Source organism: Hermetia illucens, chromosome 4, assembly GCF_905115235.1.
Source record: "Hermetia illucens chromosome 4, iHerIll2.2.curated.20191125, whole genome shotgun sequence".
NCBI lineage: Eukaryota > Metazoa > Arthropoda > Insecta > Diptera > Stratiomyidae > Hermetia > Hermetia illucens.
The window spans coordinates 160833638-160905726 of NC_051852.1; the positions used below are offsets into that span (position 1 = coordinate 160833638).

General features: G+C 45.3%; 1 protein-coding gene across 3 annotated transcripts; it reads left to right on the top strand.

The window, feature by feature from the left end:
• The first annotated feature begins 1293 nt into the window (after window positions 1-1293).
• On the top strand, window positions 1294-41180 carry LOC119654991 (ADP-ribosylation factor-like protein 6). 3 transcript variants are annotated; one of them, XM_038060657.1, is made up of 6 exons: window positions 1294-1343; window positions 1411-1582; window positions 1661-1888; window positions 23528-23674; window positions 40668-40796; window positions 40887-41180. In XM_038060657.1, exons 3-6 carry the CDS (start codon window positions 1711-1713, stop codon window positions 41036-41038), a joined length of 606 nt encoding a protein of 201 aa, XP_037916585.1. In that variant the 5' UTR covers window positions 1294-1343; window positions 1411-1582; window positions 1661-1710; the 3' UTR covers window positions 41039-41180. The 3 variants fall into 3 exon arrangements, with proteins under 3 accessions (XP_037916585.1, XP_037916584.1, XP_037916586.1); XM_038060656.1 differs by lacking the exon at window positions 1294-1343 and having other exon boundaries at window positions 1350-1582; XM_038060658.1 differs by lacking the exons at window positions 1294-1343; window positions 1411-1582 and having other exon boundaries at window positions 1711-1888; window positions 23528-23656.
• The last annotated feature ends 30909 nt before the right edge of the window (window positions 41181-72089 follow it).

Below are 72089 nucleotides of genomic sequence, written 5' to 3' on the forward strand. Positions count from 1 at the left end.
TGGATCGGGTGCAGAATTTCTGGTATAAGAAATTTACCAGCGTACACAGTCGGTTGGCACGCAGTATAAATTAGGTCATGAGTCGACCGGAGGAATTTCCACCTTTCCTCACTGCGGGGATTACCTACCTTATCCCTAAGAAGGACACGGTGCAGGACCCCGCAGACACAAGACCGATCACTTGCTTACCAACCCTCTACAAATTCAGCACGTCCATTATTAGTGGAAGGATCAATGCGCACCTCGAGACCAACAACATTCTGTCCAAGAAGCAGAAGGGCTGCCGAGTTGGGTCAAAGGGTTGCAAAGAGCAACTCATTATCGACTCGGTAGTTGTAGGACAAGCAACTAGAGGCCAAAGAAACCTCTTCAGTTGCTATATCGATTATGCCAAGGCTTTTGATAGCGTTCCGCATACCTGGCTAATCGATATCCTACATCTGTATCGCATTGATCCGAAACTAATAAAGTTTTCGGCGACAGTCATGGAAGGGTGGCATACCACCTTATCGGCGCGTACATCTGAGGGTGCTAATACCTCAGAGCCCATCCGTATACGGAGGGGCATCTTCCAGGGGGATTCGTTGAGTTCCCTTTGGTTTTGTATGGCACTGAACCCCCTTTCATGGCTACTGAATGATGCTAGAGGGCATGGTTTTGCAATAAAGTATGGCCTACGTGCTAAGTGCGAACTGACACACTTGATGTACCTAGATGACATTAAGCTGTATGCTGGTACTGACAACCATCTTAGAAGTCTTTTGCGAATAATAGACATGTTCAGCCGTGATATTCGGATGGATTTTGGATTAGACAAGTGTGGAATCCAAGTGGATATTCTCACATAATATTTGCATATATCACGTGCTTCGCACTAAGTAATACACAAAACCTTTCGTGCCTGAAGCGTACAGGTTCCGGTTTCCCGACTTGTTTCCTGAGTGAATTTAGCTTTATTCAGAATCTTACTCGTAATTGCACCAACGCTTCTGTTTCTATGTAACCACATGATAAAAATACACATTTTTCTGATTCGTCCTTGTATTTGATTTCTCCTTTATGGAGATATCTACTTGTATGATAAGTATCTATCAATCCACGTTATGTATGTTTCATATTGTTTCCCTTTATCAATCATTGTGATAGCTTTTATCACCCATCCACCTTCAATGTATCTAAAAGTATGCATGAATAAAGATTATTGACCAAACTGCTTCTGAATTGTAATCCGTCCGTGGTACCTTTACCTGCATATACCATACAAACTCGTATGTTAGTTGGCATGGTGACCCCCATAAACGAAATATCCATAACAAAGGACTGACACTTGGGAAGGCAACAAGGTCAGTATCAATATCTATTTGCAATCCTCACCAAGTTCGCAACGAAATCCTTTTCCTTTTAACATAGTTTTGAATCTTTTTTGCGTGGGATTATTGAATCAAATCCGAGCCGAAGGGTTGAACCGAGCATACCACATTGCTACACCTAAAACAATGCTGTTGTCATTTTTCTCTGGAAAATTTAAAGTGGTATCAACAAAAAAAGGAATTCGAGAAGGATAACTGATTTGTTGTTGCAGGTTCGCATTTAATGAAGCATGCATTTAGATAGTTCTCCATTCTGAGTAAGAAGAGATAACAAGGTCATTTGTTTCTAGACACACGGTTGGCATTGCTGATTGGAACAAGGACTCAAGGACTTTACAACATGGGAATTTTCGATAAGCTTGCAGGCATTTTAAAGCTGAAGAAGGAGCAAATTAATATTTTAGTGGTTGGTTTGAATAATAGTGGAAAATCGACAATTGTTAACCATTTTAAGAATCCTGAAGAAAGAAATAATACTATTGTGCCAACAGTTGGATTTACAGTGGAACGATTTCAGAGTAAGCTTTGTTTTTATATTATGACGTATTTTTAATAATGGTATTTCGTATTTAAGACTGCAAATGCCGTTCAAGGCAGCCTCAATAAATTTTATTCATTTCTTTCCCAAGTTGTCACAATCACGTCAGATGCCGGATTTTACCTAATACCAGCACTAAGTGCCAAGTATTTAGGCTCGGACGATCCTAACTACTTAAAAGATAAAGGGGCTCTGGTGTTGATGGCCGGTGGTAGGTTAATGGGAGAATTCGTCGAGAACTTCCAGCTATATCGAGCACTTATTCAGAATGGGGTAGTTCTGCATGGTTTGAACCAGACTGTGTGATAGTCCCAGGATATCAAGCGAAGCTGTAAGGGATTTAGGTACAATACCTGTTGCTGACAATATTATGGGAACTACAACCACAAGACAGTGGTTCATGATTCACATTACTCTCGATGAATCACTCTGTCTCAGCAAAGAGTTCCCCAGTACATAGCCATCTGTTCCATTAATGGAAATCGACAAATGTTTGCCAAAGGCAATTCATGTATTTATCGTGCAGGTCTGACTTCACCCCACTCGGAGGATTGGGAGATCGATCCATTAAGTTAAGTGGAGTCAGCTCACAGTGTGCCTTACTAACAGCCGCATGCAAGGGACTCACCCGATCTTTGCAATAAAAATAAGAGCGTAGCGAGTTGACTTGGTGGTGATGTTGTACTGCTCGTAAGTCATACCCTGCCTCCGATACCAGCAGGTTCGTCCGCTTCACGTCAGATTTTGGATCATGCATTCGAAATTTAGATACAGTAGCCCGTATCCGCTGCTACACGTTTCCCAATCGATTTTCGTCCACTTGTAGAAGTCTGTCTCGGTCATAGCTTGGATGCAGAGTTCACCAATGCTATGTCCGGCATGCGGCTTGTGATGACCTTTGCGAGTGGGTTGGATTCAACACATGTCCAATATCCATATCCACTATTCGCAATCGACTTCGTCAGTACCAGCATACAACTTGATTATCTAAGTACATGAAGGTCTTGGGGGCTTAACGTGAGTACTTATCATGTTGGCATAATTCCACGCCTAAAACCGGGACAAATTGTACCAACTGGTCCTCCAGGTTGGGGGTTGGGTAGGGCTGACAACCCTACACGGAAAACAACTTGTTACGAAGCCACAACAGGAGCCTCGGACAGGACGGACTTTAAAACGACGGACCCGGCAACGACAACGGATGAACGATTTGCGCATTTTCTCATGGAACGGGCGCTCCCTGTACAGAGATGAAGCTGATGAGCAGCTAGCCGATACCCTGTCCCAATAGAGGGCTAATATAACAGCGTTACAAGAGATGCGATGGACAGGGACCGGTTTCCTGGAGAAGAGCCGCTACACCATATATTATAGCGGTCATCCAGTAAACCATGTGCTCGGAGTAGGTTTCTTACTCAGCCAAAAAGTGAAACCTGCTGTTATCGGCTTTGAAAACATAAGCGAACGGCTATGCACTCTGCGATTGCGACGCAAGTTTAGAAATATAAGCCTCGTTAACGTTCACGCCCCTATAGAGGAGACTGCAGAGTCGGAGAAGGATACCTTCTACGAGGCAGTAGAACGAACCCTCGAAGCCTGACCCAGATATGATATCAAAATCATACTTGGGGATTTTAACAGCCAAGTAGGGAAGGAACTCGTATTCAGGCGATACGTTGGCTCCCATAGCTTACACGAAAATACAAATGATAACGGACTGCGGATTATTCAATTAGCAGGGTCACACGAAATGGTTGTTGGAAGTACCTGGTTTGCGCGGAAAGTGGTCCACAAACATACATGGGCCTCTCCAGACGGGACCACTTTCAACCAAATTGACCACGTGTTGATCGAACGCCGCCACCTCTCAGCCTTGATGAATGTTAGAACATATTGGAGGGCCAATATAGACTCGGATCACTATCTCGTTGGTATGGTGCTCCGAGCTCGAATAACAACACCACCTAGAATCCCCTCTGACAATCAGGTGAGAGTGAACACTGAAGCCATCCACAACACAACTCTCCGTGACACCTAAAAGAGGGAAATGGATGCCTCAATAACTGCAGTCAACAGAGGACCTGGAGATGAAGCATCAACAAATGATCTTCACAATCACCTGAAGAACGTTATCATGGATGCGGCCACAAATATACTTGGCCCCAGCCGCAAAAGGAGTCGGAACGGCTGGTTTGACGATGAATGTAAGCTAGCAACGGAACGGAAGAATGCCGCATACCGAGTAATGTTGCATTCTCAAAGAACGCGGGCACGCACAGAGACTTATCACGAACTCCGTCGAACGGAGAAGCGACTTCACAGACGGAAAAAAGAAGCCTGGGAGAACCAACAAGTCTATGAACTAGAAAAGTATAGGGAGCAACCGCACTAGGCGCGGAACAAGTTAGCAAGATGAAGCCTTACACACCTCGATGCTCATCCTTCCGAGACAAAGAGGGAAATCTAATTTCTGACAGAATGGGCATATTGGAGTGATGGGTTGAGTATTTTTATGAGCTACTGAACAACCAGAACATCGGCAAGTTGGAGATCCCGCCAACTGAAGACGACGGACAAATACTGCCACCACCAAGTTTAGGAGAAACAGTCCGGGCAATTCATCGGCTAAAAAATCATAAGTCATCAGGAGACGATGAAATTACAGCCTAATTGGTTAAATATGGAGGCGACCAGTTACACCAAGTGGTACTTCAACTTGTGCCCAAGGTACGGACAGCGAATCAATGCCTAACGATTGGAAACGAGGCATTATCTGTCTCATACATAAAAAGGGAGATATCACACAGTGCAGCAATTATAGAGGTATCACGTTGCTGAGTACCATCTACCAGGCAAATTAGCAACAGATCATATTTTCTCTGTGCGGCAAGCGATGGAAAAACTGTTGGAATATGGACAACAGTTGCACCATCTATTCATCGGCCTATGATAGCATAGCCAGGGTAAAACTGTACACGGCCATGAGAGAATTCGGTATCCCGACGAAATTAATAAGACTGACTAGGCTGACCCTGACCGATGTGCGAGGCCAGATAAAAGCACCAGGATGACTCTCAAGACCATTCGACATCAACAACGGTATACGACAAGGGGATGCCCTATCATGCGTCCTCTTTAACCTGGCCCTCGAGAAAGTGATCCGTGATGCTGAGGTAAATGCAAGAGGTACGATCCTCTTCAATTCCCTCCAACTACTGGCCTATGCTGACGATATCGACATCAACCACCCGAGACGTACAAACTGCCTTCATCCAGATCGAGCAGGCGGCGCGAGATGTTGGGCTGCACATCAATGAAGGCAAGACAAAATATGTGGCGGCAACGTCAGCACCGAAGACGAATCAACCAACAATATCGAACCGCACTGGTCAAACACGAAGAAGAATAAGGATAGGAGAATACAACTTTGAGACCGTTGACAATTTCTCCTATCTAGGGTCGAAAATCACAACCGATAACAACTACGATGATGAAATCCGCGCACGGTTGTTGTCAGCCAACAGAGCCTATTTCAGCTTACAAAGACTGTTCCGCTCGAAACGTCTCACCATAGGGTCAAAGCTCTTACTGTACAAGACTATGATCTTGCCAGTCCTCATGTATTCCTCGGTTCTTAGCAAGAAAAATTACGATCTCTTGGCTGCGCTCGAGAGAAGAATCCTCCGAAGAATTTTTGGCCCTCTACATGAGGATGGACGATTCCGTAGCCTACACAATGACGAAATCTATGAGCGATAACATGACCGTCCGCTTGTGAATAAAATCCGGCTCAATAGGTTACGGTGGGCTGGTCACTTAATCCGTGTGGATGAGGATGATCCCACCCGGAAAGTCTATAAGGGCAATATCTATGGTAGAAAAAGAAGACGAGGCAAACCCTGCCTAAGATGGAGCAATGGCGTAGGTCAGGACGCCAGACAACTTTTAAGGATATCGAATTGGTGGACCTCGGCGCAAAACCGGGATGTCTGGAGTTCCTTATTAAGGCAGGCCTGGACCGGATACCGGTTGTTGCGCCGTTGATGATGATGATGATATGGTGGAATTTCTTGTTTATTGAAGGAATTGATTCTACCACTAATTATTAAATTTCGATAACTATGTAAACACCATCTTGTGGTTGTGTTCACTTAGTACATAGGTCTTACTTGCTTTATGATAATATGAAAATTATTTCTGGTTGGGGTTTATACCGGCACCTTCACCAAAAAGCAGAGTCTAACCGAATTTTCAGTTTCTGTTGGTGGAAGTTACTGGTCATATGTGAACTAGTTCTATCTTTCGGGTAGATGCTTGTCATTCATCTGTGCTTAAGCGCAGTCTAGAAGTGTTATAGTTCCACACTGAGCATCTTTGGTCTTAATACGACCTGATTGTTCTAGATTCTTCAGATATTGGATATGAATATGGCTAGCAACTGCTTTCGATTCGGAGCCTTGATATTTTAAAATAAACTTAGAAATCATAGCTTAAATAAATTTATTGATATAAAGTTAAGGGGGTCATCCCGTGTGAAGATTGTTTTTTTTGGTTTTTTTCAGAAATTTTTTCTAAAGAACTGGATGAAGATACAAATACGAATTTTTCACCATAGATTTATTAATATCTTGAGCGTGCACAGTAATTTTTCCAGCAGCAATAGCTATGGTTATTGAAATACAGAGCAATTTACAATACAATACACCCATCTCCAAAAAAGGTGTTTTTCTGCGGCCACGCTAGACGGCATTTTAACGTACAGACCTAACTACAGTCCGCAAACTAGGATTATTAAAAAATATCAAAAGCTAAATTTTTGGTGCCGTGTTAAACTTTTTAAGGTTTTGTGTAAACACAAAACCTTATTAAAATCGGTTTACTGTCTGTCTGTCTGTCCGTCATACGCATTTTTCTCGGAGACGGTTATAGTGATTGTCACCAAATTTGGTAGAAAGGTGGGAACTGTGAATGCTCATGCATATAGTGAGTTACATCCTTTTACGATGAATTTAAGGGGGGGGGGTCCCCATACATGCAAAAGGGCGGTGTAATTTTTTTTTATCAAATATAGCCATGTGGGGTATCAAATTAAAGGTCTCAATTAGTACTTGTCGAAGCCGATCTTAGTTTTGACATCTGTTGAAAAGGTGGGGAGTGCGGGGGGTTGAAAACGGTCATTTTTTTAACGAACCCATTCTCAGAAACTACCAAATCGAAAAATCTGAAAAAAATCGGGGGGCTGCCACTATATGGTGCCTAGGCTCCGAAATGCCCTCCATACCGATACTTGTTTGAATAAAGTTAATAATAGTACATTACTATAATTTTTAGTAATTGACAGGAAAACCCCCCTTAAGTTCACCCTAGAATCACAGAATTTCGCAGCAATGCAGGCTATAGTATAGGGCATGATTCTGCCAAATTTGGTGAAAATCGCACTATTACTAACAAAGTTATACTAGGTCGAAACTGTCGCTCCTCTGCAAATTCAGGATTATGAACGCCAATATCACTTGAAAGTTGCTATTTTCACATAATATATGCATATTTTACGTGCTACATGCTAATGGGACAAATGCGCAATCAAATCTCTTTATAAAAGCTTCCGGTTTCTCGACTTGTTTTTTGTTAATTTTGGTGTTTTTTTAAGGCTTCTTTAATCAATAACAAAAAAAGCTACTGAATGGATCGCAATTATTCTAGAAATATGTTCTGAATAAGTCGTGAAAATTTCAAAGAATTTCGTTTGATAGATTTTGGGCTATGGTGGCAGCCGATTTTCAACATGCAGTTTCGAGAAAAACGCATTTAAAAAGTAGAATGCGAATTTTAGTCATAAAACCTTAACTGACCATTAATCTGCAATACCTAGTCCATAAACCTTAGGTTTCTTCAAGAAACGCATGCATAGCCTTGGCTTCAATTCTTGTCCTTTTCGCGAAGTCATTCGAACATTATTCGGAATGATAAATATATTATTACGGCGATCGACGTACATAAATCTGGCATATGACTTACCACGTGTGTAACACTATAATTTCCGAACGACCCCAAACATCAGAAAATCATATATTCTACACTATATCTAAATATAATTGATGCCAAAAAAAAAATTCGATTCCGCAGATCCGACACACGGTATGATCCCCTTAAGGAATAATAAGCGAGACTCTCTCAAAGTTAAAATTTTACAGCTTTTCAATAATTCGTTTAGCTTGACTGAAAATTCATTGTCAACTCAACTTTTTAAACTTCAATTAGTTTTCACATTTCATTTCCAAGTTTATTCCGCCACGGAAAACGCCGGTGGTGGCATCTGACATCGAAATAAGTTTCGAATGTTGTTAACCCTGCTGCGCCACATCACTTCGCCCCCAGATGAAACCTAGGGGTTTCAGCGACTGAACCCGGAACTGCGTTTGTCATTATTCTGCGAAGCAAACGCGACGTTGATTTGCGGCGCACACGGGCTTCAGCCTGGATACGGAGACAGCCTCTTTGTGTCCTCCGATCTCGAGCTGGAAGAAATGCTCTTTTAGTCTTGGTATGACTATCACTAGCACATGCTTTCGATTTGAAGCATAACATGTTTCTGTACACTTATAATAATATTTTCACGATGGATGCGATTGAAGATAAAAACCTTTCGATGTAAATTCTCACCCAAGCACTCTCTCTTGAATTTCATTTAAGTTGTATGTCTCCTGTTCAATCTTTCGAGGAAAAAAATTGCCCCGAATCAAACACAATGTTGTAATCAATTTCCTTCCTTTATTATCTAAAACGGAAGGCAATAAACTATTCAAAAACGAAATTGAAAATAGGAAACTGAAAAGTTCTTTATGGACTATGTCAAGTTCACCACCATTGAAAATCAAAATGTCAAATCACTTTTTACTTTCCATTATTTTTTTTCGACCCATCAAGGCCTACCCCGCCACGGAGAACACCGGTTGTGGCAACTGTCAATTGAATTAACAACATTCGAAAGTGTGCTGTGCCACACTCTCCCCGCTCGAGAATACGGTACCGGCCTTCGTATGGAGGCTGCAGCGGCTTCCGGACAGCATCTGTCCTGACCAGGATGTGCATGCACGTGTCCAGCTCCTTGGGAGCGCAGGCAGGTATGGATGTGGGTCGGGTGGGAGGTGTAGTTTTAAGGCAGTGGAGATTGTCTTTCAGCAGGCGCAGCAATCCTGAGTATGTGAGACCCGGTCTCTTGTCGAAGACCGGAGCCTTGGGTTCTCCCCGTATATCAGTTCCGCGGGGCTGGCAGCAAATTTCTCTCGCTGGGTTGCTCGGAGGCCAAATAGGACGAGAGGCAAAACCAAAGTGGTGACCGCGAAACAAAAAGTTAGAGTAACGGATCTTCGCAATGTCAGAAGACTCCGCCGCCATTGTTGCAATTCTGACAAGCGGCAGCGAACCCATCATTTACAACGTATCCAGACCCACTCGGAGAGCCGGCGCATCAGAAATCTAACGAGCGCGACCACCTTTTAACATTCACAGCAGCAACCTGTACAACGAACGATCATTGGGCAACCGCAGCGGCAAACTCAAATAAGGCCACAACTGACTTCATCTTAACAGCAAATTAATTAATAAGAATATATGGTTCACTCCTTAACGGGGCATAGTGCGTTGACGACTCTCACGCGTCATCGTCCACGGTTTCTTGAAATCACCTTGAGCTCTTTCCAGGACTTTCGGAAATCCGTGCACTCCACTGTTTCGCGCTATGTGCTCCTGGGGCGATACACTCGTCGGTCAGCTTGGAATAGTGGATTCAATGGCGCAGTGTAGTTAGCAATGAAATTCTGGCCTTTCCTTAAAATGAAAAGTGTAACCTGTCCACTGCCGACTTCTCACCAGCACGCCAATTGGTAACTGGAATTTCTTTGTTCGAAATTGTATTAGACCAGCTACACTGAGAACCTTGATTTTGTGGACCTTTTATCTTCAGCACAGCTATACGTGCCTCTTTTCAAATTCGGAGTCATTTGGCCAAGGAATATGGCCCGGGGAGAGAGCAGACAGATGTCATCAGTGTAATCGAGGTGTGCTCCATTGCAGCTTCCCACGTCTTCCCAGTAAGGCAAGAACGCCACCAATAACATGAACAAATAATATCGATTACAAAATGTAACTTTGGCAGACTCTATTTTGGACCTCTAATGCACCTGAGACTTCACCTTGGCACAGCGTGTGGCGCCATCATACATTGCTTTGATAATAACCTTTAATTTCTTCTGAATGCTCGTTCTGTTGCACGCCAGATACACTCCCTGTTGATGTTGTTGAAAGCCTTCTGGAAATCGATGAAAAGTAGTTAAAGCGGAGGTCTAACCTCCGAACACTGTTCAAAAATGTTGCATGGATGCTTCCATAACCAGTGCAATAACAAGTTACCTTTTTGTCATATTGCACACTACGCTGAATTTGCTGGGATTTCGCAGGGTATTGAAGCTCGATATCACTCGTAGAGATCAATATAACCTTCAATCCCTTACGTTCTTCGATCCACTTCCTTGATTCCGAAGTCATCCTGATCAAGTGACCGCCCTTCGGGACGTGGCCAACTACCTGGGTAACACCCGAGATAAGAACATTTTTAATGGGTACCTAATGCTTATCAATATTTTCAGGTGGCTTATTCAAGGTAGGGACAGCGATCGATGTTGAGCTTTGGGGGTCGCAGCTTTCCCACTGCGAGAGGCGCCGGACGCCATACATACGTTAGCGGATGTGATGCTATTGGTTGTAATTGGAGCACATCAGCACCACAGGTCTGATGTGCCTCTAAGCGGGGCATTCACATAGAAAATGCTCCGTGGTTTCCTCTTCCTCATTACAGGCGTTGGTATGTCCAGCAACATTTAGGTTCTGCCACCTGTCATTATGGGAAGCGTGTCCCCAGCCTTAGCTAATGTTACTGATACTCCAATTGCTGGTTCCTCTCTTTTGCTAAGGCATCCGCGATTTCATTTCCTTTTATACCACGGTGACCGGTGTTCAGAGTAATTCCGTCGTATTGAATCTAAAGATGGAGGTCAAACGATTTCTGCATTCCTGAACGATTTTCGAAGTGATCAAAGGACTACCCAACGCTTTTTATATAGAGTGACTCTTAGATATTTTACTTCTTCGGAGATTTGAAGGGTTATACTTCTCATCTTTGGGAGGCAAAGTCTATGTTGTTTCCTTCTTTTTAAGGTTTTGTGTAAAACAAAACCTTATTAAAATCGGTTTACTGTCTGTCTGTCTATCTGTCTGTCCGTCCGTCTATCTGTCTGTCTGGCTGCCAGCTTCATCTTATATCTCAGAAACGGTTACACCTATTGATACGAAATTTGGTAGAAAGGTGCGACCTGAGAATCTCACTGTATGCAGTGAGTAACATAGTTACCCGTTTAGTTTATACACGCAAAAGGGGGGTGTAAAATTTTTTTTCACTAAGTATGTATAATCGTATGGGGTATCAAATGAAAGGTCTCGATTAGTACTTTGCGAAATTGATATTAGTTTTGGTATTAATTGCAAAGGGGAGCTGTGCGGGTGTCCGAAAAGGAACTTCAAGGACCTGTTCTCAGAAACTCCCCATCCCAAATATCTGGAAAGAAATATGGTGGTCTAGCACTACTTTAGTGTTGTCCTTTACAATTATTGCAGATGCAGCTTTTGCGTGGCGAAGGTTTACCTGGGCTGTTAGTCATGGTCGCATTCAGTGTTGGATTATCATCTTCTTCCTCCGACATGACACTTATCTGTTTCGCGCTGTCCACCTCGAACGCTAGGAGATCTAGGTCGTAAACCTTCTCCTCCTCAGTGGGCGGGATGTCCAGCTCCCTGCTCGACCTTTCTCTTGTGGCTTTTATGACCTTCGCGATTATTTTGGGGATCTTGGTGGGCTTCCCATGGGAAGTGTTCTTTAAAGTATCGTCGATCGTGAGGAGTTTTCCTTTCTCCTCTACCTTGCTTCTAAGGGCTCTCTGCAATCGCGTGTGAAGATCTTTGTTATAAGCAATTAAGAGGCCCAGGCGAATTTTTAGCTTCATGGTCACGGCTTTGGAAGGTAAACTATTATCATCTGTGTGCTTGGTATATCTTCTCCAGTATATGCAACACATGTCGACAGCTCTGCTCCCTTCCAACTTTGCAATTTAGGAATAATAGTCCTAAGCCTTTCGTTGGACAGTCTACCAATAAAACATATTGTTGAAGGCGTATGCCGGTGAATACTAGCTCGGAACTCCATCTCTTGCACATTTACATGACGACAAGGTCCTTAACATTTTCTACACCTCACGAGTGAGTATTTACTCCGAAATTAATTTCGGCAGTATAGCCAGCCGGAAGCCCTTCAGCGCACTAATATAGTTAATGGCGGGGATCCTGGCTTCTACTTTCTCCCCTGACCTATCCGGGATTTCCTTCTAATTTGTTCCGAATTTGGTTTTCTTGGGATATCCGTTACTGCTCTCCTCATTAGTTCCGCTATTGAGTCTTTGTATCAGCTTCTTTCTTTTTCAGGCCTTCATTCAGGTAGCTCCGATTCTATCTGGCAGCTGCACCATTTAAGCCTGTGCCCTTCTTGATGTCTAATATACTTACCTTAGGTATATTTTTGTTGATCCCTGTCTTCTGCTCAAGGACCTTAGTTCCTCATCATTGATCTGTGCTGAACTGCTGCCTTAAGAGGTAAGGGTTGCATATTGAGCGTTCATGATTCTTCTTCTTCTTTGGTGACCGTCCCACTTTTGGACAAGCCGTTGCGTCAGTAGTTCCACAGTTGAATTATGTCGCGATTACAGTTGTCAGGGATGCGCTCAAAAATCTTCCGGATCAAATGGTAATTTGGACATTCTGCTGGACTGATTTTCTTTATCCATATTGAAACGATCGTGCTTTCTTGCCAATGGTGTTTTACGTGGCTCAAAAATGCGATTTAAGAGCTCACTGAATTACAATGTCAGGTCCTAGATTTTCGATTTTTAGAACTCAGCGGCGAGTTCGTCATGTCCTTTTGCTTTGCTCGATGTCATTCGTTTGATTGTTCCTATGGCACTAGCAGGTAGAATTGCTTCGGATTATGGTGGCATTTGTGAAAGTGGGAAATGAGAAAATTTTTCCGTTGAAATATTGTTATAACTAGGGGAAAGCTTTTTGTCAAATCTATCAATTTGGCTGAAGTTTTCCGTCATTTGTATTTTGCGGCTTGTCGGTCGGTAAGCAAAGAACCGCTCATTCCATTAACGTAACAGAAGTGATATACTGTGTTTGCCGGTGCCGGATCTTCATAAGTCGATGCAGATCCTTCGTGTCCACTTTATCAGCAAAATTTTCGCAATAGGTCGCTTGGGTAATGGCGTTATATAGGTGAAGAAATCCTCCATTCTACTACAGGTAATAAAAAATTCATTGCAGGATTCTCCTCTCAAACTGGTCTAACACTTGGTGACGAAGGCAATTTGTATATCTCAGGCTATTTGTTAGGATAGTACCAAAGAGATCAGGTGATCAACGGGGAATCAGGCATTGTTCCACTGCCCCAAACTTTAAGCATAAATTGATAAACTTCTAGGTATGGTTGTTACCTCCATAGTTAACCAGTTCGTCTACAATTCAATCGGTTCCTGGCGACTTACGATTGCTAAGCCGATGAATCGCTTTGACTGTTTTTCCTGGTTGGTCGTAGCAGCATTTGTCCGTCGTCTTCATTCTGCGCGTCCTTCAGCCCGTGACATTCTAGTTGTTGAGTGGTTTGTTGCTGGAAATCAGATTTTTCGCTGTGTTTTGGGTGCCTGGTAGGTTCCTCCCTTGAAGTTCACGGATTTGTTGATTATTCAAGGGTTCCTTTTTCTGTCAATCAAGTCGCTTCTCCGCTCGAAGGAATTCGGGGTAGGTCGCGCTGCGTTCGTTGAGATTGCAGCACTGCCCAATAAGCTGCTTTTTCCCGTTCCTTTGCTGGGACGGTCCACTTGCCTCATTAAATGTATCCTTCGCCGATTCTGCGGTCTGTTCTGTAGGGGCGTTAAAGAGGAGTTTGTGGTTTGAAATCTCCCTTTCAAACGCAGAATGCATAGCCGCTCATTTAAGTTTTCAAAGCCGATAATAGCAGATTTCATTTTCTGGGTGACTAGGATGCCTTCTTCTTCTTCTTCTTCTTCAGCCGTTTGAGGTTTTTCGTTATTAAATAGCTGCATAAAGGCATAGTTAGGTGTGTGCTTCATAGTGAGTACCAACCTATGGTTTCGTCCTGGGCGCGTATTATCTTTTGACTTCCTTAGCGGCAATTATCCCTTTTATATAATTTGTGTTTATTTCGGGAAGGACATATGATGATACAAAACGTTATTTGTTGCGCAGACTACTACTCGTACATTAGAACATCTCTTTAAAGCTGGGATTTCCAATTTGGTGGTCACATTGAGGTCACTCTTATGCGTAGCTTCCATGACACATTTTTCAAAGTATGTAGAAATTGGTTCTTGAGGTTCCTGGAAAACGGCTGCATTCTTTCTGTGGTATTCACTATAGCGACCTCTCTAAATAAAACCCACCCCATCTACGGTCGATTTGAACAATAACGTATCTCTTGATGTCTGCTTCTGTTCATTTTTCGCCAAACTTCAGTCCGTTCGTGAATAAATTGAGTTACGATAAGTATCCTTGGTCCTCGCTTCAAGCATATGAAAATCAACATTGGAAATCAGGCCCTCAGTAAGAACACTAGGGAATAATTCCGTTCTTACTCTTATTTGTCATTGATATTCTCCTTTTGTGTGGCAGTTAAAGGACCTCGTTGGGATAAACCTCACATTATCGAACTGGAGTCTTCACATTTTCAGTTGTTGTATATACAGACATTATCAGATAATATATATATACGAGTATGTGCTGAGATTACATTTGGTACATACGTATCATATTTCAATCACAGCCTTGACATGGTGTGCTACAATCTACCCCATATATCCTTTCGTCTTGCAAATTTGATACTTTATGGGCCATAATTTAAATGTACGGTTATGTAGAATAGGTGACAGGACATTTTGGCCTGAATACAAATGGTATTGGTAATGTTTCTCTAGATCCTGGTGAAAATCTCATGTAAATTTTTCCGAACTGAATTTATGAGAACTTCGCAGCCAGGATGTGTTCATACCATGTGAACTTGAAGTGACAGATTGGAGAAATGTTGTAGACTAGACGGTTCGAAGGGAATCTGGTGTTATTCTCATCGTCATCATCATCAACGTCTCTGCGGGCCTTTTGAAGGATCATTATCATCTAGAATATGAGAAGTCGAAGAATGCGTGGAGTAGAAGTATGTATTCTGTAATTTGCTGTACATGAAACAGGAAATGAGGCAACGGAAAATATTCGAAGAACATGGAAACATTCAGTATTCTGGAAGTGTTTCAAATAGAATTTCAGAGGGAAATCAATGACGTCAACGATGAACTAACGAGAATAAAATCTGTCTATATGTATGTGTGTGTTTCATTAAAATTGTAATATTCAGATTGAATTTGAGGATCGCATGGTCTGGATTTCATAATGAAGATGTTATTTGCCCTTTATAGCGAAGCCTTATTTGACTATTTCCAGAATATTTGGAAAAGTATCTACGAAATGTCGACGATATGGTGGCATCAAATTTGAATTTTAGCATTTGGCGTACAAGATTCCATAATATAATAATGAAGGAATTCGGGAATTGGCTTGTCCTCCCTCTGCAGCAGGGCCTCATTTAAGACGTCCCAGACACTTGACATTCTCCTCTCCAAAGGTGATGGCGATGGCGTTTTCATCTTCTGCGAAAAAGGTATGACAGGCATTTTCCACTACATCCTTGCAATAAATACGGTCGAGTGACGTGGATTTCCCGATTGCTTGCAAGTAAGACTGAAAATACCAGTGTCCACTGAGCAGACGGGTTAGGTACCAAGCAACCTCATCGCACTTTCGATTGAACCACAGCCGCAAGTGTTTGATGAGATACGCGGTCCATCTACTCCTCTATTCTCTTCCTTCACTTTCTTCAGATTGCTGCCATTGCCAGAGAGTGCGGGCTCTTTCTTAGAAAAACGACGACTTCCTTATTTCCATCGACCTTTCTATGGTATTAAAACATCTGCTCAGCGGCAAAGGATAACGAAATAAATCCTCCTATCACACAGTGTGGTGACTTTAATCTTCCTATTCTCTTTTGGTCTACCACTCCCGGTCTTCCTGACGTCTTCAATAACTCCACTCACCCTTCCCTTCACTTTATGCACTTTCATAAACACCTGTGCTGACTTCCAATTTCACCTTTCCGTAAATCACTTAAATCGCACTCTTGATCTTATTATTTCTAACCTTCCTAAACGTTACCTTTCCCAATCCTCTCATGCCCCCTCTTACGTTGCTTCTGAGGCCCTTAGTCCTGTTCTCGAGTTTGATACTTAAATCTCACGACTCTACACCTTTGTCATGCGCAAGCCTTCCAACTTTAACTTTCATAAGGCAAACTTCCAAGGTCTCAACTCAGCCCTGGAGTCAATCAACTGAGTTCCTCTCCTCTCTCCATTAAGGTGTGACCAAGACAGAACGCCTTCTATTCCATTTGATCAGATCTTCTTCCGTGTTATGCCCCTTCCTCTCCTAAGTCCTTGCGCTTTTACCTTATCTGGTTCACCACTGAATTCCACAAAAAACTTCGTCAAAAACACACTGCGAGGAAAACCTTCTTGTCCTCTGGAACCTAGGCTGATTTCGTTACTTGAAAACTCTGCGTTTCTTGGTCAAATTTTTAATATTTAAGCTCAGAAAGGAATATATGATCGCTTTTGAAGACTCATTGGAGCGGGAAAACCTCAAATCTTTCAGCTCCTACCTTCACAATTCCCGCAGTCTCTCCTAGCATCTCCTTCTGTTAAGTTCTCCGGATCCTCTGCTAACTGCTAACTGCTAAGGGTTTCGATACTGTAAATCACAAGATACTTCTGCGCAAACTTTTGTCTCTAAGAGTTCCCATACCACTTGTTATATGGCTTACCTCTTACCTTTCCAACCGATCTCACCGCGTCTATTTTGATGGCTGCACATCCCATTCCTTCTTCCTTCCTCTGGTGTCCACACAGAGATATATTTTGGACCCTTTATTATTTTTATTTTTTATCAACGACTTCCTTACTTGTTCTTGATTGCTCAATTGGGACGACCTCAACGTGCTCCCGCTATATCTCCTTCAATCAAACCTGGATAGGTTCGTTCGTACTCTGCTAATGGCTTAGCGCTAAATGTCAGAAAGTGTCAGTGTATGTGGTACTAGCTTAAATCTTCACCCACTTCCTTTTCCCACTCTCTAAACGGACATTCCTTATCATATTAGAATTCTATTCAAGATCCCGGAGTCATTTTCGAAGATAAACCCCCACTGCCTCGAAGTCACCAATCGAGCAGTAAAATTGTGGAACTTTTTAATTACCTCCTTCTCAGATTTTGATTTCATCCAACTTTCCTAAACTTTCTTCAGCTCCCCCGATGATCTTGTCACCCTCCCATAACTGGGTTTGTCTTGCCCTTGAAATGATCCAACGCGAATCCACTCGTTCCCTCTTTTTAAGAAAAACTTTCTTCGTGTGGAATATCTGGATAAATCTATGTTCAGCCATTCATCTGTTAACTCGCCACATCACTATTCCCAATGTGCGCTGAGGTTACTCAACTATGGGTGCGCTAACCAGTGCTGCAACATCATCTGCGTATCCGACTAGATGCGATTCATTAGGCATCTCGAGTCCTAGGAGACTCCCAAGGTGAGCATCAAGGGTAGGTCCCTGAGTCGCCCTCATGTGACTTTCATTTTGGGCTGTCTTTCCCAGGTCCCGTAGAACAGGGCACCGTCCTTAAAATAGTCCCTCAACATCAGTCTTAGGAAATTTGGAGTATGAAAACGATTTTCCAGCATCGCAAGCATGTAAAACTGCCACGCAGAATTGAAGGCGTTTCTCACGCCTAGGGTCATAAGGAGCAACACTCGCCGACAGTGACAACTATATGCTTCATCCCGCTTCACTTGGATCACTTGGATCAATCACGTCAGCTGTGGATCGTCCCGCTCTAAAACTATATTGTGTTGGTGAGTAGTCTCCCGCATGATGAGCTTCTGAAGCAGCTTTCCCGCAGTGTCCAATATATTTCCAAGAGAGTCTGTATAGACTCAACTCTGGAGTTCATGCAAGAACCATCCGGTTTTCTAAGAGAGTCCAACTTGACCGACTCTTCCTTCCGGAAGTTTAGCCAGTCTTCATCTTTATTGCTTTTGCAAGCATGATTTAGAAATCGTCTGGTTGATTTCCTCAGTTTCTGCAGTTCTCGGTTCCACCATGGAACCGTTTTACCACGTTGGCCTCGGGAAATAGGGCAAGCCTCTTCAAAGCACTCGAAAAGTGTGCGATTCAGAGCTTTCAATTGATCTTCTATCGCCAAAGGAGGCCTTAGTCGCATAGGGAGCTCAACTTTGTCGCCAAGAAGTTCATTGAACTTCGTCCAATCCGTTTTCTTGGGATCCCGTCTTTGCATTACAGGCTGTTCGCGTAAGACTTAGACTTAGAGTTAGGCTAAATTCTAAGTAACGGTGATCTGAAAGTGACACTTCATCTAGCACTCGTCAGTTTCTAATCGCCTCTAACAACTTTGAAGTGCAGATTGTTAGGTTGGTTACTTCACTTTTTCTTAGCCCCACCCTACGTTCACGGTCATCAGACAATCTGAAGTGATACAATCAAACAGTTTCTCTCCTCTAGGATTGTATTTGCTACTGCCCCAGCAAATATGCTGAGCGTTCGCATGACAACCTATTAAAAGTTCAAGGCCAGTTGATTTTGCATACACTACCAGATCGCTTAGTTCTTGCGTCTTGCGTCGACGGAGGACACAAAGAATCATAGGATAAATAAGCAGAGGCAACTATGACGTTTCTCCTTTTACCGTTAACCTGGTATTGTAAGTTGATCCCAACAAGGTCCTGGGAACAGAGTTGTCTCAGTATGGCTGCCTCAAACAATTTTGACATCAGAGCGCAGGCCCTCGTTCTCGAGGATCTTTCATCGAAGAAGATCCTAGTCCCCTTGACTGATCTAATACCCCCCCTCGCCCCCCCCGCCTCTTGAACCAGAAATATTAGCATAGTTCTGCAACTTTTCCAGTAGGTAGGGTAGGTAGGTATCGGTAGCCGCTCCGAGGAGCCCAATTAGCGCTGTGGTGCGCCGTTTTGATACCACAAACTCCTAAGACCGTGACTGCTGCTATAGGAGCAGAGAGGTAGAGTCTAGCCAGCTCGGATCATTAGAGCCAGCCCGTAGCATTCCCGAAGGAAAGCAGCTCTCCACCCTGCAGCTGGAAATCTCTCTGAGGTCCCTAAAGAATGGTTTACCCAGTGTCCGTAGTTAGAACTGGGCAATCGCAGAGAAAGTGCATGAGGGTTTGCCTTCCTTCTCCGCAGCCTCGGCAATGCGAATTGTAGCGTATGCCGAGCCTGGTGGTATGGTCCCCTATGGACCAGTGCCCCGTGCAGACTGCCGTAATCTAGAATGTATTTGCATGCGTCTGGCACAGGAGCTCTCGTGATCGGGCTATGCTAAAAGCGGGCCAAATTCTCCTTGACTTGACATAGCTCGTAAGCCTTTGCCATCTTAGGCTCGTAGCTGCTAGGTAGTGCTAGTAGACTCGGCCAGCGGAACACCGTCTGTATTCACCGAAGGGTTGCCAAGAGCAGCGCCTCGCCCGGCCAATCTCTCAGTCCGCTCATTCCCCTCTATGTTCCTATGCCCGGAAACGCAGAGAAGGGTGACCTTGAGGGTGCCCCACAAGGTTCAGCGCATCTCTGCACTGTCCCACCAGCCTGGAAGATGTCTCGCTGAGTACAAGGCCTTGATGGCCGCTTGACTGTTGGTTAGAATGGCTATGTTACGCTTGGGGCTCGAATCTTGCTCAAGCCAGTACTTCCACCGACTGCACAGGCCATCTTTGATCCGTCGGTAGAGAATACTGGGTCATAACCTTGCAACACGCCGCCGATCTTCCACTTTGCCCTGGTTAGGAAGTCCACAGCAAAGTTTCTCTTGAAGTTCAGCTTGCATGTGGCATAGTCCTTGGGGAATGCCCAGATTTCCCAAGGTACTTCATCTAGGATGTTACTGTGACCGTAGGACTACGCTGCCCATCATCCGGACTCACGTAGTCTGACGGCACTGCACGCTGCAACGTATTTAATGTGGAGGTCTAGAAGAGGAAATGCAGGAGTACATTGAAAACGTACGTTAGGATCGGACGCACTACAGCGGTGTACATCCAAAGCTATCCTCGGCCGGAGACCCCGTTTCTTTGCAAAGGTTCTCTTGCAGGCTATACAGGCCTTCTTAACCCTCAGTTCTATGTTCAATCTCCAATTTAACTTTGGATCCAGGATTACACCCAGATACTTTACATTTGAAGAAAGAACCAATCTTTGTTCATTCAGCCGTGGTAGGTGGACTTCAGGTATCCGCGTCTTGGTGGTGAATAGAATTAGTTGCGTTTTTGTTGAATTTATGCTAAGTCCGCATACCTTTCGCAACGCTCCTTCCATGATGTCGCTCATAATGGACAGAAACATCCCTGAGATGGCAGCTGGGACGTGCCTTTGTTTACAGCTCTGGTCAAGTGGTTGCCTCTCAGATCTGATTGGATTATCTTGGTACTGGCATGGATAGAATCCAATGCGTGAGATACCCCTCCAATCCAATTCCTTGATCGCGTTGGTCCTAACGTGCCAATTACTTCATGGAGGGCGGTTTCTGTGGATTTTCCTTTAAGGTAGGCATACTGGGACTTAGAGAAAAACATTCTCTCCATAATCGTCCTTAAGTGAATGTCCAGGACGCACTCTAGGGCCATCAGTACGAAAGAGACTCATGACCGCGTCTGGCCGCTTTCGGTATGAAAACCGCGCCTCCAGGACTGTGGCACGTTTCCTAAAGAGATGCAGATCCGGTAAATCTCAACAAACCACGGCTCAATCCTTTCGTGCTGCTTCTGTAGCATGACTGGCATTATGCCATCTGGGCCTGGAGATTTATATACGGAGAAGCCGTTTATAGTCTAGCCGATCTTATCTTCGGTAATTACCGATTTGATAGTCTCGCACAGCTGGGGTGGTCGCAAACCCTCCAAGCAAGGTTCTGACTCACAACCCTTCTCGCTGGCGGGAAAGTGCGTTTGGACCAGCAGCTCCAAAGTTTCGCTAGAAGATTCCGTCCAGGAGCCTTCAGACTTTTCAAGAAAGTACGGGCTCTTATGTTCCTTGGAAAGAATCTTACTGAGCTTCGCGGATTCACTGGTGCTTTCGATGTTCTCACAATAGTCCAAACCAGACCGCCTCTTGGCGGTCCTGATGGCCGACTTGTACTTCTTCTGGCAGTTCTTGTATGGCTGCCAATATTTTTGCCTATAGCAAGTGTTGAAGATTTCTCTAGTCAGCTTCCTGAGGGTGGAGAGATCTTCATTCCACCACGGTGGCAGTGTCTTTTTGGTGTACTTAGCAGGGCACGAGACTTTAAACGTGGTATGGAATTCCTTTTCCAGAGCTATGACCTTTGACTCCAGTTCGTCCGTCCTGTCTTGGACTCCAGTTAATTACTTGACCAAACTTTCATCAGTCGATCCTCTTGGGGTCTCTGAAGCGTTTGGAGACCTCTGCGGCTGCCGGTAGATAGGAAGAAGCTTTGGCATGCTGCAGGTTGATTTCACTAACTCTTATGTTTGTAGCCATTAGTGCAGTCAATATGAAAACTGCCGCTAAGTGAAAAACCTGCTGCGTTCAGTGTGGATCTCACTGGGGTTACCAGCTGGTCCTCACCTTTTGCCGGAAGTTCCGCTTTCTTGCGTCCAATTTCTCTGGATATCCCCACACTTGGTGGTGTAGCAACGTCTATGTCCCCTTTCCTAATAAACTTTGCCTTCTTTCGCAGTGCCTTCCGTTGACGTCGGTTAGAAGCGCTCCCAACTTCACGGAGTCCCGGCTGCATGGATCTGTTTTCACATACCGGCGTTAGACCAGTTACGCCCACATTACCAGCTTCCCTTTCTTCCGTTTTCCCGGATACAGGCGGAGGAGAAGATTCTGACAGGTAAGCCTGTAGCGCAATGACTTTTTCAGATTTTCCGGTTGCGTAATTCTTAGAATGGATTCGTTAAAGAAATGATTATTTTCCGGTCCCTGCACTACCCGCCTTTTCAGCAAATGTCAAAATTGAAGCCAGCCGGAAACTATCATATTAATTAAGACCTTCCATTTGACACCCGACACGATTATATTTGTTGGAAAAATTTGACACCCTCCTTTGGAACGCGTGACAAACAGACAAGCAGACAAAAGGACACTGAACCGATTTTAATAAAGTTTTGTTTTACACAAAGCCCCTAAAAAACTACTATTTTTTCTAAGAAATCCTCTAAAGGTGTTAGATGGATTGAATACGGGAAACTTCAGAAAAAGGAAGCTAAAAAAAATATTTCAATCCTTCCTTCCTTGTTTATGTAGGTGGACTTTACCCGGAATTGTGTTTTTAATCACACTTACCTTTCTTCATCAACACATAGCCTTCGGGCAAGGAGCTGCTTTGTGCTATTTGAAAAGGCTCCAGCTGGACTAACAGACGGGCGAATGTCGCCTTAAGAGCTGTTTTTCTTTTGAATTAACGGATAAGTCCAGGGTTTAGGAGGGGTTGAGATGTGCTAAGTGAATTTAATAAGTATTGGGACGAGTCCATAATTACAGTTGGATTTGTTCTGAAAATGTTTTGTGAGGAAAATTGAAACTTTTGTGAAGGAGAACGGATGGAAACAATTGAGTAAGAACTTTTCACTAGGACTTCCTAGCAGAATCTAAGGATTGTATTTGTTGGGGTTTCAAGGATAATATTGCTGGTGCTCAAATGATGAGTTGGTGAGCACGCGAGTGGAGACCTAACTTGAACATTGAAAGGCATTAGCATTCACGTGGCCACGCTTTTCATTCTGTTGCATTTTCTTTGAAAAGCCCCTCGTTATCGTTAGCTTCTAGAAAGTCTATCCACATACGCAATCCATCTATATACGACGATATCTATCATGGAAAGTTCGCAACCGAGTGCTCTCACGTTTAATGGGACTGTGTGGCGTAGTGTCCCCTATTTTATTATACGCTATCTCGCAATCCAAGGAATTCTTCAAAGGAGCTAATGTTTCTCTTCCTATACTGTCTGCATGACTCCTGAATAGAATTCTACAGCTAACTTACTTGGAGTTAATAGCTACTCACCCCCAAATAACAGCATACAAGCAAAGGGGGCGTTTGCAAAGCTACCATGAAACGTTTTATATCTTAAGGATTTACTTTTAACTTGGTCTCAGGATAGATGGTTCCTAGATGCTATACAATGGATCCTTCTTGAATATGTACATGTCTTCTTTTGTGGCTCGGAAAGTGTGTTTATTGTAATTGCATCTTCTTATCCTAATGCGATTCCTTCTTTCGCACATTCGCTTAGATGAGTACAACGAGTGACTTAGGTTGCTTACAATGTCTTTTCTTGTTATTTTACAGATCAAGGAGTCTTTTTTACAGCCTTCGATATGTCTGGGGCTGGTCGATATCGAAGCTTGTGGGAACACCACTTCAAATCATGTCATGGGATTGTATTCGTAATTGACTCGAGCGATAGGATGAGATTAGGTAAGGAGGAATCTTTTGGTGAGTTTCCATTTTCCTTTGTTGGTGTGTTTCCATTGCGTAGATTTCATATTGCTTTTGTTTGAATGGATGAATGAATTTGCTATTATCCAGTTGATGTGTGTTGGCGTTGGATAATTATCCCGAAAATCTACTTCCATTATAGGTATATTATGGCCCCCCTTTTATTATGTAAGTTCAAGATGGCTCTCATGCATGCAAAAGGGGATGTTTTTCCACGAATGTAGGAAGTCACGTGCAATCAGAAGTTGAAGGTTGTCTAAAATGACCTATCGGACTGACTATGACCAATCACCAGGCAGAGTTAAACCGAGGTATTGGGAGCTTAAAATGAGTAGCTGCTGTGTAGGCCAAATGCTACCCTTCGGACAAGGATTGATTTGATTTGGTGTTTACGGAGTGCAGACTCAACATTCATATCAGCGGATTCAAGGCCAATCTAACACTTCTTGAGCGCACAAGGAGCAGCCGCCTGAAACTCCCACAAAGAAGACAACCGCAAAATAATCGGGCCGAGAGGACATGGCCCAAAAATGTTCGTTCCCATGTTATCAGATAACCTAGGGCTTCCTAGCAAGAGCCACTTCAGATCAGTTTCTAGCAGACTCGAGCCTGATCGCCTTCCTCGAGTGGGTGGGGACCCTACTCCCCAATGGGTTGACATAAAATAGTCCGGTGTGAAGAACCACAACGAAGTTTGTCCACCTGTCAACTAGAGAACAAGTCAGGAAACCGGAAGCTTGACGCTTCAGGTATAAACGATTTTGTGTTTCCCTATGTGAGGAGCATAACGCAGCTCTCCATTGGCTGATAGCATTGACACGAGATATTTAAACCTGACCTGCCCAGAACTGAGCGATTTAAATATCTCGGGTCAATGCTATCAGCCAATGGAATATTGCGTAATGAAATTGCTTCACGCATTAACGCAACCTGGATGAAGTGGTGTTCCACAACTGGTGTTCGTTCTGATCGATGTATCAACGAACGTCTCAAATCTTAAATTTACCGCAAAGTCGTCCGTCCTGTCGCTCTCTATGGTTCTAAGTGTTGGCCGACTATAAAAGACAATGAACGGCATCTTGCGGTAATGAAGACGAAGATATTACGTTGAACTAGTGGCGTGACACGTTTTCATCACATCCGAAATGAGGATATCCGCGATGGTTATGGGGTTGCACCGATCGTGGGAAAACTGCGAGATAGGCGTCTTCGATGGTATGATCACGTAATTCGCGCTAACGAGAATTCACTTGTCAAGATTGGTTTAAACATCGAAGTCGATAGTAAACCACCAAAAGGCAGGCCGAAACAACGGTGTCTTCATACGCTGAATGGAAATTTAAAAGCCTCGAGATTGCATCCAGATCAGGCATTTGATGGGGCCAAATGGCAAATCCGATCACGACGAGCCGACTTCGCTTGTGAATAGGACAAAGGCTGAAGAAAAAGAAGAGGATATCAGGATGAAATTAGAGTAATATACTATTATTAATTTTATTTGAAGAGATATCGATATGGAGGGTATTTTGGAGCTTAGGCAGCTTAGTGGCAGCCTCTTGATTTTTTTTTCAGATTTTTCGGTTGGGTAGTTTCTGAGAATGGGTCCGTGAAAAAAATTATCATTTTCAACTCCCTTTCCAACGGACGTCTAAGACCGGCTTCGGAAAGTACTAATCGAACCTTTTCATTTGATACCCCACATGACTATATTTGGTGAAAAAAATCCCCCCCCCCCGCCTTTTAATTCAAGGTAGAATCATGTAACTCATTGAATGCGTGGGTATTCTCAGTTCTCACCTTTCCACCAAATTTGGTGTCTATCGCTAAAACGGTTTCCGAGAGAAAATGCGTGTGGTAGATAGACAGACAGTCAACTGATTTTAATAAGGACCCCTGCACTCCTCCTCTTTGCAACTAATATCAAAATTAATTTTCATTTGATAGGCTACATATTATATATATTCGGTGAAAAAAAAATTGCATCGCCCTTTTGCGAGTGTGGGGACCCACCTTAAACTTAACGTAGAACGATGTTGCTTACTGCATGCAAGAGGATTCACAGTTGCCACCTTTCCACCAAATTTCATATTAAGAAGAATAACCGTTTCTGAGGAAATGAGTGTGACAGGCAGACAGTCAGACAGACCTGTGACGAGTTGCCAGATCTCCAATCACGCCCAATCCCAGAGAGGGGGGGGGGGGATATGTGCTCATGCACTTTCTTTTCAGACAGTGCATGGGTTAGTGTTTTCTCATCTTTGCTGCGGGAACCAAAATGGCTATGGGAAGGATGCCGAGAACATAAATTTCCAAGGAAGGAGTAAACTTACGGTGAGCTCCAGTATCGGGATTGGTCATCTACCCTGATCTCGAGGAGTTTTTAACTCCACCATGTTTCTAATAATTTCACTGGACCGCTTATGAAGATCTTTATTCTGAGCAATTAAGAAGTCCAGAAGTTGCTTCGTTTCGATTGTTGTGATTTTGGGAAGGTAAACTGTCGCCAAATGTGTCCCTGCCATATCATCTCCCGGATTTGTTGACTAGGGATTTAAGCCACTGCGACGTGTCGTTCATGGCATTCGCTTTTGAAATTACTTAGACAGTATAGCCAGTCAGCTGCCCTTCATTGGAATAATTAAATGGTGGGCCCCTTGGTCTGTACGAAGATTTCCTCCCTTTTGGGTTCCGATTTGAGTTTCTGCGATGTTTTCTTCTTTTTTGGTTCCGCTGGTGAATTCTTAGGTCTATTCTTAGTCATCATAAGGACCTGTTTCGATTCCAGGTCTCCCTTCAGATAGCGCAGATATAATTTGGCACTTGTGACAGAAGCCTGCTCTCTTCCTGGCGTTTGATATATTGACCTCAGATTTACTTTTGCTGGTTTCTGTCTTTTGATCAAGGGCCTTAGTTGGTTGTGGCCTTCGCAGTGGATTGATGCTGAGCTTGGCGGATTGCTGGGTGGGTTTTATCGTGAATATAATTCATATTCATGTCGTGATATCAATTGTATTTAAGGGGGCAGGTAACATCTTGTAATCCCTTCGGTCATGCTCTTCCTAGGGCTGAAGACGAGGGACAGCGTCTGATGAGTTGTCTCTGTCTTGGGCGAAACCATGAGTTGTCGATTTTTGTAAAAATTTGAGTCCTAACCCAGAATTAAGGGGTCAGTGGGCCAGCAATAGTAAAAAAATGATCCTTTTCAATTGGCCCGGCGCGATTAGGTAGATGACGGACTCAGGATTTTCTCAACTTTTTAAAAAAACTTGGAACTGTTATGCAGGGTTGGGCCAGAAACGGATTCATGTGGCACTTCAGATGTCGAATCGAAAGTTTCATTGCCAACGCTGACGTAGAAAACGCTCTTATGATGCGGATAGGGAGCTGATTTTCAATTAATCTACAAATGAGTCCGTTTAGTTAAAGGTCATTCCTAAGTATCGACCACCATAAAGAATATGTTGAGGTCTATCCGATCGCGGGAGGAGGAAAGGAATCGTGAGGAGGCATCGAAACTTTCTGTCCCTAGTGACGTCCAACCATACTGCCATCGAATCAAGGCCAAATAAATGAGTACGCGAAAAAGGAAGGGATCCTCAAAGTAACCAACAGGCGCCTAATAGAAAAAAGACGAAAAGGCGATTCCGACAACCGGAACTAAAAATTCAGAAAGGGCCTAAAAGGTCTGAGTGGAAATATGAACAGAATCCGAAGAACTTAGAAAGAGATCTCGAACTGAAAAGATCCTGCGTAGGCAAACTGATGGTTTTCGCACTCAACTGAAAACCTTACTTGGGGAGAATGCCGCAGTGAGAAAGAAACCGTCACGGTGGCGTATGGACCACAGATTCGACTGGTGGGGCGGCGATATGGGTTTGTGGTTGGCAAGACATATAATGTACTGCGGGTCAGATAACCAGTGGCTTTGTGTGGGTGAAAACAAGTGGTATATACGTATATAGCTGCTACGGTCCATAAAGTTTGGCACCTTCTGAATTCAAGTAAATGCTTGACAACTTTGTTCTCGACGCAAGAGGATGAAGTCCAAAGGTGATTGCTAGCAGAGAAACAAATTCAAGGGGGTACAGTTTAATAAAAGCTTTTGAGGAGTTGGATATAGATCTGACCAAAAAGGTGATGTAAACATATTCCAGAAAGGCGGGTCTGCCTCGGTTGTAGACCTGAACTTTGTCAGCCCTGCACTGGCGCGTGGTGTGTCCTGATGCTTCAGCGAACCTTACGCCCACAGCGATCGCCAGGCAATCTTTTCTAAGTTATAGGGCAGAGGCAGAGGAACATCATGCCCGAAACCGAGAAAGACTTTAGGATGGTCTGCAAAAGATTTGGATAAGCAGACTTTCTTAGAGGATTGTTTTGGCCAACCTAACAAAGCAGAAGCCTCTACGGAAAGAGCTGCCCATGTGACACAATGCATTGCATTGCATGCATTGGCGCGTCCATGCCTAGGGATGTTCTTTTCCCAGTAGAAGACCAAACTACTGGCGGAATAGCGGTAGGTAGAATCGCCTATCAGGCAGCCCGCAAAGTCCTTAAATTCGCCACCCTGCGGAGCAAAAGGAAATGCTTTAAGGGGCTTTGATCAGGAGCAGGTTTCAACTCGTCGGGTAGCGCCTACAGAAACGTGACGGGACGATTCAGAAGTCATCCATGTCAGCAGATCACATTCCCAACCCTCTTGCTGAAAATCATCCAGGGGTTATTCCTCCAGCAAGCGAGCGCTGCTGACAGTTTCGAACAGCCTCTGAATATGATGGCAATTCCACCTGTCACCAGAGACGAGCTGCTGGAGATCTGCGGCAAGTTAGGCGACAGTAAAGCCCCTGGTCTGGGCGGAGTACCGAATAAGCCCCTTCAGCTTGCGGTAAAATCGAGCCAAGACATATCCGCTGAGTTGTTCGAAGAGTGCATGTCCGAGGGGATATTTCCTGGGGCATACAAATGGCTAAGTCTGTAAACCGTTAGGTGAATACAGACCCATATATGTCTTCTGGACGTTGTGGAGAATTTGTTAAAGCGGTTTTTGAAAGCCAAGGAGGCCAAGGAGGCGTCAAGGCATCCACTGCAAGCATGACCCTGGCAAGGATGTTGCCGAACATGGGTGGGCCATGGTGTACCCCACTTTGGCGGAGGCGTTGCAGATTTTAGGTAAAGCTAATAAAGTGAGTGCAGTTTGCAGGAGGGCTGATCTAAACGTGTGCTCTGTCTTCAGGACTATCTCAGATGAGGCAGCGTTTGTCATCTTGGGGATGATGTTGATTGACATTTTGGGAGATCAGATGACGAAGATATATAATGCGAAGCCAGTTTCTCACTTAGTAAATAGCTAGAGTATTGGAGATGCTCGGGAAATTGTTCGTGGATTCAAAGGCTTCAGCCACGCCATCAAGGAGTGGTTGGAGAGACGACACGGTGAGATCAACTATAATCTTACCCAGCTTATCACGAGGCATGGAAAATGTCGCCAATACTAAGCATAGGCTTAAAGTGGGCCCAGAGCATGTATTCTTTCATTGTCCAAGATTTGGGTAAGAAAGGTGGAACTTAGAGGAGATTCTAGGAGAGATTGTAAAATCTGGTGCCGAGAATGGTAGCATGTGAGAAAGATTGAGCTGCGAACAACTGCACGATCGCATCTATCCAGAGCAAGCTGCGAAAGCCGGTGGAGGCAAGAAAAGCACGGTTACGTATCCCGCGAAAAGAAGAAAGGTGACCAAGCTAGAGTGAGTTGACTCCACCCCCTTACCTTATGGTGTTCCGCGGGCAGTGGGTCGGGGGTGGTTTTAGTGGATAAAAATCTCACATACTGGCGTGTCCAGGCCAGTGCCCCTTGAAAATTTCCACTTCCTCAAAAAAAAAAAGGGACGCAGACATCAAAGCTTAAGTTTTAAGTTATTCAAACAATCTTGTCACCCCAATGGAGGGCGTCTTCTAAGTGGTCACGGCAAAGCAACGCGTTAGAAACGAAGGACGCATCAGTGGTGAACTCACTCATTACCACGCAGCAGGAGCCTAACACAGTCCACGACTTGAATGGAACGATTAGAGCCGGAGGACTTAACCACGAGACTCTAGTCGACGACTACGTAACCCTTCTTTATATTTATATTAAGGCCACCTCATAGTTATAAAGTGGTTCCATTTTGCTAAATTGTGACTCTTTACTAGGATCCTTCGAGCATCACTATTCCTTACAAGATTTTTAATTTGTTCCCAGCTTTGTCTGGCTGCAAAAATGCACATACCTACCATTCGCTTCCCTGATGCACCGCAATTAATCTTCACTTTCCTCGTAATATTTTTCAACTAGAGCTGGTAACCTCAGCGCAACTTAATTTTTATTCAATAACCTACCCTTCCTAACGCTCCTTCCGTTCCACTACTTTATAGTTGTTTATTTTCGAAGTTGAATTATTCAATTAGGACTATTCCCCCCTTAATTAAATTAAATAGCAAAGAAATGCTACCAGGAACATATGAGCTCAGAACATATTGCTGCCAATTAGCGGAACTATCTAATGAAATTTAAGTCCTTGCGAACCCGAGGACTAGCGAAAGGATTACTCAAATAACAATTTATAGTCGCAGGACGATAGGACGTGTACATGGGAACTGGTATTTCCCGGCAAAACTCTATTATGGTAATCCAGGAAACTGTGTACAGGCGGGGAGCAAATAAATTTGGGTTTAATACCCCAGCCTTTGGGAACAGTGGTATGTTGGCCTGTTTTTGACCATTATTATGGTGAATGTTTTATAGTCAATAGTTTGGCAGAGCTACCGACATGGGGAAAGATATTATCACTTTAAATTTATGTAATATTGTTTGGAAAGCGGAAGTTTTCTAATCCAACGTTATTAGTATATTGTTAGAAGAGAGTTAGAAGGGTTTAAGGGACGGGCTTGCGCATTAGGGGTCCAAACTGTTTTGGTATAACTTGGGCATGTGGAACCTCAAATAAAGGGGTCAATTAGTACAGGCACAATCACTGTCAGCGGCAATGATCTGCCTAGAACTGAGCGATTTAAATACCTCGGGTCAACGCTATCAGCGTTATGAAATTGCTTCCCGCATTAATGCAATCTGGATGAAGTGGCATTCCACAACTGATTTTTTTTGTGATCTATGGTTCTGATTGTTGGCCGACTATAAAAGACAATGAACGGCGTTTTGCGGTAATGGAGACGAAGATGTTACGTTGGACTAGTGGCGTCACACGTTTTGATCACAGCCGAAATGAGGATATCCGCGATCGTTATGGGGTTGCACCGATCGTGGAAAAGTTGCTAGAGAGGCGTCTTCGATGGTATGGTCACGCAATTCGTACTAACGAGAATTCACTTGGCAAAATTGGTCTGAACATCGAAGTCGATGGTAAACGACCAAAAGGCAGGCCGAAACAACGGTGGCTGGATTCGCTGGATGGTGATTTAAGAGATTGCACCCAGATCAGACATTCGGTAGAACCAAATGGCGAAACCGATCCCGACAAGCCGACTCCACTTGTGAACGGGACAAACGCTGAAGAAAAAGAAAAGAAGAATTAGTATTTTTGTGCAGAAGTCGTATTTTGTAATTCGTAACAGATTTGCTGCGAATTTAAGGAGCGACGAGTCAAAATGTGTGTTTAATCTTCCAAGGTTCGCTTGTGGAGCTCAAGGTGCGTCAATTTTCTTCCGATTTGCAGCGTTTCCCCGATAATAGTTTGAGAGCTTATGCTTATTTTTAGATATCCTTCAAATCCCATTTTTAAGATTTTGTGTAAAACAAAACCTTATTAAAATCCGTTTACTGTCTGTTTGTCTTTTTTTTATACGTTGGAAGGTCGAAAGGTTCGGAACTTACCGCTGGCTCCTGTTATACGGTCATGAGGGGCTTTTGCTCACTATAACCACCTCCTTCTCCTTCGCTTACTCCGTGGGACTGCCATTTCGGTATTACGTCGCGGGGCAGGATCAGTTACGAACTGCGGCTCCTGTCGTTATTTGTAGCTTTCATCCGAAGAGAGGAAGGACCCTCCTCAGCAGATTGTGGAACGCCTTCATTAATTTTTCCACTGCCCTCTAAAATGTTTCAGAGGTTAGCATGTGGTCCACGATATTCCCCCGCTCTGTGTGTGACAAACTGCGGGCAGTTAAAAACAACATGCTCCGCATCCTCCGAATCATCACGCATGTCGTCACGCCCGAAGCGATAAAGGAATGCATGGTACCCTCCGTGTCCCCTTAGGAATTGAGTTAGGTGGTAACTAACCTCATCGCCGATTGCATATGATGGGTCATAGAGGGGTTCGCCAAGATGTCGATGGGGGAAAAGGCTTTGGTTTTCGGCCTGGAACCCACGTGTTCTCTGGAAATCCGGGACCTTGACTACCTCACAGAAAAGGACGGCGTAGAAGAGGCCATCAAACGCGTATGTCCGGAAGTAACCGATGTCTGGATTGATATCACTTCTGCTAACTCCCGAGGCCAAAAATTCTCTGTGGTGGAAATTGCCGAGCAATCCGCGAGGAAGCTTTTAAACAGCGGGAAAAAAAATTGGTTGGGTAATTTGTAGGATACGAACCTGGGCCGCCCAAATCAAATATTGCAGATGATTAGATTATGGGCGCACATTTGCAACCTGTCGTAGACCTGACAGAAGCGCAACATCCTGTAAATGTGGCCAGGCAGGCCATAAAGCGAACACCTGCAAAGAAAAGGAAAGCTGCGGCCTATGCAGAGACCGTGGTGCGACTGGTGAGAACGTTGTGCATACTGTGGACTCGGGGCGGTGTCCAGTTTTCAGAGAAAAATTGGAAAGAGCGAGGACGCAGTTAACATGATTCGCATCCTACAAATCAATATGAACCGGAGTGCAACCGCTCACGAGTTGCTAGGGTAGTTCACTGCGGAGACCAAAGCTGATTTAGTACTCATCAGAGAGCAGTACCAAAACAAGGACCCAGTTTCATGGAACACAGACATATCAGTTAGCGCTGCCATCTGGGTTCGGGACGGCACCCTCGTTAGGGTTCTTACTCAAGTCCCAGGGGACGGCGGCTTTGTCTGGATTCGGTGTTCAGGGACGTTTTTTAGTGTCTATCTTACTCCGAATGAGACGATGCCGAACTTTCGACGCAGGCTTGATACTTTTGAGGACGCTATCGTGAACAGGGATGGGCGGATGCTGGTCGGGGGTGACTTCAATGGCAGGACACTTGAATGGGGCATGCCTCACACAGACTTCGGAGGGAAACGAATTCTTGAAATGGCGGCTAGAACAGGATTGGTAGTTCTAAACACCAGATCCACCCCAAAGTTCCGGTGCCTAGGCTGCGAGGGAAGCATGCCAGATGTAACCTTCGCGTTGGAATCACTGGTGTCGCTGGTGGACGGGTGGGGAGTTCTGGAAGACTTCTCGACAAGCGACCATCAATACATTGCCCCGCCCCGATGGTATTCTAGCAGAGGTATACAAACTGGTATTCCAACACCGGCCAACGCTTGTCTAAAAGAGGGCACTTTCCCTGCTCGTTGGAAGATTGCGACGCTTGCGCTAATCCACAAAGGGAGAGGCAACTCTGAGTTGCCGTCTTCATACCGCCCACTATTTATGCTTGACACTGCTGGAAAAGTGCTTGAAAAGCTCATCAGAAGTATACTCGCTGAAGCGATACGCGGTTCCGGATATTTATCCCCCCGTCAGTTTGGTTTTAGAGCAGTTTCAACCTTGCACTAGAAAAAACCGAAGTAGTCATCCTGACTAAAAATAAAATTCCGACCCTGCGCTTCATATCGTTTGGTGAGTCGATAATCGAGTCAAAACCAGCGGTAAAGTACCTCGGGTTGACTCTTGACTCAAAGATGAGCTTTTTTGAGCAAATGAAAGAAGCAGCTGGAATTTCGACGTTAAATAGGCTAATGGCAAACAGTGGAGGTCCTACGTCTAGCAGCAGACGTCTCTAGACGAGTGGCAGTTCTCTTAGCAAAATGAAACTAGAGGCAGATGGACTGCATGGCTCATCGGCAACTTAGGTGCGCGGCTGAATCGGATTTTTTTCTTGTGGAAGGTTGGATGGGATTCGTCAGCAGCTCTATTTAAACACAGGGGGTCTCCATCCAGACAACATTGTCGAAGAGATGCTGTGGAATGCTGAGAGCAGTGTTGCCCATTACATTCGGGTCCTTCTCGTTGCTGAGAAGATAGAACTCGACCGGCAGAAGAGCCGGATGGCAGGGGGTTCCTTGAACTGACAGTTCCCTTTCTGCTCTCCGCTCCCGTTAATAATAATAATCTTTGGCCCAACAATCCATATTGGATCAGGGCCTTGAAATGTGTTAGAGCACTTCATTCAATACCGTAATGGTACACTACAGAATGCTGTAGGAGGCACTGTGGTCAGCATTACGCTCGCCCGAGATTATTACCCTGATTTGACTCAGGTACTCATTCACAGCTGAGTCGACTGGTATCCGACGTCAAATCACGATACAAAACCCACTGTCGCCAGCGAGATTTGAACCGCGACCTTCCGTACGACAGCCTTGTGCTCTAACCACTCAGCTATCCGGACACTCCCGTTGGTGAACCGAATTCCCTGAGTTAAGGCTCCGCAAGGCGGGAGAGTGCGCGGACTAGCCCGAAGTAATGTGACAAACGGTTCCAGGCTAGCTCTCTGACGATGGGGAGGTGTTTAGTTGGTAGTTCGACGATGTACCGAACCGGGAGTCCTGCACTGTGTGCGTAAATTTATTCACCTACCCAACCCCAATAAAAAAGATGTCGATGGGAATTATGCCTGCTATCACACAAGCTGCTTCGTCTGATATTGTAGGGTAAGCACATGACATTCGCAATGGACTCAATCGATATGGGGCTGGGAGTTTTCTTCTATTTGCTTCCAACTTCAAAGACGGTGCCTAGACTGGAGCTATATAAAGCAAGATGGAGCTGACAACTCTCGAGATCAGGAGCTGACGACGTTCATGTTCCGGATCCTAACATATCCTCTTCCGGAAAAATTCCTTGAGTACACCAGGCATTTAGGAGCGCTCAATTTGGGTAAAGCCGTAATTATTTTGCTTCATTTTGCCGTATTGAAGGCATTCTTCACGTGGTGAGTAACTACCGCGCAAGATTTATTGGCCTCCATTGCTTTTTCCGCAATTTCCGTCACCGTGCTGATCGCATTGACAGTAGATTTTGCCCTTTGGGATCCGAACTGTCTGACTGAGACACCACCCTCCTTTTCTGTGATTGGTACTGGCCTATTGAAGATGACCCGTTTAAGTTTACCGATGCCGTTTAGCATGCATATAGGTCTATAAGACGAAGGATCACGCAGAGGTTTATTTGGCTTCGGGATTAGCACAAGCTTCTGTTTCCTCCACTCTTCTGGGAAAATTCCATCTTTGAGGCACGTCGTAAATGTTTCAGAGAACCACCTTGGAACTGTTTCGACGGCCACTGTCAGTACTTTATTCGGAATGCCGTCTAAACCTGGGCCTTCATCTTCGCGGCTTCCAGCACTTCTTCAGTTGTTACTTCGGGGATTTCACCGGGATCTGTCTGGACAGTGGGTAGGTTCGATTCACTTGAAATTTGTGGGAAGAGAGTGCTAATGATATCTCGCAGTAAATCAGGGTTGGTGGTCGGCTGTGAGCGCTTACTCTTGATAGATGCCATAAATGCTTTGTATGCACCTCCCGATGGTTGTGAAACTCTTCAAATTCAGTCCGGTTTCTGCTACGCTGGTTGTGTCTTCTGGCTTTAAGGCAAACTCTACGAAGTTCTTCGATTGCGGCATTCCAGGAGAAGTTGGGCATTCGTTTCGTGAGTACCGTGCAGTGGAGCGTGGAAGCGTCACACGCTTTTTGTATCTTTTCAATCGGCGCGGCGTAGCAGCTGAATATGTGAATGCCGCCTACCTTAGTTTGTGTGAATCCGTCTTCTGGCCTATTGCTCGTATTTTCGATCCTTCGGTTTCCCCAAGTCCTGATTGCCGCTTTGCTGCTTCTGTCTGATACCCAACCCCAGTTCCCTGAGGTGTGATCTACGATTAGCTGATCCTGGAACTCACGGATGGATCAGCGCTCGGTCGGGGTAACACGGCCTACCAATAGCGGTTCACTACGTACTACCCGAGCAGGGTTCCGAAGGGGATGGCACCTGACACACGCCACAACTACCACTTTGGCAGCGCTAGGCTTACACGCAATCCTCGAGGCCATGAAGCCCGGAAAGCCCTTCATTATTTATTTAATTTTTACTTTGGATATATTTTACTTATTTAACTTTGGACTGACGATATCCAAACGAACTTTCTCATCAATAAAAGATAACCTTGCTATCTTTTATGTTATGTTATTTGTTTAGGGATCGCTTATTGAACGTTACTGCAACCTTCCTAACCCTCAGGGGTCGTTAGCGACTTTTAACGGGCCGCTTACGATACGGGGTCCCCGAGGTGCCCGAGTAAGTAGTTTTGCCCCCTAGCTGGCAGCATACCTGCGTCCTAGGTAGTAGCCTCGAGAAAGCTTCTCGGTGAAGAGCGAATCGCGAATGACCGGTACACGTCGGGACACACTGGGAGTCTCCGGAGCTGTCGACAACTCTCTGTCGGCGTCAACGGGGTGATGTGAGCGTAGCTCTGCCAAGGTGGTGGTTGCGACGTGTATCAGGAGCCAGCCCCTTCGGGACCCTGGTCGGAAAGTGTGCATTGAACCGGTGTTAGTAGACCGCGTTGCCCCGAGCGAGCGCTGATCTGTCCGTGAATTCCGGGGTCAGCTAAGCGTACGTCAGGCCTCAGGGAACTGGGGTAGGGGCTGTGTCCCCGAGGGTATACCCGTTCTTGACTATTGCGGCCCGCTCCCTTGCACACGATGCGCTGGTTACTTTTTCATGGAGAATGTTCAGAAAATTATAAAAAAAACGACGAAACAACAGACAAGGAGGAAGAGCTGGGTGCGTTTGGGCGGAGCACAAAAATGCGTCGTTCACCGCAGCGATCAGTGAAAGAGGCAACGAGGACTGACATACCCGATGAGACACCGGGGCGCCCAAATAAAGAGGAAGCCTCATCAAGTGGCGCGACTGACCGTGCGGAGATGGCAACTCTATTACCTTGCAGTGCCCCTGTTCTCGAAGTAAGCTCAGTGAGAAACGCTAGTCCTGAGCAAATGGATTTGGACACAAATCGAGTGGAAGTGCATTTGACCGTCCTGTCCTCGCTAGAGCCGAAAAGGAAAGGCTCATCAGAAAGTGGTGAAACGTATGCATTCGGCAACGTTCCTTCAGAGGAACGTTAGCAAAGGCGTCAAAAACGGGCTGATGGAACTGGAGGAACTACTGGACCGCATTTCCTTTTATAGACAAACGTGGAGAGCAGTGGAAGACGATTGTAGAGTAGAAACAGTCGCACTCCCCGCTGAGAATGCTGCTTGCGTCAAACGGACCGCAGATAGCCCTCTGCAAAGTGAACAGGGGAAAAAGCGGAAAGAGGACGACGTGCCTGAAGGAGACTTTATCGAAGTAGTCTCCAAGGCCCAAAAAAAGAAGGCGAAAAAGGATAAAAAGAAACAACGGACTCCGTCGCCAGAGACACGTCTGTCCAAAAACAAGGACCAAAGCCAGTAGCGGAAAGAACGAGGAAACGAAGAAGGACTAGACCGTCGGCTTTGCTCATTAAGCCGACGGAAGGCAATACATTTGCGGAAGTCCTTAGTGAAATCCGCTACAGGATGAAACCCGAGGAGAACGGAGCAGAGGTGTCTTCGATACGGAAAACGAGGAGTGGTGGAGTTCTCGTCGAACTGGGCCCAAAGACGACCAACAAGAGCACGTTCTGCGAAGCGGTCAAGGGGTTATTGGGGGAGAAGGCTCTTGTTTCCAGCCTAGAACCCATGTGCTCTCTAGAAATACGGGATCTTGACCGCCTCACAGAAAAGGCCGAAGTAGAGGAGGCGCTAAAGCCTGAATGTCCAGAGGTAACCAATGCCCGGGTAGGTATTACCTCTGTAAATGCTCGAGGCCAAAAGCTCGCCGTGGTGGAAGTCCCCGAGCAATATGCGAGGAAACTCCTTAACAGCGGGAGAATCAAAATCGGATGGGTAGTATGCAGGGTACGAATGCGGATAGTCCTCACCAAGTGCTACAGGTGTCTGGACTATGGACACACGTCAGCAGCTTGCAAGGATCCGGACAGGAGGACAGCATGCCGGAGATGCGGCCAAGTGGGTCATCAAGCGAAGACTTCCAAGGAAAGCGAGAGTTGTGTTCTTTGCAGGGATCGTGGCGCGCCTGGCGAAAGCGTCGCACAGACTGCGGGCTCGGGACGGTGTCCGATCTTCAGGGCGGAATTGGAGAGGGCTAGGGTGCGAACGCCGTGATCCGCATTTTGCAAATTAACATGCACCGGAGTGCAACCGCTCACCAGTTGCTAGCACAGTTCGCTGCGGAAGTAAATGCTGATCTAGTGCTGATTAGGGAGCAATACCGAAACAAGGACCAGTCCTCATGGTATCTCGACTTATCGGGCACCGATGCCATCTGGGTTCGGGACGATGTTCGACTTCGTGTTTTTGCCGAAGGCCGGGGGGACGGATTTGTCTGGATCCGGTGTTTAGGGATAACGTTTTTTAGCGTTTACCTGACGCCGAACGGAATCGACTATTCCGGACTTTTAGCGCGGGCTTGATGCTCTGGAGGATGTCGTTTCGAGCACGGAGGGACGAATCCTGGTTGGCGGTGATTTTAATGCCAGGGCTCTTGAATGGGGCATGCCTCAATCAGACTCCAGAGGGAAACGGATTATGGAAATAGTGGCGAGAACCGGGCTCGTAATTTTAAACACCGGATCCACGCCAACGTTTCGTGGCCCAGGTTGTGAAGGAAGCATTCCTGACATCACTTTTGCGTCGGAATCTCTGGCATCATCGGTGGATGGGTGGCGAGTCCTAGAAGACTTCTCGGCAAGTGATCATCAGTACATTGCGTTCGAAGTGTTTGACGCTACTTGCGCTCTATGTACTGGTGGACGGCGGAAATTGCCGACCTACGGAAGGAGTGTCATAAGCTCCGCCGTTTGGCACAACGTTTGTACGCCAACGAGGAGGCATGTGCTATAAAGGCACAATATAGATCAGTAAAAAGGAGACTCCTGATGGCATCCCGGCGGAAGTTTACAAACTGGTGTTCCGCCAACGGCCAGAATTGCTGCTCGATCCATCCTAGGCCGGACCTCTGGAACGGTTCCTACGATAGTCTGCTGAGACTCGATATGCCCGAAGAGTCGCGCCTGGTCGGTTATGCAGACGACGTTGCGGCACTTGTTGCCGGACGCACTGTTGAACAGGCGCAAAGCAGACTTGGCATATTGATGCGACGGGTAAGCGGATGGATGACTGCTCATGGTTTCAACCTTGCGTTGGAAAAAACCGAAGTAGTCATCCTGACCAGAAGGAGAATCCCGACCTTGCGTCCCATATCGATCGGCGAGTTGACTAAAGAGTCAAAACCAACGATTAAATACCTTGGTTTAATGCTCGACTCGAAGATGAGCTTCTTCGAGCAAATCAAAGCAGCCGCGGAAAGGGCTGCGGCAGGAGTCGCGGCCTTGAGTCGGCTAATGACGAATGTCGGCGGCCCTATATCAACTAGGAGACGTCTCCTCATGGGAGTAACGCAGTCCGTCCTTCTCTATGGTGCGGAGGTATGGCTGATGCCCTTGACAAGGAGGTGCATCGTAAACGCCTCGCTCAAGTGCAGAGGCTTGGAGCTTTGCGAGTGGCGTCTGCTTATCGCACCGTCTCCGAACCGGCTGTGATGGTGATTGTGGGAGTGATCCCCGTTGCCCTCCTTGCCAAGGAGCGCAAAGCTATCTATCGCCGTAAGGGCGAAAACTTAAGAGAAGTGGTTGCCCGTGAAGAACGTCAACGCACCCTCAGCGAGTGGCAACTTTCTTGGCAAAATGAGCCAAGGGGCAAGTGGACTGCGCAGCTCATCGACAAATTAGACCCATGGTTGAACAGAAAGCACGGTGAGATTGATTACTTCCTTACCCAACTTCTAAGTGGGCATGGAGGTTTTCAGTCTTACCTGCACAGGGTTGGGAAGGCGTGATCTCCTGATTGTGTGTTTTGCAATAGAGTGGCGGATGACGCTGAACACGCCTTTTTCTCTTGCGAGAGGTGGGGCGGCCTCCGCCAGCAGCTTTATGCAGACACAGGGGAGTTCTCTCCAGACAACATTGTCAGAGAGATGCTGAAGAGCGCTGGCAGCTGGAATCGTATTGCGCATTATGTTCGGGCTCTTCTTACTACGAAGAAGATTGAACTCGACCGGCAGAGGGATCGGACGGTAAGGGGTTGCCTGAACTAACAACAACTCCCTTCCTCCCCTCCCCTCCCGTTAGTGAAAGGAATTCCCTGACTCCCAAAGCCGGGAGAGCGGGAGGACTAGCCCGAAGTAATGTGTCAAACGGTTCCAGGCTAGTTTTCTGATGACAGGGAGGTGTTTAGTTGGTAGTCCGCCAGCGTGCTGTTGCGGGAGTCCAACACTCTGTGTGTAAACGCATTCACCTACCCTACTCCCACAAAAAAAAACAAAAACCTTGCTATATGGAGACTACTATCCCTGATCCAGTTCGGTACTTTACAGTTTCGTCCAAATTATTCAAAATATGCAAAACACTTTAAGGCCGTTTTATATTATATAGTCGTAAGCGGTCCAGTCGTGCCTGTAAAAATGGCTTTTAGTCTGTTCAATCGTAAATGAGTTCGCTGAGGATTTTTACTTCATATCCTATGCACGTATGTGTATTCTTCGTAACAATTTTGTGTAGGGAATATATCCCTTTGCTTGCGTTCTTTTTCCCATTGAAAAAAATTTAATTAAAACCGAGTTTAACTATTAATTCACATTTCCAGCATTTTCCTATTTTCCGCCCTTTAAACTGAATTCACTTCTTCTAAAATGTTTATCTTCTTTCAGTGGTCGTGAAAGATGAATTGGAGATTTTATTGCAGCATCCAGACATTGCCTTTCGTAAAATTCCCATTTTATTTTTTGCCAACAAAATGGATTGTGAGGATGCTTTGTCCTGCGTGAAAATAGCTGCAGGTCTGTAAACTTTTATCCATTGAATTTATTGCTTGGAGGTTTGAAGCCTGTTGAAATCAGAATTTATGTGCAATAGTTGTAATTTTCTAGCCTTGGGCCTGGAGAAAATCGACGAGAAGCCATGGCATATCAGCTCAAGTAACGCGTTAACCGGACAAGGATTGGAGGACGGCGTTCAATGGCTAATTGAGCAAGTTCGTGTTTGCGTAGTGGATTCTAAGAGACGGAAAGCATCGACGTAATTGGTTAATAATTAACGACTAAGTGCTTGGATAAACAAAGAAGCAATGTACAAGTGTTAGGGTTGATTCGTCTCGCGATAAATACCAATTTATACTTGAGCTTAATTATAGAATATAGATATTTGCTATAGTTCAAACTGAATGTTGTGTACTTAATCGTTTTTCGTTATTCGCAGGGAGGATGGTACCGGAAAGTTTGTGAAAGGATTTCCTGGTTCGGTGAGTAAAGTCATTGCGAAAACGTGCTATTTGAATAAAGCTCAAGTCCTTTGTTGCTAAGTCAAAATATCTCGGAATTATGCTTTTGAAGTGGATGCTCCGTGAATTAATTTATGCGAAATTACTTAACTAATTACCAACACTTGGAGCATAATTCATAGCCTGAGTAGGATACAACTTCAATACGCTCATGCAAATGATACAAAGCATGCCAGAAAATCGGTAGTTCTGGCGATATAGAAGAGGTTAACATGGCAAATTGCAAATCGGAGCTGGATGGTTAAGGCATGGAAAGTTTCATGCTTTTTTTATGTAGGGCCTTAGGGGTGAAACATTTAATTGGGAAAATCTTTCAAGAATTCTTTCTGAAGAGTGATTTTATAATTTGGTCCCCCATCTAAAAGGTAACCACTGTCAATATCGCTTAACTTCGCCAATTGGCCTCCGCTCAATTTTCCTGCTCTTGTCGAATTTCGAATGCAATGACATAATTAGATTTTTTTCTTTTCAATAATTGCTAATATAATGTACCTAATAATTTTATGTAATGCAATGTTCTATTATGTGTACGTGATTGGTATCGTTTTATGAGAGGCTTACAGTACAATGAACAGTCTTGCGAACCCACTGTCTCCCGAAACAATGATAATTCGACGAAAATTGGAAGTCAACTGTCATTATCACTATCACTATCGCAGGGAGTTCCAAACTTTTAGTTTGTTTTTATTTTTTTACCGAGCAATGCACATATGTTATATATGCCTTTTTAAGGTTTTGTGTAAAACAAAACCTTATTAAAATCGATTCAATGTCTGTCTGTCTGTCTGCCATATGCATTTTTCTCCAAAACGGCTAAACCGATCCGAACGAAATTTGGTGGACAGATGGGAACTATGAAATCCCACGCATACAGCGAGTGGCATAAATTTAAGTGAAGTTTAAAGGGGGGCTCCCCATTCATACAAAGGGCGATTCAAAAATTTTTTTTACCGAATATAGTTGTGTAGGATATCAAAGGTCTCGATTTGTACTTTCCGAAACTGACATTAGTTTCGGCATAGATTGCAAAGTGCGTGAGTAGGGAGTCAAAATGTACGCACTTGAAGTGAGACAGGACTCATTTTCGGAAACTACCCAACTTAAAAATCCGAAAAAAATCAGGGTGGTGCGCCTAGATGAAATCCAGGCCTCAAAATATGTCCCATTCCGATATCTGCTCAAATAAACTTACTAATAGTATATTACTACTTTTTAGAAATTTACTGAAAAACCTTAAATTCATCCTAAGACTTCCGGCGCAACAACCGGTTTTTAGCAATAAATAAAATTAGTTTATTTAAAACACAAAAAGATTAACTTTATCACAATACTTTGATCACTTTCTGAATTAGGGCAATTCAACTGGGATCTTTGTGTTTCGTGTGTTCGCCGCCGCGGTTGGGAACAGAAGAGACCGGCTTATTTCCATGCGGTCCTTACTGTCCCAACCAACGGCAATTTTCCACCGCTAATTCTCCACTCCCGGGTGCGTTCCGAAAATGAGCGAGTGGAGAGTTTCGCGCCATCTACCCGTCCGCATCCGCAACATTCGAAATAAATTTCGAATGCTGCAGATCCTGCCGCGCCACATCACTCCGCCCCCAGACGAAACCTAGGGGGTTTCGGCGTCGGATCCCCGAACTTCGTTCGCCGTTAATCCACAAAGCGGACACGACGCTGCTTCGGGGCGCACACGGGTTTCAGCCTGGACAAAGAGACCGCCTTTTTGTGACCACCGATCTCGAGCTGGAAGAAATGCTCTCCCCTGTCGAGAACGCGGTACGGGCCCTCATATGAAGGCTGCAGCGGCTTCCGGACGGCATCCGTCCTGATCAGCACGTGCGTGCATGTGTCCAGTTCCTTGGGCGAACAAGTAGGTATGGACGAGTGTCGAGTGGGTGGTGGCGCTTTGATGCGTCGGAGATTGTCCCTCAGCAGACGCACCAACCCCGACTCCGTGAGACCCGATCTCTTGTCGAAGACCGGATCGCTTGGGAGTCTTGGGTTCTCCCCGTATACCAGCTCCGCGGGGCTGGCAGCAAATTCCTCTCGGCGGGTTGTACGAAGGCCGAGTAGGACGAGAGGCAAGACTTGAGTCCAGGACGGGTCGTCGCGTGCCATAATGGCGGCTTTCAGCGTCCGGTGTCAACGTTCTAGCATCCCATTGGATTGCGGGTGGTATGCAGTAGTCCGCTGGCGTTTAAAACCCAGGAGTTTGCCTAACTCGGAGAAAAGGGTGGACTCAAATTGCATTCCCTGATCAGTGATGACCACTGCAGGGACGCCAAAGCGAGGTATCCACTCTCGGCAGAGGGCTTCGGCACAAGATTGCGCCGTAATGTCTTTCAGAGGTATTGCTTCAGGCCACCGCGTGAACCTGTCGATGATTGTGAGGCAATACTTGTAACCGTGCGAGTCTCGCAAAGGCCCTATTATGTCGAGGTGTATCGTGTGGAAACACTTGGTAGTGCGGGGGAATGAGCCCACTTCTTTCCTTACATGCCTGGAGACTTTACACTTTTGGCATGCGATGCACTCTCTGGCCCAAGAATTGATATCCTTGTTCATGGAGGGCCAGAAGTATTTTCCGGTGACTAACCGGTTTGTTGTCCTGATGCCGGGATGCGCCAAGTCGTGAACTGCGTGGAACACTTCCTTGCGAAATGTGGCCGGAATGTATGGCCGAGGTCCCTTTTCCGAGTCTTCGCAGCAGAGCGAGAGGTTTGAGCCGAAGATGGGCAACTCCCGAAATTTGTATTTGGGGTTGGATTTGAGGCTCTGAAGTGCTGCGTCATCCTCCTGCGCCTTGGCAATAGCCGAGAAATCAAGTGCGGCGGGGATGTTAACCTCGGAGACACGAGACAAAGCGTCAGCAACTATGTTGTCCTTCCCGGACACGTGCTGGATGTCTGACGTAAACTGGCTTATGAAGCTCAGGTGTCGAAGCTGACGAGGGGACGCTTTGTCGGGCTTTTGTTTGAAAGCAAAAGTGAGAGGCTTACGGTCCGTGAACACTGTGAACGGCCTGCCTTCTAGGGAGAAACGGAAGTATTTGATGGACAAGTACGCGGCGAGCAGTTCGCGATCGTAGGTACTGTAGTTCCGTTGAGCGGGATTCAACTGTTTCGAGAAGAAGCTCAACGGCTGCCAAACTTGATCCACCTTTTGGTGAGGGGCAGCACCTACTGCGATGTCAGAGGCATCAACAAAAACGGCTAGGGGTGCATCTTGCAGAGGAAATGCCAAAAGTGTAGCATCGGCCAGTTGCTGTCGGGATTTGTTGAACGCGCGGACAGCCTCTTCAGACCACACAATCTCTCGTGTGTCTTTTGTTTTGGGGCCAGACAAGTACGCGTTCAAAACGGACTGGTGATGGGCGGCCTTGGGCAGGAAATGACGGTAAAAGTTTAGCATGCCCAAGAACCTCCTCAACTCCCTCACTGTTTTTGGACGCGGGAAGCTTGTGATTGCTTGCACCTTGTCTGGGTCGGGCTGTATTCCTTCAGAGGAAATGGAGTGGCCGAGGAATCTCACCTGTTGTTGAAGGAATTTGCATTTCTCAACGTTTAGGACTAAACCGGCCTCAAAGAGACGTTGAAAAATGCACTCGAGATGGGCTAAGTGCTCAGACTCAATGGAAGAAGCGACCAAAACATCATCCAGATAGACGAAACAGAAATCGAGGTTTCGCAGGACTGAGTGAATGAACCTTTGAAAGGTTTGCGCCGCATTGCACAATCCGAAAGTCATTCGGGTGAACTCGAAGAGTCCAAAGGGTGTGCATATTGCCGTCTTTGGAATGTCTTTAGGAGCTACTGGGATTTGGTGGTATGCCTTGGCTAAGTCCAAGGTTGAAAAGATGCGGCAATTCGCGAGGTGATGCGCAAAGTCGTGGATGAGTGGAATTGAATATCGGTCAGGAACAGTCTGCGCGTTTAGCCTTCTGTAATCCCCACAGGGACGCCATTCGCCATTTGGCTTAGGGACCATATGTAAAGGGGAAGACCAACAGCTGTTTGAGGGTCTGCAGATACCCTGTTGAACAAGTTGTTCAAATTCTTTCCGCGCAATAGCCAGTTTCTGGGGTGGTAGAGGACGCACCTTCGAGAAAATCGGGGAACCAGTAGTATTTATGTGGTGCTGCACATTGTGCTTCACTGGTTTCGAGAGACTACACTCGGTAGTAATCTGGCTGAACTTTTGGAGGAGCGTCCGAACACGAGAGTCGGTGATGTCTTCCAAAAGAACGGAAAGGTTATTGTCAGCGTGAGATACCATTTGGCCCGACGAATTTAGGTTGGTTGTGGGGTCTATAAGGGACTTATTTTGCAAGTCCACCAGCAACCCCATAGTGACACAAGAAGTCTGCGCCTAATATGGGGAAGCTGACATCCGCTAGGATGAAACGCCACGGAAACGTCCTACGCAAGCCAAGACTCACGTCCACTTGCCTGTACCCGTAAGTATTGATGCGGGAGGAATTTGCTGCCGCCAGTTTGAGGGGTTGTGGATATAGTCGATGATGCCGGGGTACGGGAAGAACCGAAACCTCCGCACCCGTGTCGACGAGGTAGTTGCGCCTGCTGAGGGGGTCGAAAATAGTTAGGCGACGTGGCGCTGCGCTCTGGGTGGCCGTCGCCAAGACCCCCGCGGACCTAGTTTTTTGCGGTAGGCGCGAATTTGCAAGGTAGCGTACATCTTGTCGCTTTATCTCCGAAGTTACGATGGCTGGCAACTGGCTGACTTTCCGGGTGGGACCATCCTCATCCATACGAATTAAGTGACCCGCCCACCGTAACCTATTGAGCCGGATTTTATCCACAACCGGATGGAGGATGAAGGCAGTTTGTACGTCTCGGGTGGTTCTTCCCATGATGTCGATATCGTCAGCATAGGCCAGTAGTTGGGTGGACTTGAAGAGGATCGTACCTCTTGCATTTACCTCAGCGTCACGGATCAGTTTCTTGAGGACCAGGTTAAAGAAGACGCATGATAGCGCATCCCCTTGTGGTAGACCGTTGTTGATGTCGAATGGTCTTGAGAGTGATCCTGCTGCTTTTATCTGGCCTCGCACATTGGTCAGGGTCAGCCTAGTCAGTCTTATTAATTTGGTCGGGATACCGAATTCTCTCATGGCCGTGTACAGTTTTACCCTGGCTATGCTATCATAGGCGGCCTTAAAGTCGATGGACAGATGGTGCAACTGTTGTCCATATTCCAACAGTTTTTCCATCGCTTGCCGCAGAGAGAAAATCTGATCTGTTGCTGATTTGCCTGGAGTGAAGCCTCTTTGGTATGGGCCAATGATATTGTGGGCGTATGGGCCTATCCGGCCTAGCAAGATAGTGGAGAATATCTTATAGATGGTACTCAGCAACGTGATACCTCTATAATTGCTGCACTGTGTGATATCTCCCTTCTTATGTATGAGACAGATAATGCCTCGTTGCCAATCGTCAGGCATTAATTCGCTGTCCCATACCTTGAGCACAAGTTGATGAATCACTTGGTGTAACTGGTCGCCTCCATATTTAACCAATTCGGCTGTAATTCCATCGGCTCCTGGCGATTTATGATTTTTTATCCGATGAATTGCACGGACTGTTTCTCCTAAACTTGGTGGTGGCAATATTTGTCCGTCGTCTTCAGTTGGTGGGACCTCCAACTCGCCGATGTTCTGGTTGTTCAGTAGTTCATCAATCGCTCCAATATGCCCATTCTGTCGGAAATCAGATTTCCCTCTTTGTCTTAGCAGGATGAGCATCGAGGTGTATAAGGTTTCATCCTGCTGACTTGTTGGTAAAACTTCCGCGCCTGCTGCGGTTGCTCCCTGTACTTTTCTAGTTCATAGACTTGTTGGTTCTCCCAGGTTTTCTTTTTCCGTCTGTGAAGTCGCTTCTCCGCTCGACGGAGTTCGTGATAAGTCTCTGCCCGTGATCGCGTTCTTTGAGAATGCAACATTACTCGGTATGTGGCATTCTTCCGTTCCGTTGCTAGCTTACATTCATCGTCAAACCAGTCGTTCCGACTCCTTTTGCGGCTGGGGCCAAGTATGTTTGTGGCCGTATCCATGATAACGTTCTTCAGGTGATTGGGAAGATCATTTGTTGATGCTTCATCTCCAGGTCCTCTGTTGACTGCGGTTATTGCGGCATCCATTTTCCTCTTATAGGTGTCGCGGAGGGTTGTGTTGTGGATGGCTTCAGTGTTCACTCTTACCTGATTGTCAGAGGGGATTCTAGGTGGTATTGTTATTCGAGCTCGGAGCACCATACTAACGAGATAGTGATCCGAGTCTATATTGGCCCCCCTATATGGTCCAACATATAGGACTGAGAGGTGGCGGCGTTCGATCAACACGTGGTCAATTTAGTTGAAAGTGGCCCCGTCTGGAGAGGCCTACGTATGTTTGTGGACCGCTTTCCGCGCAAACCAGGTACTTCCAACAACCATTTCGTGTGACCCTGCTAATTGAATAATCCGCAGTCCGTTATCATTTGTTTTTTCGTGTAAGCTATGAGAGCCAACGTACCAGCATAGAGGACAATATTTCGTATATATGTACCAAATGTGGTGGAAATCTGGCAATTAACGTCAAAGTTATAACTTATCAATTTTGTGCTAACTAACAGCATCCTAAGCCATACAAATAAGATGCTGACGTCATAATTAACGAGAATAATTGATATTCGAGGGAAATATTAAAATTCCATTCAAGAAGAATCTAATTCTCCCTAGCCCTTTTTAAGGTTTTGTGTTTACACTCACTTTGTGTTTAAAATCGGATTACTGTCTGTCTATCTGTCCGTCACACGCATTTTTCTCGGAGACCGTTGTAGCGATTGGGACCAAATTTGGTAGAAAAGTAGGAACTGTGAACACTCACGTATATAGTGAGTTACATCCTTTTACGTCGAATTTAAAGGGGGGTCCCCATACATGCAAAATGGGGGTGTAAAGTTTTTTTTCATCAAATATAGTCACGTGGGGTATCAATTGAAAGGTCTCGGTTAGTACTTTTCAAAGCCCTAAGACCGGCATTGACATTTGTTTAAATGGTGGGGAGTGCGGAGGGTTGAAAGTGATCATTTCTTCAACGAACCCATTCTCAGAAACTACCCAATCGAAATATCTGAAAAAATCAGGGGTCTGCCATTATATGGCGCCTAGGCTCCGAAATATCTTTCATACCGATACCTGTTCAAATAAAGTTAATAATAGTACATTACTATAATTTTTATTAATTGACAGGAAAAACCCCTTTAGGTTCACCCTAGAATCACAAAATTTTGCAGAAATGTAGGTTACAGTATAGAGCATAATCTTGCTAAATTTGGCGAAAATCGCACTATTACTAATAAAGTTATACTAGGTCAAATCTGTCGCTCGTCTGCAAATTCAAGACTATGAATGTCAATATCATTTGAAAGTGGCTATTTTCACATAATATATGCATAGTTTACGTGTTACATGCTAATGGGACAAATGCACACTCAAATCTCTTTACAAAGGAAATACACAAAACCTTTCATACCTGAAACGTCTAGCTTCCGGTTTCCCGACTTGTTTATGTAAGGACTTGGGCGTGAAAAATTTAATTGTGCAAATCTTTCAAGAATTCTTTGTGAAATCTATGTTCAAATAACTTAATCCATTTCAGAGTTAGTTACAAGTGGTAAAAATTAAAATTTATAATTTGGTCCCCCATCTAAATGCTAACCACTGCCAATATTGCTTAACTGCAGCAATTGGACTCGGCTTTATTTTTTCTTTCTTTCGTTATTTTTCGAATTCAATGATGTAATTAGACTAGGTAATAATCCTGAGTAATGCAATGTTTTATTATTATGTGGCTACAGTGCATTCCTATTTTGACAAAAAAAAAAACAATCGGGTGTTTTCGAAATGGACTTTAGTTGAAGTGTGTTCTAGAGTAGCTTCCAATCAGCATATGTATGCGACTTTAGTATATCAGACTATTAATTTGAACATGATTCTGATTCCTACGACATTCTTGAGAGTTCAGCCGAACGCAGCAGACGTCTTTGGACAGCAGCAGAGTGGTAAAAGTTTTTAAGAATTTCTAATTACAAATTTATTTTCTTTTTACAGGAGTGGATATCTTTTAGGTACCTTTTAGTGATAAGCGTGGATAGTGTTAAGTTTTTGTGGGTAGAAAATAGTTTTGTTTTTGAAGAGTTTTTTCAGCAGAAATTGTAATGGAGACGAGGACCCAGAAAGCCCCAGAGGTCCGATTACTATCGGACCAATCCCAAGAAAGGCTAATCGCCAGTCTGCAACGCAGTCTGGATGAAATTAACAAGCAGCTAGCCGCTGCAAAAATTGAGATAGAGGAGCAGCGGAAGCAGAACGAGGGTCTGACAGCCCTCATCAAAAGTTTGCAGGAGTCAATAGACCTGCAAAACCGGGAGAAGAAAGAAAACGGCAAGCGTTTGCGTATCGAGAGTCCGCAAGTGTCGAAAGTAACTCCTCATCGGAAGAGGAGATGTCCACCGACAACACGAACAACACCGCCACCGAGGAAGAGGAAGATGTGGACTTTCCACCTCTGCCGCCACCGAAACCAGTGCCAACTCTTCCGCCCATTTTTAAAAAAGCAGTAGTGAAGTCACCGGAAAAAAGCCTTCAGGACAGGAAAGTCCTAAGGCTAAAGAAGCCGAAAAGGGTACGGTACCCGTGATTTTAAGGCAGCCATCAAAATGGCCAGCCATTGAGAAAGAGTTGAGAAAAAGGAAAATTAATATCCTTCACGCGAGGAAGATACACCTGGGAGTGAGAATAATTCCAGAGCAGCCGAGCGACCACCGGAAGATCACGAAATTTTTTAGAGAAAGTGGAATTCAATTCTCCCAGAAGAGAAGAACATCAACATTATAATCCGGGGGCTCGAGGGAATAGCGCCCGAAGATGTGAAGGAAGACCTTGAGGATCAGGGCTTCCATCCTATAGAGTGTTTCTTCATAAAAATGAAGAACGGGCCCTCCAGACTATTAAAAGTGTTAACGCCGAAAAACGAAACCGGCATATACAATGTCAAATCGATCTGCCACCTGATCGTGAAAATTGAGTCCCAAAAACCGAGGACTTCGCAATCGCAGTGCCATAACTGTCAGCAGTTTGAACACTCTGCGAACAACTGTTTCGCCGACATGATGGAGCCAATGATGACTAAAATGATTCAAAACCTGTTTAGCTCGCAGATCCCTCCAGGCAACCCAACTAAGATCCACGATGGTAAGCATTAAGCTTAACATGGAACGCAAATTCCGTAAAAGGAAAAATGGGAGAATTGAAAGAATTCCTTTACGAGGCAGAAGTAGACATACTACTCATCCAGGAAACGTTCCTCAAATCAACAGACCCACTTAAAGTACCCAACTACGAAATATATAGAAACGACCGACTTACTGGCCATGGAGGAGGAACCGCAGTCCTCATTAAGAGAAGCATCGAGCATCACCGCCTGGAAACACCACTCATCACTGGAATGGAAGCTATAGTCATCGAGGCAAGGACAGGACCAGCTGATGTAAAAATTATATCAGCCTACCGTCCACCATCAGCAGATAATTTTTCAGAGGACCTTCAACTGCTACTCAACGAGGACAAACCGACTTTTCTCGCCGGGGATCTGAACGCGCGTCATCGAGACTGGGGAGCAACCCGAAATACCAAAGCGGGGAGAGAACTGCTCACTTTCCTAAACGGAAACGGAGCAACTATTCACGCACCAGAATAACCAACACATTATGGACGCAGCACGACCGGCACCATAATCGATGTGGCTCTTGCAAAGAGTTACAACAACCACATCACAATCAACGTGTTGGACGACCTCTCGTCGGACCACAAACCGGTGCTATTTTCAATATACAACATATATATTGAAAATCCGCCGAAAATGATAAAAAGCACCAACTGGGACACCTACCGCCACATTCTAAGACAATACACCACAACCTCAAAACTAGAAACATCGGAACAGGTAGAGACAGAAATTCAAAACCTAACCGCCCAACTAATTTCAGCCAAGCAGGAGAGCTCAACGGAGACAGAAGTAAACGACCAACAATACTACCGGCTCCCAAGAAATATTAAAGAATGAATAAGGGACAGAAATCGCATCAGAAAAAGAGGAAGAATGACAGGAGATCCCAATCTGAAAAGAGAAGCGAATCGGCTCACTAACGTCATCAGAGATGACATTGACCGATTCAGGAACGAACAGTGGGAATACTTCCTCCAAAACTTAGAGCCGGGAAACAACAACTTCTGGCGGCTCAGCAAATATTTTAAAAGAGGCTCCAGAAGGCCTATAATTCATGGTCCCAATGGCCTTGAATTCTATAAAGAGGGAAAGGCCGAAGCGTTCGCGGACTCACTAGAACTCCAGTTCAGGGAGAACACCGCATCGGACGATGAATCTGAAGAAGAGTACGAGTCAGAAACAGAGACACAAGATGACTCAACACAAAGAGAAGACTGGGAACTGCAAACAGACCAGGTGGAAGTCCAAACCATCATCCATGGACTAAGCAGCAAAAAAGCCCCAGGATGGGATATGCTTACAAACGAGTGCATCAAGAACGCACCGAATAACATCGCCGAATCAATCACCGCAGTAATAAATGCAGTACTCCGTCTCAGAACATATCCAAAAGCATGGAAAAAGTCCATCATCATACTTCTGCCGAAACCGGGAAAGAACCCAACCTTCCCACAGAACTAGAGACCCATCAGCCTACTTCCAACAATTGGAAAAATTGCGGAAAGGATAATACGGAGCAGACTGCAGGATCAACTCAACGAGCTCAACATCATCCCAGAGGAACAATACGGATTTTCAACGAGAGCATTCATGCGAACTTCAACTGGCCAGAGTAGTCCAGCACATTCGCAGTGGATTAAACAAGCGGAAATCGACCGGACTAATAATGTTCGATACATTGAAAGCTTTCGATAAAGTCTGGCACGCAGGGCTCGTAGCCAAACTAAAGAAATTTAAAATATCTCGGAGAAATGGCCGAGTGTTAACCTCGGTCGACGCAATAGGATGAGCCCCGGTCTTGTCGAGAAAAGGAAGGGTTCCTAATGTAAGGATGGTATCAGGGCCCAAGTAAATTACTTCGAGCAGAGTAAATTACATTTCTGCACGCTAAATATTGGTACTCACACTGGAAAGCAGAGGATCTCCCAAGAGTCCTTCGAAAAAGGCGCATTGTTATATGCGATCTACAGGAAACTCGTTGGTCTGGTGTCAATAGTTGGAATGGTTGGCCGACCAAGGAAATGCATCTAATGTATTACGCGGTAAAAATGATTACACACTTTTCTATTTTGGTAGCCCAGACACTCTATACGGTGTTGGCATTGCCATCTCAGAGAGTTTTCGCCATGTCGTTAAAAAATTTGAATGATATGATAACCGGCTGATGAAGCTAACCGTTGTATCAGCTGATGGCACTATTCACTTCTTAACCGCATATGCATCACAGACAGGTCGACCTGATGCCGAGAGAGACTGGATTCCTCGCCGATTTATGACACTCTGTGTGCTATTTGCAATGAGCCGGAATCAATTCGCTCCAAATTTTTGGACTGCGATGGGTACTGTGGTATCACCTTCCACGCCAAATGTTTCGGGAATTCCCTCTGCATCCATAGACATTTGCGCACAATTCTCACTGAACGTCGTCTATCGTTGTAACGCCTGCTGCGGTACCAGACAATCTGATGCAATCCAACTGCTGCATCAACACACGGTGACTTTAGCGTCAATTCAACATGCAGTTTGAAAATCACTATCAATTCTGATCCCTTAAGCTGCTACTTCATCGAGCACCAGGGTGGCCTCGGGTTCTAAGATGCCACTAACTGGTTCTGCTTATACCCTGCCCCGCCTTTATCTGCCACGTCCATAAAGGATCGTACCAGCCCGACGACGTGCGTAAGCCAACCTAAAAAATCGCTATCTATCTCAGAGGCATACTCCCTACTCAGCATCAATTGCGCTTCGCTGACGATCGGCCCGCTGTCGCTTCATTAGCGCGACTGCACGCTTGCTCCTATGCATCATTGACGCCCGCTATTGCTGAACCGCAGGCCTTTCCGATCTCATGTCGCCTGAACGGCCCCCAGCGGAACATCGTTTCACTGCCGAAACAACTGTTCGTATCGAGGCTAGCGTACTCCACCACTTCCGACGAAATTCTCGTCTCTATTAGAAGCAAAGTTAACACAGCTTTGTTACCTCCCTCATGTGTGAAGCTGACGAAGGATGGGTCTACTGACCGAGTGATAGCTTCTTTCAAAGTGACATGTCCCCACGACTTCGATGCTATCGTTCAGTCCTCCTTTTGGCCACAGGGAGTTTTCTTAACGTCGTATCCGAGGACTGAGCTTCGTGAAAATTTCCGGCCCGCCCCCCTGCCTCCACGAACTTAAATGATTCTGACAACTTCACTCAGTTTTATCCAAATGTAAGAGGTCTAAGGACCAAGCTGTCGGATTTCAAACTATCTGCCTAAGTATTCCAACATCACGCCATCCGCATTTCTGAAACCTGGTTGGATGGCGGAGGTGCCCTAATAGCTGTTACGTCTTCTTTCCGTGCCGAAGTCATCGCTTTCTCCTCATCCTCCACATACGATTCTATCACCTAACGAGTTATTCCGCCAAACGTATGCCCCTTCATCATTTCGTGTGCATGTTTTCTCTGCGTCCGCCCCTCTTCTCTGTACGAGGATTTCTCAGATTATCAGAAGTCTTAATCGTTTCGTTTCCTTCACGTTCTTTCATCCTTTGTGGCGACTTTAATTTTCCTGTGCTCTCCTGGACGATTCCGTAGCCTTCATAACGACGATCTCTATGAGCGATACCATCACGAGCTAGGTTGTGGATAAAATCCGGCTCACCAGGTTGCGGTGGGCGGGTCACTTAATCCGTATTGATGAGGATGATCCAGGCCGGAAAGTCTATAAAGGCAATATCTATGGTAGAAAAATAAGACGAGGCAGACCTTGTCTGAGATGGAGCGGTGGCGCAGGCCAGGACGGCAGACAGCTTTTAGAGATATCGATTTGGTGGATCTTGGCGCAAAACCGGGATGCCTGAAGTTCCTTATTAAGGAAGACCTAGATGGGATACTGGTTGTTGCGTCCTTGATGATGATGATGTGTTCTCCTGGCCCATTACTCATGGCCTTTCCTCACTACCTAACAACTCCACCCACGCTTCCCTTCCTTTATCCACTCTCATATAAACCTGGGTCGCTCTTCAGTTTAACCTTTCTAGAAATCACTTAGATCACACTCTTGATCTTGTCCTCTCTAATCTTCCTGTTTGTTGCCTTTCCCAATCCCCTCATGCACCCTCTTATGTTACCCATGACGCCAAGATCCTGCTCTTGGGTTCGATGTTCAGATATCTTGACTCCACTCTCCTGTCACGCGCATGTCTACCAAGTTCAACTTTCGTAAGGCGAACTTCGTAGGTCTGAACTCAGTCCTGGCGGCAATCAACTGGGCCCCGTTCCTCTGTCCATTAACGTGTGACCAAGCACTCAACACCTTCGACACCATTTTATCTGATTTTCTTAACTGGTTCGTTCCCTCCTCTTCTAAATGCTTACACTCTTACCCTGTCTAGTACACTACTGAAGTCTACAAAAAACTTCGTCAAAAACACACTGCGAGGAAGAAGTTCCTACCTTTTAGAAACTATGCTGACTTATTTTTTTTCAAAACTCTGCGTTCCTCTGTCATTTCCTTAAAACGTATGTCTAGTAACGAATATTTGACCAGTGTTGAAGATTCACTAAAGGGCAGAAACGTCAAACGTTTCTGGTTCCACATTCGCAACTCCCGTTGTCCTGCCCAGCATTCCCTCCGTTCATTAAATTCTCTGGCTCTTCAGCAACTATCTTGTGATTTACTCTGCCGCTACTTTTCCTCAGTCTATGCTCCTTCTCCTTTTTTCTCTTCCCTTCCGCTAGTGGATGTAGCTTGCCCCGCATCGCCTACCATTCCCCTCTCCTTGTCGAGTACCTCATTGGCAAACTTGATGCCTATGTTGGACCTGGCTTCAATGGTCCTCTCAACCTCTCTTTGCTTAAAACTGGTCTTCTGTCTCCCCTCCCCCATCCCGTATTTTCAACAAAAGCCCAGAAGAGAATCATTTTCCCGGCTTGTGGAAAGAGGTTCTCATTAGCCCCAGTCACAATCGTACGCTTGCCGAGAATTACCGTCCCATTTCCTTCCTCTTTTCCTATTCCAAAAATCTTGGAAATCAATGTCAACGACTGGCTGCCTACCCGCTTTAGCCATTACATAGTGAAAGGGCAACATGGCTTGGTTAAGCGTAGGTCCATTGCCCCCAACTTGCGCGACTTTACCAACTTTGTCGCCAAATGTCTAAGCGCATTTCCTCTTGCTTTGCTGGATGGCTAGTTTGAGGGTTTTGCGGTGTACCTTACAGGGGCACCCTTTTTGCTCCGGATCGACTCCACCAGTCGCCCTTTGAGCGCTCTTCAGGCTGAGTGGCGGGTTGATCGAAGGCTGGCCAGTTCATCACTCCACCAGTAGTTTGGTCTTCTGATGGAGAATGTGCACCTCCTAGGCATGGACGTGTCACATAGTTTGACGATGCATTGGGCCACATGGACGGCTCTTTCCGTAGAGGCGTATGCCACACCTCTATGAAAATCTGCTTATCCAAAGCTTATACAGACCAGCCTGAAATCTTGCTTGGTTTCGGGCATGATGGGCCTTTGCCCAGTGGCTAGGGACATACCTCAAAGAACATTGTCTGGTGATCGTTGTGTTTCTAGCGTTCGCGTCAGAGCAAGGCTGGCAAAGGCCAGATCTACAACCGAGCCAGACCCCCCTTTCTGAAGAGTGTTTACAGTACCTTCGTTAGCCAAAACTAAGTTTATCTGCTCATAAGCTTCTAATAAACTGCGCCCCCTGCATTTGATTCTTTGCTACTCCACTCAGGGGCCCAAGCATTGAATTCACCAGCAATCACCCTTAGATTTCGTCCCCTTGCGTCGAGAACAAGATTATCAAGCATTTGTCGCCCGGAAGCCCATATCGTCGTGACGCTTTTTATAGGGTTCACTTATGATAACGATGTTTACCTCAGATTCGAACGTGGTCTGCTCAAGTAAATCCTGAGTGACTTCGCAATGTTTTAGGTTTATTTGAATAAACCTCATTTTCTCATTGCATTCTACCTCTACCTCCGCAATATGCCGATTATCCTGTCCCTCTTTTACTTCGCACAATAGGCATTTGGGGTCCTTATTGCACTCCCTGGCCATATTGACTTTTCTGCCCACACCTTCTTTAGTGAAGTTTGTTTTCTTAGACGGCAGTCAACCCATCCAATTCGAACTTTTATGGCTGCCAACAACTTCTGCACTGCCTCCGATGGTACTCGAATTGTGGCCATTTGAGAACCAGCATAGGCTTTTCATAAACCTACCCTTGAGTGCGAAAGTCGTCAGTTTTACTAACGCTGGATCTTTTCAGCTCGAACATGAAATCCCCTTTCTGGGTTCTTCAGATTTTGTTCACATTTCCGCTCAGATCTTTAAGGGGGCAGCTTTGATCTTTCTGAGTATCTTTGCGTAGGACAGATTGCCCTTATTGGAGATAACAATTGCCGCTGGACGAATTCGCACTTTTGTTTTTTCTTTCACTTTTTTGCTGGTAACTTTAGGTCATCCATCGTTTTCGTTCGCATTGGGCTTCGGAAGGCTGGCCGATTTTCCTACATTCGCCGTGGTTCGATGACAGTGCGGTTAGGTGTCACTTGGGCCGCTTGTTACACTGTTGGAACAGTAGAGTTCGGCATATCCTCAGTACTCCCCCTCGGACACCACCTTGTCGTGGTGGGGGAGCCTGTAGTAGTTTACTACTACACTAAGGGTGTCCAAAAATATGAATATGGAAACGATGGATTTAAACTCTCCAAGTGGTAAGAAGTCACAGACTTCGAATCCACCCGCGACCATGAGCAATCATGACGCGGCCGAGGCGCGGATTTTGGAGGCCTCACCACATTCATACTCGCCTACAGATCAATCTGTAGAAGACATGCTTTCCGACTCAGTGGAAAGTTTACACTTGGTGCCTACGGCGAAGTTAGCCAGAAAGGAAAGTACGGAAACTTTCAAATTGGGAGAAACTGCAAATCCGACTACGGCTGAATTCTGCCTGTCAGAACCTTCTCCTTCATCCTTACCAGGAAGAGCGGAAGCACGGGAAGCTGGTGACGTGGACGCTACTGGTTTAACGCCGGTGTGTGGAAATGGATCCAAGCGGTCCGGACACCGTGAACCTGGAAAGGCCTGAAGCCGACGGCAGAAGAGAGCACTGCGAAGGAAGATGAAGCACCTTGGGAATGAGGACATGGACGTGGCTGTACCACTAGGCGCGGTAACGCCCAGAGAAATCGGACACAAGGAAGCGGAATCTCCGGTGGAAGGTGGGGATAAACTGGAAACCCCGGTAAGATCCACATTGGACGCACCAGACTCTTCTGTAAGCGACAATAGGCTAAGTTTATGTCGAAAAACATAAAGATTGGTCAAATCAATCTGCAGCATGCCAAAGCTCCCTCCTACCTGTTGGCAGCGAGAATGACAAAGCTGCAGGATTTCCCCTATATCTTTCTGGTGCAAGAATCGTGGGTTCGATTTAACAGAATCTGCGGCATTGGATCAGTAAAGGGGGCTTGGATCTTCTACGACGAAAGATCCATAAGATCGAGAGCTTGCGTCCTGATGTCAAGACGGGTAGAGGCAACTATGCTGAGACAATATTCTTCCCAGAACTTAGCTACGGTCATCATACAATACCAGATAAGTGGCGAGAGGAAAAACATCATAGTTGCCTCCGCTTATTTACCCTATGATTCTTTGTATCCTCCACTGACGCAAGAGCTTAGGGATCTGGTGGCGTATGCAGAATCAAGTGGTCTCGAACTCTTAATAGGTTGCGATGCGAATGCTCAACATATTTGTTGGGGCAGTAGCAAATGCAATCCAAGAGGGGAGAAGCTATTTGATTTCATCACTTCAGCTGGTCTTATGACTGCAAACGTAGGGTGCGCCCCTACGTTCGTGGGACCGAGAAGAAGCGAAGTAATTGACCTAACAATCTGTACCCCAAAATTGTTAGAATTGATTACACACTGGCGAGTGCTAGACGAGGTCTCACTGTCAGATCACATACAAAGACGGAACCCTAGGAAAACGGATTGGGCAAAGTTCAATGAACTTCTTGGCAATAAAGTACAGTTCCCTAGGCGACTAAGGACTCCTTTGGTGCTGGAAGATGAATTGAAAACTCTGAACGGCACACTTTTAGAGTGCTATGAAGAGGCTTGTCCTATTTCCCGAGGCCAAAGCGGTGAAACGGTTCCTTGGTGGAATCGAGAACTGCAAAAACTCAGGAAATCAACCAGGCGACTTCTAAATCGTGCTTTCAAAAGTAACAAGAACGAAGACTGGTTAAATTTCAGGAACTCACAACGTGACTCCTTTAGAGTGTACTGTGAGGAATTGGAAGGCGAAAGGGAGACTTCAAGGCTGCGCAGAGTCCTCAAAAAGGATGAGTTGGCCAAGTTGGATTCTCTTAGAAAACCCGACGGTACATTCACGAGCTCCAGACTGGACTCAGTACAGACCCTCCTGGAAGTACACCACCCGGGAGAACGGGTGAGAGAAGTGGCAGGGGGAGAGTTGACGGTCCTTGCAACCCCTTCAACATGCAAGTGTTGCAAGGGAACTGGAACACTGCGAAAGCGGTTGTTACCCATGAAAAGGTGAGAGCTGCCATACTGTCCTTGGAACATTTCAAAGCACCTGGCATGGATGGCATCTATCCGGCAATGCTAAAGGAGGGTATGGAGCATTTAGAGCGACCTCTAAGAAATATTTTTCGAGGATGTCTTGCTCTGGGCTACGTGCCTTCTTCTTGGCAACAGGTTAAGGTAGTTTTCATACCGAAACCTGGGAAAGATGACTATTCTAATCCAAAGAACTTCAGACAGATCAGCTTGACTTCATTCTTGCTGAAAGGTTTGGAGAGATTGGTGGAGCGTCACATTCGTGGAAACGCACTTAGGTCACACCCACTTAGTGAAAACCAACATGCTTACCAACGTGGAAAGTCCTGCGAGTCTGCTCTTCATTCTTTGGTCACAAAGATAGAGGATGCAACTTTGAATGGTGAGTACGCGATGGGTTCGTGGACATTGAAGGGGCTTTTGACTGTGCGCCTTTTAAAAAACTTTGTGATGCCGCCAGAGCGCATGGTGTTGATGATGCTTTAATTAAGTGGATCCATGCTATGCTAACGCAAAGATTGTTGTGCGCTGAGGTAGGGGTCGATCGCTACCTGACTACAGAAGCGACGAAGGGCTGCCCCCAAGGAGGTGTGCTTTCGCCGCTTCTGTGGAGTATGCTGATCGACTCACTACTATGCGAACTGCAAAATTTGCTTATGCTGATGACGTGGCTGTACTTGCTGTTGATCGGGATCTTGGAACGGTGTGTAGGAATATACAGCGTGCCGTTGATTTGATAGACAGCTGGTGCCTTAGACATGGTTTGTCAGTTAATCCAAATAAAACCACAATGGTTTTATTTACAAAAAGGAGAAAACTGGATGGACTTTGCCTCCCTGAGATGAGGGATACTACCCTTCAACTCTCCGAAGAAGTGAAATATCTGGGGGTCACTCTAGATAAAAAACTTCTTTGGAACAAACATGTAGAGGTAAAGATGAAACGAGCTCTCACAGCTTATGGGCTGTGCAGACGGACCTTTGCCTCGACATGGGGACTCAGGCCTCATGTGGTAATGTGGATATACGTTGCCATCATTAGGCCGATGTTCGTATATGCATCCGTAGTGTGGTGGGTTAAGGTGAGACAAAAAGGTTTTCACCGTAAACTAGACGCACTGCAAAGAACTGTTTGTCTGGGTATCACTGGTGCCATGAGCACGACATCCGGCGCAGCTCTGAATGCACTACTCAATTTGCAGCCCCTGGATATATTTATTCAAAGCACTGCAATGGGAGCAGCTCATAGACTAATTCGATTAGATCTATGGGAAAACAACGGGTGTGGGGGGCACAGAGCATTGGAAGAGTTACTGGGAGGACTGAATCCAGTTCTTACAATGCCTTCCGATTCTCGTGTCCCCATACATCTGTTTGGTAGAAGATATGTAGTTACCCTGAAGCGTAGAGAGGACTGGGAAGACCCAGAGGAATGCGTGGTGAGATATACGGAAGTCTTCTACACCGATGGCTCAAAAACAGAAGAGGGTTCTGGAGCCGGAGTCTTCCTCTCGAATAAAAACGAGAAGTGGGGTTTTCCTTTGGGATAATATGCAACGGTTTTTCAAGCCGAAGTTTATGCGATCCTAAGGGTGGCAAACTGGGTGATTGACGAGCGGTTGAAGGGCAGGCGCATCGCAATCTGCAGTGACAGTCAAGCTGCACTGAGGGCATTGAGCAGTCCTTTGATCACCTCGAAAATCGTTCAGGAATGCAGAAACCGTTTGAACTCTATGTCTAGATTCAATACGGTGGAACTACTCTGGGTACCTGGTCACTGTGGCATAGAGGGAAATGAAATCTCGGACGCTTCAGCGAAAGAGGGGTCAATCTCCCGTATGCCGGGTATGGGCGCATCAGGCATCAGATCTTTGGTGCCGATGTCCTCCAATTGCGACGGGTAGCATCACATCCACTAACGGAAATCCTGCGATACGTTAACGAATCCGGAATATTCTTTTCCTTCATTTGTGATCTATTATAAAGGACTCTAATAGCCCTGACCGTATTCTTTATGGCTTGGTTCATGTTGTGCTTGCCCTTGATAAACTCGGACAGCTCAACTATTTTGGCCCCAAGCTGGGTGAAGGGTATTTCCTCCGGATGGGGACTCTACTCTCTATGAGCCCCGCCAGGGTTACTTCTTTTATACGCTCCTTCAGTTTTGGAGTTTATTGACTTTGCCTTTACCTTATCCTTTACCGTCTTTGATATTGGTGGAGACCTCATAGTTGACGAGTTTCTTTTGAATAGGTTTTTTTTGGTCCCCGTGCATCTCCTGCTGCTGCGCGTCTTGAACATATGTGGTGCGTGTTATCACGTTTTTTGCCGTCTAACGATCTGCTTTCAGTTCATCTTTGTTTGGTCTTGTTACCGGTGTTCTCTATAAGGTGGTACTTTGCTGGAACACCTCCTTCTCCAGATCCTAATCATGTGTAGCATTGTCTGTTTGTCCGTCTGTCTATCTGCCTGTCTGTCACACGCATTTTTCTCACAAACGATTGTAGCGATTGACAGCAAATTTGATGCAAAGGAGGAAACTGTGAACACTCAGACATACAGTGAATTTCATGATTCTACGTCGAATTTAAGGGGAGGTGCCCATACATGCAAAAGGGGGTGTACATTTTTTTTTACCAAATATAGTCATGTGGGGTATTAAACGAAAGGTCTCGATTAGTACTTTCCGAAGCAGTTATTTTTGACATTTGTTGGAAAGGTGGTGAAGGGAAGAAGCGGTTCCCGAAATATCGGTAATTGCAAGAATAATAAATATCACTAGCGAATAGGAAAAAAAAACAAATCTTAATTATTTAAAATTTCCTGCAATTATTTTACCTTTGTAGTCTCTAATATCCAACAGCGAATTGTCTGTCATCTTTAACATTATACTCTTGAATGGTTTATTAGAATAGGTCCTAAGCTTCCAGGCAGTGGTTGAGAGTGATTTGTATTACCAAGAAGAACGAACCAAATGAATTTGTAAGATACTTTCAGAGGTTGCATAATTTATCAAAATTAATTGAATAAAAGTTGGGTTTGGATGAGAACTGTATTGAACTCTATTTTTAGCATTGAGTGCAAAAACGTGAATCTGGCGTGCAGTAGATGGGGTCGAATTTTATGGTATTATATTTCTATAAGAGAAGGACTGAAAAAGAGTGGCAATCCTTTTACCGAGCCATACCGCTGAATCCTAGCACAATAGTACCTTTTTCTATTCAAGGAAAATGACAATGTTCCCAGATGAAGCAAAATTATGTAAATGCAGACTCATGCAAGATAATATCCTTGGTAAGGCTCGCCATTTCACCACAGCAATTTTCTACAGATCTAATTTTTATTCATATTTCTCAGTAAGAAAGGACGCAGGATATCTTTTCAAGAGTGCGGTCAGTATCCCAAGCCCTTAAAAGTTACAAAATTTAAACTTTCTGAGAAATATACATAGTTGAAGTGCTTAATATATAAGGGCGCTAGTGGGTGAAATCTAAGCTGAAAATCGTCTATTGTCTGTAGCTATAAAACATTGTCCTGTATAGTGGATATCCTCAGCTACAATATTAAATTTGATCGAAAGCAATAAAATTTTTATGGGTCGAAAACTATCAACTTCGAAAACCACTTGGAAGTGAGGAAGTTGGAAATAGTTTCTGTTCAAAGCCAATTTCGTGGTTTCGATACAAACAGCTTTTCTTGTAGTCTGAATGTTTTATACTTGTATACATAGATAGATAATAGATACAGTATCACATAGTTTTGTTTCGTAGAAAGTTGTTTGTATCTTTCGATTGGATGTCCCTATGATTGACTCCTCTCCATCTTCACGTAGAAAGGCAGACGAAGACGGTAATCCTCAAAATGTTTGGGGGTATTAGTGAAGCGAAGATCGACATTCATTGTAGGCGGCATTCAATATTATTGATACCGAGAGACAGGATTACAACGAAGATTCTTTTTGATAAGGAATGTGAAATATGAACATCCAAGTGGTCAGACTAGGATAGTATAATAATGATTTACTCAAGAATACTATACACTGGAGAGCCAACAGTCAACTCCCGGTACATTCTTAGAAACTTTATGGAGACGGGAAAGTCATGCAGACGTTCGACCGCGCCGGGAGTTGCGCGACCCGAATTCCGTGCATTAGGGCTGTTATCAGTGTCGTGTGTGCCGTCTATATGATGTAGTACACTGATGTGCGCTCAAGTGGTTGCAAGCATGTGACAGCAGATGACAGCAGATATTGCACAGCTGTTTATGGATTGCCACATCCCAGCGGGAACGAAATGCAGAGCTTCCTTAAAGATTCATTTCCGAATAATGGTAATGGATCTTAATGGAATCACTGAGCTAATAATGCTTCAAAATTCTTCTTTGGGAAGGTTGTTGGAAGCAAACCCACACAACATTCTCGGCAGTAGATCAACGTTTGCTCTCCTAGGAAGGGAGGAGGAAATAAGTAGAAGTATCCAAGATTAATCTTTCGGATGCAACCGCTTTCTGCTGGGATAAGATGAAGAAACTCACAAAAGAAAACTATCTAGGCGACATGGATACACCGACCACTAACCTACCTCATCCCTTTGCCGTTGGAGTTGCTCCTCCTGTGTATAGTCTTCTTGGACCTACTGCTTAAACTAGCAACTGCTGAGCGAGCAGATGTAGGTTGTAGGAGTCTATCGTATTGTGCTTTTTGAGCCAATGGGTTAGCGCACCAGTTTTTTATAGGCTTAAATAAACTTCATAGACAGCTGTGCTTTTTTTCAATCACCAAAGAGACAATGGGAAGCCAAACATTGTAATACAAAATAGCAGTCATCACAGCATGCAAATCTAACTAGGTGAAACCTAAACTGGTGTGGAAATGGTTCAATTAATGAAAAACGCCTTGCTGAGGAAGCTATGTTGGGTAAGCTGACGAGGGTGCTTATGAGAATATATGCTCCAAAAGGTTCACAGGATACTGACAAGTCACTGAGCCTTCAACTATTATCTAGGGAATTTGGGGATATATGAGGACACTTATATGCAGCACGGAAGGTTAAATTTTGAACCCTATTCCGGGAGGGAGTAGAAAGTTTATGGAGGGAGAAAGAAGAAGAATTTGATGGAAACTTGTGGCGGTCACTTCCTCGCCGTCCCCTCCTCTTCTTTAGCGACCCACAAATTAGATGTTTTGTTGCTATCATCATGGGAAAATTTAAAAGTTTACCCCTATCCAGTGAAGAGAATAGCGGGGAGAGTATTTGCAGAAGAACGACGAAACTCCACCCTCCCTAATCCCATTGCGAAATTGCGGCGGTCATCCCCCCTTAAAAAGTTATGGCATATAGATATTCTCACCCATTAGGTGACCCGCCCACCGCAACCTGCTGAGTTGGATGCCGGAGCAACGATGATTGCCTTATCAATAAACCAATTAATGATACAAAAATAACCCCTCTACAGGGTGTCATAACTTTTCAATGGGGATGACCACCACAATTCGTAAACCGTGTTAGAAAGGGGGGATCTTATTTTTCGTGCTGCATTCCACTCTTTATTCTGCCCCTTTACGAGGGTGGCGCTGACAAATCAAATTTTACCGTGATGGCTTCAAAATACCTCTCATTTGAAGTGCCGTAACTTTTTAAGGGGAGCGACCGTCGTGATTTTCCAACGAAATTTTAGAGAGAAGATCATGATGATGATAACCTCCTCTCCACCTACGGGGATGGCGTTCAAAATTAAAGCCTATCGTTTTGACATGAAAATAGCCCCATTTTTAGCTTTTAATATTTTTTAATAATCCTAGCTTGCGGGCTGTAGTTAAGTCCATACGTTACAATGCCGTTTACATTTTTCCTTTAAGTTGATCACAGCGCCCTCTAGCGTGGCAGCTGAAAAACGCCTTTTTTGGAGATGGGGGTATAAGTTGGTCTATATTTCAATAATGAACAATGTTATAGAGCTGGACAAATTACTACGCATGACCAAGAAACTCGTATTTGTACCTTCATCCAGTTCTTCAGGAAAAATTTCTAAAAAAGCCGAAAAAACGGCCTTCATACGGGATGACCCCCTCAAATGATAATGTTACCTTGGTTTCTACTAAAAACCCATCAACTTGAAATTTTTTTGTGATCCTAAATCCTAGTTCCAAGTTAATAACCATACAATTGCTTACTTTTGAAAACTTGGGAGGGTTGGATTTTCAACCCCATCCCCGAAGGGTCTACGGAGGCGGAGAAGGGAGGTCCCTGATGAAAACTCGTGCGGTCACCAAAATGAGACTATTTTCAAGTCAGAACGGTTGGGTTTAACTTTGAATCCATTCCCCAAGCGGTAATTTAGAGTATGAAGGGAGGAGCGGCGGGTCCTTTCTCTCAAGCCGCGATGAGAAATCGCAGTAGTCAGCCTGCTTAGAAAGATGTGGCGCTTCAAATGGAGAATATTTTGACATCATCATGGTAAACTTTGCCTTGCCATATCCGCGCGGCTGAGAAGGAGATTACGTCACTGAAATATGAATTCTCCTGAAACATGTGAATTCAGGGGTTATCTCGGTTCCCATGGTACCAGTATATCCCTGGTAAGGTTCCTTGAACTACTGCCACTTCATATGAGTCCCCTTGCAGACTAGGGTCCGATCGCACTAATTAGGCCTTTGGAGCATTCGCCTATTGTATTACCGCCGCAAACCAAAAGGATACAGCGTCTCCCGGTGTCAACATTATGGAGGTTCTCCTCGGCTACTTGGTTTTGGTTTGAACGACAGGGTTGTTGCTCCGTCTTCATCACCGCCACTAGTGTCCATCGCTGAGGAGGAGGTGATTCCTTGAGGGTTTAACGTGAACACCTCTCTGGAAGCCTTAATCCCACGGTCTTCTTAAGACACGGATTGATTTTGTGACTAGAATCAGAGCCACGCTGAGACAAGCAACAACGGTACCAGTCTATAACAAGTGCATGGCTTAGGATTCATACTGGTGGATGCAAGACCTACCTAAATCTCTACAGAACTAAGGAGTACTGCACCCGTGTTGAAACGCAACACCACGCCGTGGCCCGAAGGTCTCCTCTCGCTTGAGCATCACCAACAACCCCCATGAAGCTCCCACTAGGGGGCCAACCGCAAAAAACCGAGCTGTATCACATACAACGGGAGTTCACCCGAAATATGAGGGTCCAGGGGCTATCTCGGTTGCCATGGTACCAGTATACCCCTGGTCAAATTCCGTAACCAATTTGCCACTTCAGATGAGTCCCCGTGCAGACTCGGATCTGATTGCCCTAATTAGGCCTTTGGAGCATTCGCCTACTGCATGACGGCCGGCAAACCAAAGTGAGTACAGCGTCTCCCGGTGCCACCACTATGGAGGTTCTCCTCGGCCATTTGGTTTTGGTTTGGCCGACAGGGTTGCCGCCCCGTCTTCCTCACCGCCACTTCTGAGCACCAGCCTTTACACTGGTAAAACATCATGGTGGAACTCGGATTTGGTGAAACTGAGGAAAACGAAAATGGTGCTCATCAACCGCTCTCTAAAGTCTGATTCAGCCGCTTACTGGATTCGGGACAAGGAGGCTCATAAAGCTCTAAAGAAGGGCTTAAGGTCGGCCAATCTTCGAGACGCTCATCGAGACGCTCTTGTGAAGAGACCAACTCTCCAGAGGCAACTTCAAAGCTAAAGCGGGTCCTTAAGAAAGATTGGTCGTTTCTTCATCACTTTTTGTGTACTTCCCACTCTGTAAACGTAGATGCTAGCTAAGTAGCAGTTGGGTTATTTACGCTTACAGATTGGGAGGTACACAGAAAGCGATGACGAAACGGCAAACCATTTGCTTGAAATGAAGTCCCAGGTATCATCCAAAATCTCATCGTCTGGGCTGACAGACACATACAGCCCTCGATCGGAAAATTGGACTCTGGCATGCAAAGTAGTTTCACGGAAGCGAGTAAAGTGGGCATTTAATTCGTTCCATAGATACAAGTCTGCAGGTCCGGATGGCATTATTCCTGCTCTAGTAATAGAGGGAATGGATGGCGTCACACAGAAGTCTACTGAGGCAGGGTGTCTCAGTGGTTGCCGGCAGGGAGGGCTTCTCTCTCCTCTGTTACGGCTCCTAGTTATGGATACCTTGTTATGCCTCTTGGAGGACACAAAGGTCTTCACACAAGCTGACAATTTAGCCGTAATAATTATCGGCAAGTTTGCAGGCCCTATATGTGACCGTTTGAAAGCAACACTGCATGTAGTCCACAGTTGGTGCCTCCATAATGGACTCACGGTGAACGCTAGGAAGACTGGACTAGTTATGTTCACTAGGAACCTTAGGTGGGGCAGCTATACGTTATCCACCTTACCAGGGGCGGAAATCCAGCTGGTACAAACTGTCAAAAATTTAGGAGTACCTCGACCTCTCGGTAAAATTACAACCATAGTCCAGGATATGCCATTTTATTGGCAGGAGAAGAATATTTGCGGCAAAATGAAGGGGTCGCATCATTCGAATTTGTTCCGACAGTTGGATAGCATTATCAGCACTAAACAGCAACGACATATCAAGCGGTTGGTGTGAAGGTGTCATCAGGTGCTGCTGAAATGTGGCCGACTGACCAAAGCATTCCCGATGTGGGTGCCAGGGCACTCAAACATCGCTGGTAATGGGGAAGCTGACAGACTGGCCAGACTGGTGGGGCCAAAACCAGCTTTTGGCATCCGGGCATCCATTGTCAAGTCTATTCTGAAGAGGGAAATTGCAAGGATTTACGCAGAAATGGAGAAATTTGAACTTCTGGCAGCAGGAGAAAATCTTTATGAGGGAACACGGCATCTTTGTTGTCCCTTAAGGAGTGTGACATGAAAACCTTAGTAGGGCTTTTAAACTGTCATTTGAAAAAAATCGAAGTGGTGGTCTCAGCCATGTGTGAAGAGGAGGAAAAGACGGACCTGGACTTCGCATGCAGCAGACCTTCTTTGACCTCAGACGAAGATACCTGAGTAAGGTTTTCTTGAACGAAGAGTCTGCGCATTGTCTGTCTCTGAAGATTCGCTAAAGTCTGCGAACATCGTCGGCGAGAGGCCGTTGAATAGGTGATCTCCGGGGATAGTACAATGGGTCTAACAAAGGTCTGAGTACTTCGAGCCGCAACTCACCCACTAAACTAAACTAAAACTATCAGAGAGAGGGAGGTGTGGGTAGTCCTTTGTACTGTGTTTTTCGGTAGTACTTTTAGCCAATAGCTAAGCATATCAGCATTTTTAGGCGGAAATAAGCCATAGCCAGGTGTGCTTTCTTCAACCTTCACAAGAGCAATCGAAAGCCAAAAATTGTAACTCTAATCCACTGCTAGGCTAACTTGGTGAACTCTAAACCGATGTGGGAATACCTTAAGCGGGTCATCCCGTGTGTCGGATTCAAGAAATCCATTTCTCATCGACATAGTAACGAAAGAGGTTTCTTTGGCCTCTAGTTGTTTGTTCTACAACTACCGAGTCGATAATGAGTTGCTCTTTGCAACCCCTTGACCCAACTCGGCAGCCCTTCTGCTCCTTGGACAGAATGTTGGATGGATGAATTTGTAGAAGGTTGGCAGGCAAGTAATCGGTCTTGTATCCGAGGGGTCCTGCATCGTGTCCTTCTTATGGATAAGGTAGTTAATTCCCACAGTGAGTAAGGGTGGAAACTCCTCCGGTCGACTCATAATCTGATTTATGTTGTATGCCGACCGTCCATGTATACTGGTGAACTTTTTGAATCAGAAGTTCTACACCCGATACAGATACATCCGCAAAATTCATTCCCGGCATAGTGGCAAGGGGGGTGCCTTCGGCGGTGATCCGCTCAGCATGCTGGCCAGGCAACACCCAAAGTCTACCCCAATACTCTTTTGCTTCCGTTATGCAAAGCTGTACTGCCTGTGCGCTCTGTTGTGATTCGTAGAGTGATCTGGAAATGATTCGCTACTTCCTCGCGTACATGGCATTCTAGACACGTCTGGAGTGACTTTCGGCATACCGTCGTAACCGACTGCATATGACAGAAAGTTTCTGCTTTAGTGAGTCCAGCATTTCAACCACGGGTCTCATTAGGGTGGGCATAGTTCCTGTAAGCCCTCTGTACTTTGTTCTTTACCCTCTGCTAGCATTGCCAGAGCTGATTTGAATCAGCCTAGAAATGTCTTGCTTTAGTGAGTCCCGCGGATGTTCCAAACGAATTATCCAAGGTGGATCTCTGCGGGCACTCCAACCAATAACACCAAAGTGAATCTTTTGACCGTGCAATCTGACAGCCGTAACGCACCACAATACACAAGCGATTGAAGTTGCAGAAGTTATATATCAGTACACAGTCGAGATGCAATCTCATCATTGATTTGAGATAGAAATCGCGCAGTTGCTGGAGATGCATTGAGCCTGGGAATACCTGAGAACTTCAACGGAGACTTTTGCTGAACGGTGAAGAAGAGCGCTTCGGCGAGTATTGAAACTATTGCCTGCAGTGCGGTGTGGTATTGTTGATGCCGCCGCCTCTGCCCCCCTCGACTCTTGGCCACCAGTTTCTGCGATGACCTCAAGTCGAACACGTTCCCTGATGGTGGTCGGGATTGTGTCGCTGCGTGTAGTAAAGCAGTACTGGTTTGCGACTCGCTGCACTTTCATGTACGCGAATCGCACGTTCGACGAACCTCTGGTGCAATAAGGGGTGGTAAGATGTTGTACCCGAATCCGCCGGTAGTTCGTAGTAGGAGCGGATGACGAAGAGATCCATTACCTCAGTCCACTTCCGCTGCCTAAGCGAACCTGCCGAAGTGGTAGCCCACAACGCTCCTGCCATCGTGGTGCCTAGACGTCGAACCGTCCCACGATTAGCAGTATCGACGCCGTGCTGTCCATTACGGGAACCCGACCCAGTCACCAAGTCAGACGACTCCCGCCGGTTATCCGTACCGGACCTTAAAATCCTCCTTCTCGCCATGCTTGAACATAACTAAGGACCCCCATGAACCTTCGACTAGGGGGCCAACCGCAGCAACCGAGCTGGACGTATATGAAACAGGAATTCTCCTGAAACATATGAATTCAGAGGCTAACTTGGTTCCCATGTACTATATTCCTGGTATGAGTGAGGCGGGGAGTTGCCTAAATCGAAGGAAGATTGATATCCTTTCTAGGCGGTATCCCGAATTACTGATACCGAGGGACAACATGATAACGAGGTTTCACTTCGATAAGAAGTTTGAAACACGTTGGGGTAACAAGGTAAACTGGGAGAGCGTGGTTGCGACATACCGCTTAAACCAGCAACTGATTACTTGGTACACTGACGGATCCCTTACAGCAGAGGGAGCGGGTGCCGGTGTTATTGGTCCAGGGAAAATGTACTTTGAGCCAATGGGCAGGTACACTAGCATATTCCAGGCGGAAATTTACGCCATAGACAAATGTGCCTCCTTTGATCTGCAAAGGAACTACAGGGGGCAGAACATAGCTATTCTCACCGATAGCCAAGCAGCGATCAAGGCACTTAGGTCCAACCAGGTGAACTCTAATTTGGTATGGGAATGCCTTGAGAGATTGAATACACTCGGCTCGTTCAACAAGGTCTGGATACTTTGGGTTCCAGGCCATGCTGGGTTGGACGGCAATGAGGCAGCGGATGAACTAGCCAAGAAGGGAGCAGGGATGCCTTTACACGGGCCAGAACCCTTCTGTGGAATCGGAAACGGTTTCATGACTATGAATCTAAGAAACGAAGAGAAACGGTTGAGGGAACTATATTGGGTGGGCCTACCAGGGAAGGAGCAGTCCAGGGTGCTTATTGGGGGATACAAACCCATGCGTACAAAGGATTGCGTAAACCTCGCCAAAAAGAACCTCCGAATCATAGTTGGAATTCTCACTGGTCATTGTCGGCTGAACTATCACTTAGGGAAGCTAGGGATATCTACGGACACTGGGCGCCATAACTTTTCAATCAGGTATGACCACCACAATTCGTCAACTGTCATCCTCCTTTTCTCATGTAGTGGTATTTACCCTAAAGCCCAATGGAAAAATATTGGTTACATGCGTGGGTTTTCATAGTTTTCATATATTTCCCAAGTTTCCTGCCAACAAGTTCAACCATTTTGCCATAAAGTGATTGTGACGGACAGACAGACGGACAAACAGCCAGACAGTAAAGCGAATGTTTTTGTTTCATACTAGTCCGTTGACGCAACTAATCAAAAGCACCCTTCAGCAACAAAGGCACCCTCATCCTTCCGTTTCTATGTATTTCCATAATCAAAAAATGATTTTCCAACAGAAATTTTCGTAGATTCGTACACAAACTCTAATTAAATTTCTCAAAATAAATTCCATTTTATTCTTTTATCAGAGTGAGTACCATAAATTGTATTTACAGAGCGGATAGGTGGGATAACTACACAGTTTGCAAGTTCGTGACAATTTAATTATTTCCGTCTGATAGAGTACAGTGATGTTTGCACTGTGGAAATGCGGAAATCTATGGGACTAGACAGCATCCTGAAGACCCTGTTTTAAAAATGGAATATACACACACATATTTTCAGCAATGAAGGCAATGAAACGTTAATTGAATTTCTAAAAATAAAGAGCTATTTTAACAGGAAGCACTAATGCGAGGAAAAAGATTTCAGATAAAAAAAAGTAGTTTGAGGAGTCAGGATTAAATTGGGGGGTTGGGTGGGGATTAATTTCTGTAGTTAACATTTCTGCTCTAAGGAAGTATTAGTTCTTCCCATCCTAAACAAATAAGGTATCAAAGGGAGCTTGGATTATGTTAATATTTTCCCAGGATCTCTAGAATATCTTTGTAGCCTTAGAAATTCCGAGTAAAAATGTCCAAAAGATTTTTGTATCTGGAATTTTCCTAGATACTATGCAATAAGTATGAAATTCAAAAGG

What these genes read in the sequence shown, in the direction of transcription:
- LOC119654991 (XM_038060657.1), top strand. Translation starts at nt 1,711, where the DNA reads ATGGGAATTTTCGATAAGCTTGCAGGCATTTTAAAGCTGAAGAAGGAG. An exon ending in AGGTAAGGAGGAATCTTTTG is followed by an intron (nt 23,675 to 40,667) that starts GTGAGTTTCCAT and finishes ATCTTCTTTCAG; the next exon opens with TGGTCGTGAAAGATGAATTG. An exon ending in CTGCGTGAAAATAGCTGCAG is followed by an intron (nt 40,797 to 40,886) that starts GTCTGTAAACTT and finishes GTAATTTTCTAG; the next exon opens with CCTTGGGCCTGGAGAAAATC.